Raw genomic sequence first — 72,089 nt, 5'->3', positions numbered from 1 at the left:
TTAAATGCTATCCATCATTTGTTTCATTTTATTTTCCTTTAAATACCCTTCAAATGCTTCTCCTTCCCTCCTATATTTTCTCTATTACACTCTGTCTGTGTTTTCTTTCTCTATCTTTTTGCATTCATATCAAACCCTAGCTGTTCATTATCTGCAAATCCATCATGAACTCTTCATCAAGCCCAGGAAACCATGAAAATGATCAAAACAAAAAGAGAAAAGCTGTTGAAACATCTTCGTCCAAACCCAAAAAGATAAAGATCACCTATGACCCTCTCAAGGTGAATCCATTCGAAGCAAAGTTGTCTGGAAACTATTCTAGACGTGTGTTTCAACCCCCTGGTGAAAGCCCTCCATCATCTCCATCTTCTTCCTCATCTTTTTACCTTCAAGACTCAACTTCCTCCTCATCTAACCTTTCCTCTCCCTCAACTCATTCCAAAGAAATCTCTTCATCTTCACCTGCTGAGAATGTTGTTTCTGATAGAGATTGTGGAAAATCTGCATCAGAACCAAGTCTCCCTGACCCCTCGCCTGAAAGCCCAAGAAGCAGTCAATGATGCGTTCCACTCCTTCATGGCAAGGAAAACTGCAACTAATGACAGGGTTCAAGACATGCTGGCACAGATTTTGTCTTAGCTAGGGTCTTAGTCTTTGGTCTTAGTGGTTTTCTTTCCTTGTTGCATCTGCTTGTTAAACATCTTCTCATGTAATATCTTTTGATTATCAATGAAAAGTTTTCTTTGTTTTTACATTCCAGTGATTTTATTTGTCGTTTTATTCATCTGAATCTTTTGAAATATTCTTTTTGATGTTATGACAAAAAGGGGGAGAAATAAATGATAAATGATTTGATTAATCTATCAGTTGCTGGGTAAAGCTCCCACACATTTACTAACAAGAACTGCAAGTTCTATATGGTTTAAGTGTTTTGCAGGTATAAAGAAGTGAAGAGAATCTTCAAAGCAAACACAAGAAGCAAAACCATAAGAAGTGTTATTCTGTAAACAGAATAAGCTCATGGAAACTGAAGCAAGTCGAGTGCTGTCAAGCTTCAGAAATCAGAAGCAAGAAAGAAGAATGAATCAGAAGCACTGATAATAGAATTTGATCCATATTTGTCTATTTGCTTTGACAAAATTCTATTTGCTCTGATACATTATTTCAGCCTATATGGCTCTGATACATATCATGTGTTCTAATATACATTTTATGTTCTGACTCGTTCATGCTGACTTTTGTCGTTTAGTTTTTGTTCTGTAACATTTCAGGATGTAGAGATGCTCTGATGATGCTCTGGTACATTCAACAATGTTCTGATACAAATCTAGCATGAAGTGATGTTGGTAGAAATTCAAAGCTCTGAAGCTATCCGAGGGAAGCAGAAATCAGAAGCTGTGAATGTTCTAAAGATCCAGAAAACTCAAGTTCTGAAGCTGTCCTAAATGGAAGCAGAAATCAGAAGCTGTGAATGTTCTGAAGATCAAAGAAATTCAAGTTCTGAAGCTGTCCTAAATGGAAGCAGAAATCAGAAGCTGTGAATGTTCTGAAGATCAAAGAAATTCAAGTTCTGAAGCTGTCCTAGATGGAAGCAGGAATCAGAAGCTGTGAGTGTTCTAGGGATCTAAAGAAATTCTAGTTCTGAAGCTGTCCAATGGAAGCAGAAGTCAGAAGCTATGAATTCTCTGAAGACAGAAGCTTATGTGATCGTCTCTACCGAAATAATCAGGGAAGTCTTTTATTAAAGTTCTTCGAGTATTTATTTCAGGGGGAGATTATTTATCTCAGGGGGAGATTGTTAATCTCAGGGGGAGACATATTCATATGCTTATGCTATAGCTGTGTAATTTGTCTTTTGCCGTCTGCTCTTTCTGATCGCAAATTCATATCATTTATATATGTTTTTGTCATCATCAAAAAGGGGGAGATTGTTAGAACAAGATTTGTTCTGATCAATTATCTTAGTTTTGATGATAACAATAATATGAATTTTGCTTAAGATAATATGGTACTCTAATCCAATGCAATTTCCTTTTCAGGAAATATATAAAGAGTATGCATAATTCAGCGCTCAGAAGCTTTGTCTCAAAGGGTTCAGCATGCAACATCAGAACATGGTCTGGCAAGACATCAGAAGATGGTCGAAGCAGAATCAGAACATGGGTCTATGGAAGCATCAGAAGAACATGAGATCAGAAGCACTGAAGTTCTGATGGTATCACGCTCAGAAGCACTTCAAGGTCAGAAGATCAGAAGATGCTTTGCACCAAGCTGTTTGACTCTGATGATATTCAAACGTTGTATTCACAAACATCAGATCAGAAGGAAGTACAAGTGGCAAGCTACGCTGACTGACAAAAGGAACGTTAAAAGCTATTATAGGCAACGTCAGTAGACACAGCGTGAACAAGGCTCGAGGTAGTTGACAAAAGCGTATAACATTAAATGCGATGCTGTACGGAACACGCAAAGCATTAAATGCACTCAACGGTCATCTTCTCCAACGCCTATAAATATGAAGTTCTGATGAGAAGCAAGGTTAACGATCCTGAACAAAACAACTCATATTAACTTGCTGAAACTCTGTTCTACTCAAAGCTCAGAATCTTCATCTTCATCAAAGCTCACTACATTGCTGTTGTAATATATTAGTGAGATTAAGCTTAAACGTTAAGAGAAATATCACAGTTTGTGATTATAGCTTTTAAGAAGCAATTGTAATACTCTTAGAATTGATTACATTAAGTTGTAAGGAACTAGAGTGATCGTGTGGATCAGAATACTCTAGGAAGTCTTAGAGGTTATCTAAGCAGGTTGTAACTAGAGTGATCGTGTGGATCAGAATACTCTAGAAAAGTCTTAGAGGGTATCTAAGCAGTTGTTCCTGGAGTGATCAGTGTGTGATCAGAAGACTCTGGAAGACTTAGTTGCTGACTAAGTGGAGAACCATTGTAATCCGTGCGATTAGTGGATTAAATCCTCAGTTGAGGTAAATCATCTCTGCGGGGGTGGACTGGAGTAGTTTAGTTAACAACGAACCAGGATAAAAATAACTGTGCAATTTATTTTTATCTGTCAAGTTTTTAAAGCTACACTTATTCAAACCCCCCCTTTCTAAGTGTTTTTCTATCCTTCAGCTTTTACACCAACACTTTCGCATTAAAGATCTTGGTCTTATAAAGTACTTCCTAGGACTGGAAATTTCCAGAAACAGTAGTGGAATCAACATCAATCAACGGAAATACACACTGGATTTGCTCAACAATACAGGGCAGCTAGCTTGCAAACCAGCTCCTACACCAATGAGTCGCGATACACGACTCTCTTCAACTGGCATCCCTATGACAGATCCTACTAGATTCAGACGCCTTGTTGGACAGCTAATTTATCTTCTTAACACACGCCCAGACATAGCATACTCGACTCAACAATTAAGTCAGCACATGAGTTCACCCACTGAAGATCATTATAAAGCTGCGCATTGTGTCCTACGATATTTGAAGTCTGCCCCTGGACAAGGTCTTCACTTCCCCAGCAAACAACCTCTACACATCAAGGCCTTTTCTGACTCAGACTGGGCCACCTGCCCAGACACACGTCGCTCGATTACTGGATTTTGCATTTACTTAAGCTCAGCTCTTATATCATGGAAATCGAAGAAGCAAGCAACCGTTTCTAGAAGTTCAACAGAAGCAGAATACCGCTCCATGGCTACCACAGTCTGTGAAATCCAATGGATAACCAATCTTCTCCACGACCTCCATGTTCCCTTTCAAAGTCCTGCAAACTTATACTGTGATAACGCATCAGCTAGGCACATTGCGAGCAACTCTTCATTTCACGAAAGGACAAAGCACATAGATCTTGATTGCCATCTTGTACGCGAAAAATTACAACAAAAACTATTCCAGCTTCTACCTGTCACTTCTCAGCAACAACTCGCGGACGTGTTTACTAAACCGCTTGACAGTGCTCCCTTTCTGCAGAATATATCTAATCTAGGCTTACATTCCATTTACCCCTAGCTTATGGGGGGCTATTAGCACATATATCATTACTTCTTTACATCTTTAGGCCCAATATATGTATCGGGCAAGGCCCACTTAGGCTTATATATATATATATGTAAACAGTGTAACTGGGCCAGAACCAATTATGGAATTTAATTTTCATTTTTCCGCTCTTGCGCTTTCTCTCCTTCTTCTTCGTTGCTCTGCACTTTTCTTCCGCATGATAACATGTAATATAGATCATTTTAAAATAAAACCGGATAAACAATATATATGTGTTATATGTGTTGTTTCTTTATCTTTATTTTATAGTGGATCAAAGAACTCTTCTCTTTTATGGTTTCTCTTTACAATTTTGTTTGCACTAGTTGATAGACTAATTTTACTTTACATTATTTTGTACGGTTGTTTATGTTATTTATCCAACACATCATATGTCCTAATATGTTTAATGTTTAATTTCAAAAGAAAAAGAAGGATGAACAATTTTCTAAAAGTAAAAGCACCTTGAGAGCATTATTAAGAGAGAATAAAAACTAAGCATTATTCACATGTCCAAAAAAGAAAAACTAGGCATGCAACTTTACTTTATAGGTTCTGGTTTAAAAAATGTTGCATGGAGTTTTATGCAGTAATCATCGGTGATCTTTTACACCCTTCAAAGTTAATTGCCACGTTCCTTTACTCATAGTTTATCTTTAAAAAATGCCAAAAAGTAAAGATATACAAGTAATGATTCCAGCTAATTCCCTCACTTATTTTTAGTATCCCAATTTACTATAATCAAAGGCTGTTGTTTTCCTTGAATCAAAGCTAAGCATATACTACTACTAGTAATATAATAATACTCCCTCCGTCCCACAATCCCACAATAAGTGATTCATTTGAAATAAAATGATGTCCTGAAATGAATGATTCATTTCAATTTCCAATACACTTTTCCAGTTTTACCCTCTAATTAATAAAAGTCTTATCATTTCTAATACATAATAAGGGTAGTATAGTAAAAATATTAATATCTCTCTTACTTTTAACCACTTTTTTTAATCTGTGTGAAATGGTGAACTGGGTCAATTATTGTGGGACGGAGGGATGAGGGAGTATACTCAAAAATAAAAGTAAACCTATGAATATAATGCTCTAAGAGAAGACACCTAGTATAGTAGGTATCCACTCATACCTGTTCCTCAATTAAAAACATTCTTGAGCTTCCATCACATAAATTGAGCAGGTGAGTCTAACTTAACTTTGTAGACTACCCTCTAATAAGACATAGAGAACAAAAAACTGCATAATAACTGCCCTACTATTTTGATATTATCATAGTTGACCATGCAACCCCTACACTTTAGATCAACATGCATCCGATGTTTGACACGTGTTGTGTTTACCGACACATGTAGTTATATTCAAATATTTTACATTTCAAACTATTACTAATGCATGATGCAGATGTGTCAGTATCGTGTCTAGTATCTGCCTCGGTGTTTCATAGATTGTAGCACAAACAAGTGAAGGATCAAAATTGCATTTGGGTTGGCTTGGCTGATTGAAAAACAGTTAGTCAAGTAGTCTTTAGCATTTATCAAAAAAGTACATATCAATAGTGTGATTGGTTAGGCTTAAGCATTGTTTTATCCAATGATAAAGCAAAAGTAATAAGACATTTAAGAAATAACAAAGAGAAAGGAATTGATTCAGACATTAAATAAACAAATAAAAAGACTAAGTGTTGTCTTACAATGCAAGCAAGAATACGATAAAAATGCTTTAGAGATTTTTCTGATATTAAACTAAAGCGTGGGGAACTTAGACCAACTGTTAATCAAGACTTTTACTATATAAGTATTTTTACTTTAAACAAAGCTAAAAACATGTTTCACTACATTTAGATTTTGATTTAGACCCTTAAGCTAATTTTCTTTACAATTATATAGATGATTTTTACATGACATGGTAAGATCTAACAACTCTTATCATCATCTTTTTATACGGATTTGAAAGCTAGTTTGTTACCAACTCCAACTTTTTTTCCTTTTGGTTTTCTGTCATGCAATACTTTTATGCCACATTGATAATATTCTTCCCTATAAATACTATCATTTCCATAATGGTCTTCATTCAATCCAGTTGAAAGCACTTCTTTAACTACTCTTTCATAATAACTTTAGTTCCTTGAATTGATCTTGAAAGAGATATGATGGTCAATTCTATAAACTTTTTCTTGCTTTTTTCTCTTCTAGTCTTTGCTCCTTTCTGTCACTGTGAAAATAAAGGAGATTTTCTTTACCCTCAATTTTACGACGGTTCATGTCCACGAGTTGAAGAGATTGTTAAGTCTGTAGTTTCCAAGGCTGTTGCTAAAGAACCTCGCATGGCTGCTTCGTTGCTGCGACTGCATTTTCATGACTGTTTTGTCAAGGTATCTGCATATAACAGGCCTACTACTTAGTGATCAAGTAAACAATGTTTGAAAACTTTAACGTTGCGGCCGCAATTGCAATTAAAGACTTGTTTTTAAAACTTGTGAATACATAAAGAAAATTTATGTCATGACAAAGAATTGATGTTGCAGGGTTGTGATGCATCAGTGCTGCTAGATAGCAGTGGAACAATCATCAGCGAGAAGAGGTCGAATCCAAACCGTAACTCAGCTAGAGGATTTGAAGTCATTGAAGAAATCAAATCTGCAGTAGAGAAAGAGTGTCCTCACACAGTCTCTTGCGCTGATATTTTGACTTTAGCAGCTAGAGATTCAACTGTTCTTGTAAATATTTCCTCTTGTTTTGAACTCTACTACCCTTATCTTTGATCATCAAACGTTAATTATCAATCTAATATTCAATCCTTGCAGACTGGTGGACCATACTGGGATGTACCTTTGGGAAGAAGGGATTCTCTCGGCGCAAGCATCAGTGGCTCGAATAACAACATTCCTGCTCCTAACAACACCTTCCAAACCATCTTAACTAAATTCAAGCTTAAGGGACTTAACATTGTTGATCTAGTTGCTCTATCAGGTAAAATCTTAGTACTAGTCTATTTTCGTGTTGCGGCTATCACAATTGTGTACTTGTATAAACAATTTCTTGTTATGTTATAGGTAGTCACACTATAGGTGATTCAAGATGCACTAGCTTTAGACAAAGACTCTATAACCAAACTGGGAATGGCAAGTCAGATTTCACTCTTGACCAAAACTATGCAGCTCAATTGCGCACTCGGTGCCCGAGATCTGGTGGAGACCAAAATTTATTTGTCCTAGACTTTGTGACCCCGGTGAAATTCGACAACAACTACTACAAGAACTTATTGGCCAACAAGGGTCTGTTGAGTTCTGATGAAATTCTGTTGACAAAGAATAAAGTATCTGCAGATTTAGTGAAAACTTATGCAGCAAGAAATGATATTTTCTTTGAACAGTTTGCCAAGTCTATGGTTAAGATGGGAAACATTACTCCTTTAACAGGTTCAAGGGGTGAAATTAGGAAACACTGCAGAAAGGTTAACACATGATGAAGTACTATCGTTGTCGCGTTGGACATTTGAAAATTGAATTTGCATTTTGATGTTTTATTTCTTTAGCCATGTTTTATTTGTGAAGCCATTGGCAGAGTCACTGTATTCTTCTAAGTTAAAATTTGAGCTTTTGGTAGTATTGTTGTGTGTGTTTGAAGGAATTCTATGTAATAAGATGTTATAAGAATAACTTGTTAAAGTATGCAGTTGTTGGAAATGATGGTCTTGAAGTTTAATGAAGTTTAATGAAATTTATTTCTTAAAGTGATATTGGAAAACTAATGGTACTTGAGACCATCTTATATTTAGAATGTTGTAATAGACACTGCATTTTCCACATTTATTTTGGTTCTAAAAGTAATTAAGGTTCAGTAGGTTCAATAAGTGTTTTAAAAATCGGATCGGACTAGTCGGTCGAATCGAGAACCGGAGGTGTCATCGGTATGGTCTGATGTTGGATCAAGTAAGTTATTAATTCAGTGGAAACCGGCCAGAATTAGCCAAAACTGGTAAAAACCGGCAAAACGACGGGTTAAATGCTTGTTTTTTTTCTCATACCAAACGACGTCCTTTTGATATTTTAAAAAAAATTAAAATATAATGGCCGAAACTAGTGGAAGAGCCACAACCTCCACCATAGCCGCCGGATCAATCTTTGTCAGAGCTACCGATCTCGGCTCCACCGATGCTAGTTCTGTTTGAATCACACCCTGGTATATTTGTGAGAGACCCGACAATGATCCCACCACCACCAAAACTGCCAGACGGCAATTTAATAAGTACGATCCCTCTACAATCGACAACGGCTATCCTCCTTCCGGATAGAAACAAAATCATCTCAATTCAGTCCCTTTGTTTCAAAACAAATCATAATTCAAGTAGTGGGTACAAGAGGAAATCAAGCTTTAGCGGTTTCTTTCAAGCCTCAAGAGTTTCTGACACTTGCCTATTGTCCTAGTTACTCCCTTTATGTCCATTGTAACAGTCATTGTCTTTTGAAATTGTTCATGCTCAAGTCTTTGGTGACTTGCAACTGCTCATGCCAGGGTTACACAAGTAGTTAGAAATGATCAAACTTATTCAAGCCATTTTTCTTATCTCATCCTTGAGGACAAGGCTATTTTTCTAACGGTCGAGATAGTGATGGGATATTGGTTTTAGGCCTTAGCCCAATAAAAAGGAATAATAGAGATCAGTTATAACTGCTTATGTCAGAAGGAGAAATGGTAGTTATAAAAAAGCATACAATAGAAGTGGACAGTGTTCAATCTTTATGTATTAAATATAAGCTGAGACAACACATACAAATATCAAGTACAGCATACATATTATAGGATGCAACAATAACAAACAATATGAATGAAATCCTTGGAGCTGAGCTCATGTTGCCTAGACTAAGGTTTGAAGCTCCTCAATATCGTGAGATATAATCATGCCTCTATTTGTCACTAATTGTGTATATTTCTTATGTTCTTATCTTCTGTGTTAAATGGATTCCTGTGAGATGAATATGGAAAAAAGAAGAAAAAGCTGTCAAAAAACAGACTTAGAGAAGCATTCGATTGGTTAGTTTCTCCAATCCTCAGATGAAATCTCCTATCACCCACCAACACTCTGCTGGAAATCAATCTGCAAATGAAAGTTAGTTTCTTAAATTACTGCCTCCACAAGACCACCACATACAATGTATTTTTAACACACTTTCTCGTGTCAAATTTTGTATTAAGATGAACTAGCTTACCAACTGCTAAAATGTCCGTTGTCGATTCGATTACTGGAGTATTTTTTAGCTCAAGCAAATCTTTAGTTCGAAGCCTATATTCAAAATCTACTGGCATGCCTGTAATCTTTAGTTTCTTCAAAGAAGTGATATCCTTCAGTCCTTCTGGAATCTTTCTCAGCTTCTCACACCGATCAATAACCATGTACTCAAGCATTGGCATTGCTTTTTCCTCGACTTTCCATTCCTCCATTTCTTTCAAAAGAATTAGCCGCAAAACATGTAACTGTGGAAACCCTTCAGCACCAAAGCTCAATTCGGCCCAGTTGTATGCTCCTTCACCCAAAACAAGCATTTTAAGTTTCGGCAATCTCTCAAGTTTGGTAATGGACTCCTTCTGTAGGTGGGAATTGTGTAAAGTTAGTTTCAACATATTTGGCGGGAACTCATGTGGATCGGGTAGCTTCTTGATCTTTCCATTCAAAGACAGCTTTTCAAGTTGTGTGCACTGAGACAGCTGCATAAAGATTGGAAACTCATCCTCCTCAGATTGAAGTGATAATGACAATGAATGAAGATTGTGTAATCCTTGTATGGAAGAAAGAACAGAATTCACCATTGGTCCTGATAATCCATGTATGCCCAGCTGCCTAAGATTGGTCATATTTGCTAAACCACCATCTGCTATCCAGTTTCCAGCCTCAATGTATGGTAGGCTTTGTAGATTGGTTAATGTATCCAGCCGTAGATGCCCGCTATCTGGAGGATCATGCGGTGTATACAACAGCAAATGTCTCAAGTTCACCAACTTCCAAATTACATTTGGTATTTTCTTAAGAAAACGACAATACCTCAAATCAAGAGTTTGTAGGTTTAGCAAGTTTCCAATGGAAAGTGGAAGTTTTCCTTCGAGATAAGTCTTCCTCAATCCCAGATACCGTAACTGAATCAGGTCCCCAATGGTACTTGGCAAGCTAACTAACCGAACACCGTCTAATTCTAACACCCTGAGGAGCTTAAATTCAGTGTAGATGACATTCAATTTCTTTTCTTGCATAAAATTCAAATGAATCCATGCTTTCTTGTCTACATCTGCATTATATTCCCTATTGAAGAACAACAGAGAACGCGAATAATCTGCAATGTTTTTTAAGAAATCATACTGTTCATGGCAGGAATGTATAGAGTGGCGCCGGGATTCAGTTAGCTGAGATGTCGATGATGATGACGAGCCTACCGTATCACCAAAATACTCCTCTTTTCCTCTGGTGACCGAAAGATCCCTAAGAAGGTCATGGATGCGAATCGTCTTAACACTTCCCAACGAACTCACCGTTCCCACTTGAATCATACACCTGCCAATCAACTCATTCAAGTACCTCTGAGCAACATCTTCTGCAGTTTCACCACGCTCTTGAGGTAAAAAGCCTTCCGCAATCCATAATCTGATCAATTTTTTCGTCTGAATGTCCTTACCCTTTCGGAAAAGACCCAAATAGAGAAAACAAGATTTCAACGGCGAAGGCAAATCATTGTAGCTCAAAGCCAAAATTCTTGTTATCTTCTCTTGATCTTCAAGCAAACCCCCTCTAATATTCCGCAACTCTCTAGCCCATTCCCCGCTTGACTTCAACTTCCTAGACAACAAACCACCAATCACAACAACAGCAAGCGGCAAACCTTCACATTTCACCACAATTTCCTTCGCAAGATTCTCAAACTCAGACGGTACCGCACTCGCTCCAGGAAAAGCTTTACTACGAAGCAACGCAAAACTCTCCTCCTGATTCAACGGCCTTAGCTGATGAGGATGACTATGCGCATCAGCATGTAAAGCAACCTCCCAGTTCCTAGTCGTCAACAATATCTTACTCCCTAATTTCCTTTTCGGAAAAGCATATTTAAGACCATCCCAAACCTCCATACCCCAAATATCATCAAGAACAATCAAATACCTCTTCTCCGCCAACACATTATGAAGCTTATTCACCAACTCTTGTTCCGGTAACTTCTCAATCTCAGCAAGAGGATCAACACCTCTAAGAATCCCTTGTAAAACATCCTTCCTCTTATCCCTATACTCTTCAGAAACAAAAACCCAAGCTTTACATTCAAAATGATTCACTATCCTACTATCATTATACAGTTTCTTCGCCAATGTCGTCTTCCCTAAACCACCCATACCAACAATAGAAACAACATGTCTTGTCGCCTCCAATGTAATCAACTGTGTAAGAATCGAATCAAAATCCTCTTTTACCTCAACAACATACTCTTCTTCCGAATGCGGCGACGGTTGTCTCCAAATCCTCAATCTCTCGCTATCACCGTCACGGTCGTTAGCGCTACCGTTAGGGCTAGGGTTAGGGTTAAGGCTTTTGATAACAACACCGTACGTATCACGTCGATCAGAAATATCTTTGATTTTGAGAAGGATTCTGTCGATTCGTGTCCCGAGTTTGTAGAGATGAAAAGGCGTGAAGATTTTGCTGTGGAAATTGGTTTGGACTGTGGAGTTATAGATGTGGGTTTCGATGATTTCTTCGGCTTCGAAAGCGACGTTACGGATGTCGGAAACCCACTTGCGAAGACGTTCGTTGGATTGTTGTTTTGCGTCTGCGTCTTTGAGGAAACATTGCATCCATGATAACTCGTTTTTGAGTTTCTCGAGTTGGTGTCTTGCTGTGGCGAGTGTGGAGAGTGATGAGGTTGCTTGTTCGAGTAATAGTTCGGTTAGTTTTGTTACGACGGTTGAGACTGCTACCTCGGCCATGTTGGGTTTGGTCTGTGAGAATTGGGATTTTGGTCTGTCTATGGTGCTTGGTGCTCACAGCTCATACGAGACGGAGACCCCTTCAATCATGTTTCTTTTTTGGTTAGTGGCTGTTTCTTGTTACTTGTCTTTGTCTTTTTTCCAGTGAGGAAAAGTCTATGATGTTTCTTTAGTTGGTTTATATGTCGGCGAGTGTGCTTATGAATAGATAAATGAAAATAACTAGGGAGTATTAATAAGTCAATAACATCAAAAACATGTTTTCCCTCGGTTTTTTATTTATAAGGAAAACAAATTTATTAAGTTATAAATAAATTGTTTCATGAGATAGTAGTGAATCATTGCTAGTAGTACTATCTTTTTTTTTTAATTTATTTTTCTCAAACATGCTATAAGAAAAATTTAACCTTCAATGGAAATATAAATGACAAAAAGAAAGTTTTTATATTTGCATAGAGTGCACTAGTAAATATCTACATGTTATATGTGAAGTTAGGGGTTTTTTTTAGGAGTTGTGATATGTTTATAATAGATTATTTCCAATGTTATTCTTTCCTTCGAGGTTGAGTCAGTTCCTTGACTTAAAGTCGAGTCGACCTTTAATATGAAGACCTCGTCCACTTGGTAAGCATGTATTGGTTATATTCATTTTTCTATTTAGAAGATAGTATTTCTTGGAGAGTGGCAATGTGGTTGAGCCTGATACCCATGAAGAAAGTGGGAGTTATGGTGTCGTTGTTATGGGAGTTCAAGTCGGGCAGATGATAGAGTGAATTAGAGAATCGTTGAAATGGAAATGTTTGGGAGTTGTGATTTCAATTTTAGAAGCTAGCGAAGAGATTAGTCGTAGCAATGTTTTTTTGGTCTTTTATAACCAAAGACTGGTGAGACCACTTATGGAGAATTAAGACACATACCCAGTCGTCTTCTATGGTAAAGTGGCAGGCATTGACTCTTTATTTAATAGTGATGTAAGAGTAGAAGCTTTTCATGGAGTTTTTTTTTAAACATTTATTAGGAGTAAAGATGATGTTTTGTTGCGACTTTGCATAAAGGGAGAGAAATTTGCATGAGGTGTTCTCCACTCTCAAGTAGTTGAGGACGAGTACTTTTATATGTATATGTGTATTATAATAAATTTAGGGGTGGTAGTCCCCCCCCCCCCTTTCAAGGTGGACATCTTGAAGTCAATCAATGTTGCCTCTCATAGCTTCATTCAAACAATCAAGCTTTCATAAGGGATTTTGAGATTCTAAAAAGGGCCCATGAGATTACGCTTATTGTGGATATTTTTTTTGTTCTATGGAAAGAAAAGGTTTGATAAAGTAAATTGGATTTCTCTAAGTGCCCTTGTTGGTCGAGATATGCTCACCCTTTACTCGTCAAACTACAAAAATTGGAAAGACAAATTTTCCCGAGTTTGAGGTGGTATTGATTATCCCAATGTTATATTTGAAGAGGATGAATCTAACTGCTTTCCTATTTATTGATTAGGCAAACTTGTGTCAATATTAGGTTTCAATCGTGATAAACTCAGTTAGGTGAAAAAAGTATGGCGTTGAATTCTTAGAACAATTTTATGTTTTGAAAGTTAGAGAGTTGATGAGGTGTAAGGAGGACAAGCTGAAGGTTGGTGTTTATTTACATAAATGTGTTTTATTTGTACCTCTTTTAGTTCTTCATAATTTATTCTCCTTTTGAACACTGATGTTTTATGTAGATGAGATGGTTCCCATGTCAATGTTAGAAAAGAAAGTGTTATTGGAAAATATGGGGGAAAATAGAGGCAAGGTTGGGTTCTCTACTCAAAAAAGTGACTATTCTTGTTTGCTGACTCATGTTCTGAGGAAGTGGAAATCACTGGATGAGATCAATATCATTTAGGTTGCACATATCTATGTTATGAGACCTCTGTTGGCGGACAACAAGTCTTCTCCTAGGGGCTAAATCGGGGAAGTTTCATGTTAACTTCGAGGCGGCCTCCTCCACAGACCTTGATAAGGAAGTTTCCTTGGGCTAGGGTGAGATGGTCTCTTCTTAAGGAGTAGCTTCTACAATGTCTCCAAGAATTCCAGAGGCGTCCTCCTTCCTGGACAATGACTTTGATGACATGAGGTTCATATATAATCACCTTGTTGCACCTAATGATCTGAAGAGGACTGGAAAAGTTGGCTCGATGAAGCTCCTTTAGATAATAGGAACTTAAATGTTGATGGGGTCCTTTTAGGAAAATAATATGTCAGAAGAATATGACATGGTGGGGAAGAATGCAAAAAAGTGGAAGGCCAATCTTAGAAAGATAAAGGAGAACTTAGATCTCAATAAGGCATTATTGGATTGTGTGGATTTATGTTCTTGCAGAAATAACCGTTAGTTGGTTTTGATAATGACAACTAATGAAGCATCTTCGAAGATGACCACTCCATAAGTTAAATGAATTTTGGATATTGAGAGTTCTTTGTGATGGAAGAGTTAACTTCAATTGTCAAGTAAAGCTTATAATGATAGAAATTCATAAAGAAGATATCTTGAGCCTTATCAATAAAAAGATTCAAGTTCTAATTGAAGTGTTAAGTCATCATTGTAACAAGTAAGAGAACTTGAAGATGTTGAAATTGTGAAAGCTTGTTTAATCCTGCATTTAGCGTTTTAGAGTGACTAGTTAAAATGTAAAAGGCCAAGAGTAAGTCTTAAAATACCAAGGCAATCACACACACACACAAAATTTAAAACGGTTTTTGATTTCATAAAACTTCTTGAAAACCTATCAAGGCTTGTATGAAATAAATTAAGAAGTATTTCTACAGTGTCTAATTGATTAAGGACTTGGTCTATTCAACTAAAGCTAAGTAAATGACCTCTTAATCGATTAGAAAAACTTTTAATTAATTATGCCATATAGCCATTTAGGGTTTCCTTTTTTAGATTAGAATTTCCATATTTTGAAAGCCTTAAATCAATTACCGGGCATTTTCCGTTGGTTTCATTTCAATCAGACTTACAAAACTCCCCACATGGTTGAAATACTACACATACTTCATGTAGTTTTTTCGCCAAAATTCAACATTGTGTGAAATCTAAGAAACAAAACAAAGCTATACAAAAATCTTTTATGACCATGAGATGATTTTGATAGGACTTTTATTTCTTCTTCTTTTCTTAAAGCTCTTGGTTCCTTGTCATTATAACTTCCACCATGTGTCATACCCCAAAATTTGCCTTCCATATTCCATTCACAATGATTCAAAGTTCAAATCAAAAGCTTGGCTCCCTCAATGATTCAGGTAACCCACAGTCAGCTAGTTTGACCTAAAAAGTCAACCATGATCAAAGCACAGTAAAAAATTCTCAATTTTGGGTCAACATAAAGTGAATAAGAGTATAACCATCATTTGATCAAAGATTGATCATGATTCCATTAATAGAAACTCAGAGATGAACAAATACACAAAGGTTCAAATTAGGGTTTCTTAGGAGAAAGTCAACCCAACTTTGACTGGGCATAACTTTCACATGGAACATCAAAAATTCCCCACTCAAAGCCTATTTTGAAGGAAATTGGATTCTCTACAACTTTGTCTCTCACAAGCCAGGGCTAGAAATGCTTCATTTGAGAGTTATAGTACAAAAGATTACAGGTCATTTTCAAGCATCCTTCAAAAGCAGTTTTTTTGCAAAGAGGATATGATCAAGATAAAAGCTCCAAATGAAAATATGTTTCAAAGTGGCTTATAGAGGACATCTTGAGGTTTCCAAAAAGTACTAGAACTCCCTCATAGCTTAAAAATTGAGTGAGATATGCTTGATCAAAGTCGAGCAAATTTTGGAGGCAAGATGTGAAATAAAGAGGGTTCAAATTGGAATATTTTGCAAATGGGCCTATCTTTTATGACTCAAACTTGATCCACAAGATATCCAAACCATAAGCCACGAATTTCACCTTTTATTTTATTTTATATGATTTTTATTTTATTTAAAAATGATATAAAATGATATAATTGAAGAAAATCAAATATTGTGTCAAAAATATTCACATAAACCATTTCCAATCAACATTTATGGCTAGATATAATATATTTTCGTGGATTATTGATTGAGGAAGGAATTGATACAATATTGGTCCAAATATAGCAAGTTTTCATTCAAGAATAAAGTGAATTTCTCAAATTTTGCAAGATTGGATTTAGGAGGCCTTTGGACTATTTCCTTGACCTAATTGGTGCCTCTATAAATATATAACATAAAGCAATGGAGTAGGGGACGGAAAATTTGGAAAGACACTAGGGTTTCAAGGAGAAAAAAATATCAAAGAAAGGGGAGATTCTCGTGCTCTTAATCCGAGGACTTTCAAGGCCAAAGAGCGGTACCAGATTCTTCCCAAGGTAATATGGAGCAAGCACTGTCCACAGGTAAGGTCTCATGATGTGTGGGACATTGGCATCACGTTCATACTAACTCATGCATGTTTACTTTTCGTTTTGATATATTGTCGCGTATTAATTCGATCTAACCATTCCTTTGAGTTCCTGGATTGATTCTAAGAAGGTTTGAAGTGGTTGGACGTAGCCATAACGCGTAGAACGCTGCCCACCATTGTTAGGGCAAACCTAAAGCTCTCGTCGGGTTCGTGTCTACAGGGCGTTGAGGGCCAAACGAATGCCATATTTGTGATCAGGGCTCGATTTTAAGTGGATCTGGGCGTGTAGTTTTTTCGTTGATCACGTTTTTTTGTAGGTTTTAAATCACGAATTTTAGCTACGAAATTCTGCAGAAAAGCGTGGCAATTTCGTGGTTGTTTTCGTAGCAAAGCTTATGGTCATTTGGAGAAGATGAAGACAGCTTCCCTGGGCCACGCGTGCATCTCCGGTTGGCCAGTCTTCGTCCTTGACTTTCTTTCCACGCGCGTATGAATGTGATTGGACAGTCAAGAAGTCAGCCACTCCTTCTCTCCTCGCACGATTGGTCGTTCGCTGCACCATGGGGCCCGCGCGTGGAGTTTGGTTTGAATTAATATATTTTTCAATTTAATTTTAATATATATTATTTTCTGGACATGATTATGACAACAAGACTGCAGCAGCCTAGTTGGAAAGATGTGCATATGTTAGGCCCCAGCGTGGGGGTTCGACCCTTGCTGGTGGCATTTTATTTTTTTCAATTATTATGTGCTTTGTCCATAAATCTGGTAAGTGGTAAGGGTGGTCTATGAAAGCTTGTTATACATCCTCAGCTATGCACCACGAGATCTCCTATGATTCAAATCTAACGCCCAAGAAGATGCATGCATACCATGGACCCTCAAGAATCATTCACACAGGATTGTAACCAGGTTCCTCTTTATATTTTTATTGTTTAATTATTTGGATTAGTTTAATTAATTACATTTTGTTTTAATTAGTCTATTTAATTAAGATTAGAATATAACTAGGGTTAGGAAATCGTAATTAGGATTTAGAATTATTTCCCCGACTATTTTTCCCGATCATCCGACTATTTCGAATAATTAATTTAATTAATTTTAATTATAAAAACCATAAAAATCCTGTATAAATATATATTATGATATTAGGGTTCGCTCAATCCCATTGGCCGCCTAGCCCAATTAGGATTAGGGTTTTCCAACCACTTAGGTATTTAACCAAACAATTTAATTTATTATTCGCTTCGATTAAATCAATTGATCGCGGTGGGTAATAATCAAATAATTAAATTCAAATTAAACTAACAATTTATTTTGCTAAATGATTTTAACCAAAGCTATTGGTTACGATGATTAGCATTTTCCTTTCATCAAAATTCGTTATTATTTGTAATCGAATCCATCGATTATGAGGAGTAACGATAATTAAAATACGCACATTTGCTATTCGCGATAATTGAATCTATCGATTATAGTGGTTAGCAATCCTCCCTTTAATCCGTTAGCCATGGTAATCAAACCTATTGATTATTGCAGCTAATGGTAACAAATTAAAACAGGGTTGTACGCCCAAATCTAAAACATTCAAAACACTTCAAATCAAATTACGGATTTTCATCCTTTTCAATCAGGCAACTCAAAAAGCCTTCAAACAATTTCAAACCACAAATTCTAATTCTAAGGCGTACATCCATGTGCCCGAACTACGTAGACTCTGATCCTCCCTAAGGAGGTACGTAGGCACTTGGCAACAAGGCGAGTCCCCCTCTTCCAAACTCTAATCAGGTTCATATAATTAGCCTTTCAACTCTATTAACTGTCTGTCATCTTTCTTTATCTTTTGCCATAAACCTGTATCTTTGAGATGTTAGCCTTTAGGAAAGGGTTGAGGGTGCCTAACACCTTCCCTCGACCTGAATATAGTGTCTTACCCTGATCTCTAGACTGCGTAGGTTTCCTATTCGCCTTGGTAGAATAGGTGGCGACTCTCTAAGTTATAATTTTTAGGCAGGTTGCTACACCATGTAAAACATTGGACCTTAAATATTAAATCTTTTATAACTTGTTTGAGTTCATACAATTTTAGTCATTAAAATGGTCAAAATACTACGGACATTGCTAGGAAAGTGTAGCATAAAAAGATCTCATCAAAGATATTGGACCTTACTAGATAGAGACTCTCAAATAATGGGAGAGATGTTGCAACATGGACGAAAAATGTTAATATCACTTTGAAGCTCCATGTCGGTTTCAAAGTAAGAACCATTGAATGAAATAGAGATCATGACCAAAACATTGACCTTAACTAAGTTAAATGCGACTTTTGAGGCCTAAAATGAAATTAGTATGGCCATCGAGACCAAACATAAGTATACTACTACCCTTGAGGTTGAACAACGAGATGTTGTTGCTATAACAGACCTTTAATTCGTGTTAATATTTCACATATATTTGAGACAAAATATAAAAAATAGTAAAACAAATAACAATTTTATATTATATTTAAAATCCTTCGCAAAGTAAATATACAAATAAAAATCTGACTCAAACTCGACTCAATGTATAGGGATGTCAACTTGCCTCCATTAGCAGGGATCCCCGTGGAGATTCTCGGTTTGGGGCCTCATAGATGGGGATTTTTTCCCCGCGGGGACGGGGATGGGGAACAAAGTCTCCTCGAAGGCACTTCGGGGACGGGGGATGGCGTAAATATCCCTCGCCCCGTGGAGTCCCCGCCCCGCCTAAAGTAACATAATGTCCTTAAATTTTATATATTTTAAATTATTATGGAAGTTTATTTGTCATTTCATATAATTAATCTTATACACAAATTTAAAATATATATGTATTGTTAGTAGAAGAGTGAGATATAAATGATTATTTCAATTTTTTAGTTTGAAATTTTGGTGGTCATGACACTCAATATTATAGATTAAATATTGTTAAAACAATATATTTATCATAAAAGAATAATTTCTAAATTTCTTGTGGTTAGTTTTTTAAACTTTTACTATTAATTTGATTTAAAATAATATATAAAAAAATCATGTTTATGGATCTCTGCATGAACCATGGGGATCCGTGGAGATCCGCGGGGATGGGGATGGCGGACAAAATCCCCCCGTAGCGGGGACCCGAAGTGGGGATGGGGAATAAAATCGAGGGCGGAGATTGTGATGGGAATGTATCCCCCGCCCCCGCCCCGCCCCCATTGACATCCCTATCAATGTATCACACAGATTTAGGACAGAATTTTCATAAAAATTAAAAAAAAAATAATAATGATATAATTTCTCTGAAATCTATCATAAAAGTCTCCGTAGTTGAAATTTGTCTAAAACATGTTTCAATATATCACACGAATTTGGAATAAAATTTTAAAAATATAATAAAACAAAGAATTATATAATTAGTTACAAATCCGTCTCAAAGTCTCTACATGATTATGAAATCCATCTTAAAATTTAATGTCATTTAAGACGAAATTGATTTCATCTCAAATTTCTATTTAAAAAAGTCAATATTTTAATAGTGTCCTAACTATATGCAATTCATTCATCACCACGTACACTTATTTTAATTTCATCATATATTTATATATTTTATATTTGACTCTTATTATCCTAGTAAGTTTATTTTATTTTTTTAGTGTATTTTTAATGAAAATGTTTATTTTAGTGTTAAAATTATATATTTTTATTTGTGAATTATTATCTTAATGAATTGCATTACAATAAACACAAATTGATGTTGTTATCACTGTGGTTGCAAATATTTAACTTATTTTTGTTAATATTTTATTATACTTGATTATAACTTAAATATTTTATATAATATATTTTTTATATTTATTTATGACCTTTAATTTATCGTAACTCCATCCCAAAAATTATGATGTTTCTTGATGTTTGACTATTGGTTGTTGTACTCACGAGGATGACTCCGTGGATGCCATAATACACTTTGTCATTTTGTGTTATTGAGGTAAACAATTCAAAAAACAACTCTAGACTTCACTATTGAATATTCTAGAGGGTTGACTTTCGAAATGGATGGTCCATGATATTTATGAATTGGACCGATTAGACTATACTATTATATCCTATTAAGGGTTTCAATAAGAATCCTTCACGAGTCTTCATAAAAAGAGAAATTGTCGACAGAAATGTGAGTACCATCAACATTAAATTTGAAGTATGAAAGATGTTTTCGAAATAATATGCAAATCTTTCATCTTTTATTAAAAAATTTCATAAGCACGAGTTCAATTTATCTTAATTATAAGAATTTTTATCCTTCTAAAGACACCAAATAATTACATCAAAAAATATTTCATTATAAATCCAGATAAATCTAATTATATAAGCCAACAATAAAAAACATAATACTACTATATAGGGATCTCAATAATTACAAATATCTTTATAGTTACAAATCACATATTTTTCATTCTTGGTTTATAAATTACATGATTAGTGTTGCAATAAGGATAAGTTGCCTAAAAAAAATCATAAGCCAAACTTTTTAATCATATTCATATATTTCCTCTATGATAAATTTCAGAGGAAAACTCAAACTTTTTAATTCATTAACTAAATTCAATTAAATAAATCGTATTAATAACTAAAATGTATTTAAAATTAATTTATACCTTTTTCTCTTTCTAAGATTAATCCAAACCCTGTCTTTATATTGAATCATTGTAAAAAAAAACAATTTTTTTTTTCGGTCAAGATTCACTGTATTCACACAGTTTAGAGACAAAAAAACCGTGTAGACACTAGACAAACATACGGGCTACGTTGCGTTCTACGAAACTCCTGCGTGGCAAACTGTAGCTTCCAAATTGGGAATACCCACAAGTTATTAGTACTGTATTAACTATCCGAGGAAAAAACCCAAAAAAAAAAAACGACACAGAGAAAAATGAAGAGTTTTCGATGGAGTTTGATCGTCACTCTAACGTTCTTATCCCTTTCACCATTTTTGTTTGGGAAGGGTAATGGACCAGTACATGTCCAAGCCTCTAACTCAGTTTCCGCTTTCGTTCAAAACGCAATCTACTCCAACAGAATCACCATCTTCTCCAAATCATATTGCCCGTAAATATATATACTATAACTCGATTCAATTCCAATTATTATCCTGTTTCAATAGTAATTAGGGTTTTATTCGATTTTTGCTGTTTTGTTAGGTATTGTTTGCGCTCTAAACGTGTGTTTGCTGAACTCAATGAGAAGCCTTTTGTGGTTGAGCTGGATTTGCGAGGTATTCTTGAATCACATCTGTGTTCTATTTCTTTGTTGTGTTGAATTGTTGGTCTTGATTTTTTGTTTATGTGCTTGTGTTGTGTAGATGATGGGTATGAAATTCAGGGTGTTCTTCTGGATTTGATTGGTAGAAGGACTGTTCCACAAGTTTTTGTCTATGGCAAGCATATTGGTGGATCAGATGGTTAGTTTTTGCGTCTTAATTATTTTTTTTTTGGTTATTAGTATTAGTGGAGCGAATGAAGATAAGTGGAGTGGAATGGAGCGGATTAAGTTTTCGTTTCTTTGTATGGATATTTTATATGGGTGGCAATCAAATCCGTTAAACTAAAATCCATCCAATCCATCCATTAAATTATCCATCCAATCCATCCATCATAAAAAATATTACTTAATGGATTGGATCTAATCCATCCATTTAAAGTTATGGATGGATTCAATCCATCCAACAAATTTTGAAAATCCATTGGATTATTTGATTCTTTATTTTAATTTTAATGGACAATAATTTTAATCAAATAAAAATTTATTTATGTGAATATATATATATATATATATATATATATATATATATATATATATATATATATATATATATATATATATATATATATATATATATATATATATATATATAGGGGACGACTCAAGTGAGAACACTTGGTTATTATGAGAAATGAGAACAATGAATCACGACCATTAAATTTTGATTTTGTTGATTTTAATGAACTGGATTGATTTCTCTTTCTATGTTGATTTAAAATAAATATTAAGGATTCTAGAAAGAGAAACCAATCCAATCCATTAAAATCAACAAAATCAAAATTTAATGGTCGTGATTCATTGTTCTCATTTCTTATAATAACCAAGTGTTCTCACTTGAGTCGTCCCCTATATATATATATTTTAAGACGGAACAAAGTGATTTTCTTATTAGGCCTAACTCCGTAAATCGGAGGATAAGAAAATAGTGGTAAGTAATGAAATGGAATGGAATAGACAGGGTTTTAAAAATCGGTGGCGGTCGCGTAAAGGCTTTTGCTATTTCGGTCAAAACAGGTGTTGTGACATTGATTGCGGTCGTTGCGGTGTGATTATCTGCAATTTGTTCTTTAATATAGAAAACAGCGATAACGGTAACAGCATCTGCCAAACCGTTTTGTCACGGCCGTTTTCGCAGTAGCAGACCATTTTTTAAAACCCTAGGAATAGATATCATTATGCTATGCTCCATCTGATTTTAACTATTCAAACAATGAAATTTGTCAACATGCATTTGGAATTGGATTTTCATCAACATGCATAAGGGTGGAAGAGAGAGGAAAATTAAGAGATATAAATGATGGAGAGATCTGGAGAGAAATTTTGTTGGAGAGTATCTAAACATGAATTTAATAAGTTTTTTATGAAGTACTTGGAGATTTATCTCGCTAGTCTTTAAAGTATTTGAAATTTTGTTATGTTAGTCCTTAGCATCTTAAGAGCAGGTGTTAATGGGAAAAATTCATACTATACTCTATTATTTTTATGTAAGACTAACTAGAAGAGAAAATGATACCTAACGGACTAAATTGAAGGTTTGTTGTATATTATCTATTTGTTATTACCTAAGTTTAAGGTTTCTCTGTGTTTCTTACAAAGTTTTTCTGTTTTTGCAATTTAGATCTCAGTGCTGCCGTCCAGAGTGGTGAATTACAGAAACTTCTCAAAGCAAGTTGATTGTATAATAGAGACAGAGGAGCACTAGCATCTATAATGTATCTATAAACGGGAACTCGCATTTTCATGGATAATGAAGGTTTCAAGCTTCTAGTGGAAGAACACATTTTTGTGTTTTTTTATAATGTTTTTTTTTTTTGGGTATTTACTAGGTGATAAACATGTAGTTGCAGATATGGTTCTGCTTAGAATCTAAAAGATTTCATGTTATCATTTTGTTAGTTTTACAGCTTAATATTGCTCTATTGGATAATATGATCATGAATGGTGGTCCTTTAGTTATTGGAATTTATTTTGTTCACGTGATTATTAATTATAAAATTGCGAATTTCAATGTTTTAACTCTTGATCTTGGAAATATTTTAAAATGATGTCAGCTTCTGTTATGAATCTTGAAGGTTCAGCAATATTTCTCTCGGATTGTAGTATCATTAAATCAATCCCAAACTATGGTTTGATGACATCAAAAAAGGGAAATTTATGAGCGTAAAAAGAAACCAATATCAAATTGTCTTGTATTATAAACAACAAATAGAATAGTTCTGTTTTGAACAATCTAATAAATTAGGAATTTACTAGTGCTTAATGTAAACATATATAACTGAATAACAAGAGATGTTATATGGACAACTAAAAAATCTAAATCTGCATGAAGGTGTTCCCTTATGACAACATCTCTATTGTGTGTGATCTAAATCTCTGTATCTTGGGACAACAAAACTGAAAACTGACATACATATACATCGAAAGTAATAAAACTGATAACTGTTGTGGCATAGCAGGTGGATGACATGAGGCCGAATGTATGTTACTGCCTCTTCTCAGATTTGTCTGAGAAGAAACCTTAAATTAAAGCAGGGATGTTGTATCCATTATGAGGAAGAAGCTACGGTAATAGGCCGCCAAGTTCCTTTCCTTGCAGAGAGCAAACTTTCTTGTTCTTTGGAGTAGATTATTTCCCAATGCAGAGATTTTAACAAAGTCTCCACTTCGCTGATGGTGCTAGGTTCATCACGAACAACCAACATCCCTCCCGGTCTCATTATTCTATCAACCTCTGCAATAACAGGAACAAGTTTGCACCTGGAAAGCCAAAACAACAGAACTGAATCAATATGCTGCAGAATTTTTCTATAATGGTGGTGGAAAAGGTACTTCCTTCCACCCATACCTCTCTTTAATCTTGGAGAATAGTTTGTCTGCATGAAGCAGATCGTAAGATCGTGGATACGTGCTGAACGATTCGCACCAGTCATGGTATATCCCAAAAAGACCCCTCTCATAGATTATTGGAAGTGTGTCAGGAGCATCTATGTTCACTATATTGAACACCCAAATTGGAAGTTCCCTCAGTGCTGCTGCAAATCTGCACCCACATTACCATAAGTTAAGACTAACTTTCACATAGTATCAAATTAAACATGTTTAGAAGTTTTACTCCAGGTTGAATCAATACCCTCCATAGACAGCTCTCATGTCCATAGCATTTCTCACTTTAGCCCAAGTTACACCAATGTTGGTCAACTCGTCCATCACGTTCTTCCAACGTTCAGTGTCCTCTACAAAATCTTTAGAAGCTGGTTTTCCATAGATCCCCACCTGTGAGTTGTTTAACCAATATGGGGCTTTTTTCAACCGTTGAGGCCAAACTTCAGGCCATTTGGCTCCTCTCTCAGCCTTGTTTGTGGGCACCTTATGCATGCATGCTTGCAGAGGTACATACCTGTAACATAATAATATATTTTGTTAGTACTGTTCTATATATTACTGATCAAATCAACTATATTTTTGTCAATGTAGCAATAGTAGAGATTTACCAGGCAGCATTTGGATCATCATCATCCTTGCATAGCGGAGGTTCATTTTTCTCTCTTTGCTCGTAACATTCGTTGGATGTGGGTTTGCGGTAAATGGCGGCACCAACTTTGTTTAGTTCATCCTTGTTGATAGTTACAAGCTCCCAACACATGGCCTTTGTTAGTGAGGTCATTTCTAGAAGAAAACACATAAAAATTGCTTAGTTATTATCTTCCGAATAACATATAGAGATATGATATGACATGTAATTTTACCCTTCCAAATCTCAACATCTTCTTCAAGCTTTTGGTATACAGGAGTAGCAGACCAAGCAAAATAGCCACCTGGCCGCAAAACTCGATTCAATTCCAAAAGCAGCTTGCCACCTAAACACAAAGTTTCATATTCCTCATTAACCATACTCGACCAAATGAAAAATCTAAGCTCAAGATAAGCATTAGTGAAACAAACCTTCTACATGCCAAGGTACTCGACATCGCGCACAATGAATAAGATCAAAGACACCGTTAGGGAATGGCAGCCTTTGAGAACCCATGACAGCAGATATGGCAGGAATGCCTCTCTCAAGTGCAAATTGAACTTGTGCTTCATGTTCGTCTTTCGGTGCTAAAGACATTGCAATAACATCTCTTTCGAATAGGAAACCGCCAAAACTTCCAACCCCGCAGCCAACATCCAAAATCACCCTGGTGTGCTTTCCCCATGCAATACCAGCTTCAGCCTGCAAGGTAATAGTTTGCAAAATAGGAATTCATATTCTGAGCTATGTATCAATCCTATTTATTAAGTACTAGAAAATCGGTTAGTTTAGAACATATGAGTTGCAACTACCTGTTGGAGAAAATCAATGTAGTGTAAAGCTCCATGAATGAATTGGGTGCCACCTCCTGGGAATGTCAAGTATTCACCTGTCATCTTCACCCAATTTTGATGTCCCTTTACCTCGGCCAGCATCACATGTGGTACATTGTGGTACCATATCTGTTTTCATACGAAATAACAATGTTTTCAATTTTAAAGATAACATTATCAAATTATCGATAACTTAATTAGACACGCCATTGAATCAAAATTCAAAATTACCTTATCTCTGCTGTTGGGCCATCTGATGGGTGTTTTATAACCTTCAGGGAGCGGCACCAGACAAGTAGGTGCGTCCTGAGGACAATGTCTTTCTCTATGTTCAAAGTGTTTTGTCGAATGTAACATTTTAATGGCTTTTTCATTGTCCAAACAAGGGATATAATCAGCACCTGCAGTAACATTGCACAGATTCCACTTGTTGTCTTGCTGTTTCTCTTCACTTCCTTCTGATTCATCGCCTTTCTGTCTCTTTTTTTCGTTTTGGGATTGATCTACTTGCGTTGTCCACGTCTTCTTTGATTTTCCTCCTTTCTTTGCTTTTGGCTTCACTGTTTCCTCGCCTTCACTTTGCTTTCCAGTATTTTTCTCCGATTCTACCTTAGAGCTTTGCGAGCTCTGCTTCTCTTCACTCTCGCCTTTGTCTTCTCTTAATTGTTCTTTATTTGCTTCATCTTCATCGATTTTAGACCCTTGTGTGTCGAGACTTTGTTGTCCCGTGCTTTGTTCTTGACTTTCAGCTACATTTGCGTCATTAGATTCTGTAACATCTTGAGGCTTGGTATTCTCTTCCTCCTTTTTGTTTTCTTCAGAGGCTTCAATGCCACTTTGTTGGACTTTCTCAGGCTCAGAAGCTTTCTCATCTAAACTAGATTCTTGTATTGCAGACACTTGTTCTTTTTGCATTATCGAGCTCTCCTCCGATATCTGAGAGTCAGTAACAGCACTTTGTTGTTTGTTTTGATCATTGTTTATGTTTTTATCGTCCGATTTAATGGCATCCTCAGGTAGATGACCGGGATTATCTCCATAAACGGCCGTAGGAGTTTCCTTTTGCTCTTCCGTTTTGGGGACGACAGTGGTGGTTTCTACCGTTTCCTCAGTGTTTTTCGAGGTGGTTCCGGCAGAGGTAGAGAGATCATTGTTTCTGGTTTCGGATGTATCAACGGCGGTTCGTGTGGTGGTGGCAGTGCTCTCTTCTTCACCTGGTTGAGATGAAAGCCTAGAGTTGGAGTTTAGCATCCATACACCAAAAACACATAATGCTATAAATCCTAATGTTACCAACGTTGAAACATAAGATGGTGATGATGATCTCCTACTGTTTCGTGTCTTAAACAGTGCCATAAGAGTTTGTATTCAGAGACAAATTAAAATGTAACAAAACTTGTTGATGATGTTGATGTAAGTGAGACTGCATAGAGAGGGAGACAGAAAGTGTTTGTTTGGGGTGTGTTTGAGTGAGAGGTTTGTGGAGGGAGATGCGGAGAGAAGATGGTAAGAAAAGATTGAAAAATATTCCCAAGTTAGAAGTTGGAATGGAATGTCTTGATGATCCAAAATAGTAGGAGTAGGAAATCTGTTATTAGACAATAATTATAATAAGGTTGCTATGTTGGGACTTTGACAAAACCAAGAAATTACCTGAGACTTTGTCTCTTTTTCTTACTCCACCTTTGTTTTAGGAGTGATGTTTTTTTAGCTAGAGAAGAAAATTAATTAAATAGGAGATTTAAAACATTTTTAATATCTTTTTTCACTATTTTATCTAATAAAAATGTTATTTTTTGAAAAGTTTTGCTAATGATAATTTTTATTCTTATGGCTGAGTTAGTGATTTAATAAATATTGATTTGATAAAAATAAAAATATTTATGTATTTTTATACTAAATCTACACTAATCATATATCATCATATGATACGCGTGTGTGTGTATATATATATATATATATATATATATATATATATATATATATATATATATATATATATATATATATATATATATATATATATATATATATATATATATATATATATATATATATATATATATATATGGCATATCATATGAGAATGTGAAATGAATCTAAACCATTGAATTTTAAAATAAATGGTAGAGATAGTGTGTGAATTTTTTTTCTCTCTCCTACATCATTTATTTTAATAATGGAAGGAGAGAGAAAAAAAGTTCACACATAATCTCCACCATTTATTTTAAAATCTAATGGTTCAGATTCATTCTCACATTCTCATATAAAGATGTCATTCTCATATGATATGTCATATATATATATATATATATATATATATATATATATATATATATATATATATATATATATATATATATTCCAGAAGAATGGATATTAAGAGATGTTGTTAAAACAGATAAAACAGAAGATAGAATCATTAGAGATGTTATTCAAGATATTGACGAATCAGTTAGAATTAGAATGAATAGGAGTCAATCCCACCGATACTACGCTTCAAGTAGTATTAGTACCTCCTCTAGCGCCAAGCCTTCAGCTGCTAGACGATCAACCGATTCCACCATTAGAATTAATTTAGCTGGTGTGAGTTTCAATCCTGATGTTCCTATCCCAATTTATCGAGCGGAAACCTCTAGGCCACCTTCACCTAGTGCTTCACAAGTTTTAGGTACCTTAACTAGAGAAGATCTTTTTATGATAGATAAAACATGGATTAGAAATGAGTTTAACCCAGATTATAATAAAGAAAAGAGAGATTAGTATTTCTCTTCTTTTGATAAAACATTAACAATTATATTTAGAAATTTTTTATAAATTTTTAAGTTATCATGAAATTAATACATATTTCCTTACTTGGTTTGAATTATACTGTTTTAGAAGAAAAAAATTAAAAATTCCTACGCTAATAAGATGTTTTTAGATGTTAACACCTGAATTACTACTACTCAGTTGAAAACAATTAAGAAGGAGACGATTAGCTCTATACATCCCCCTTTAGAAGCTATTAAAATAACGCCACCTAAAAAATGTTGAGATAGAAGCATATCTTTTTAAAACCATTATACGTCCTAATGAAGCTAGAAAATATATTAATAATATTCATAATCAACTTAGCTTTACCAACCAAATTTTAAATACTATGTCAAAACAATTAGAAAGAATTGAGGAGTCTATTGATATACCTTCCACCACACTTAATCCTACTAGACCAATATATCATTATGATATTCCCTCAAAAGAAAAAATACAAGGTATGTTGCTAGGACAAGAGTCTGATGATAAAATTAATGAATTAATTAAAAGATTAAATGGTTTAAACTTAAGAGCGATATCCACTTTATACACCCTCTCTCACGAAGGAGAAAGCAGTAATACATTAAATAAATTAGGAAATAAAGGCCCTAGGCCAAAAACTAGAAATTATTATCCTAGACCTTCATTTTCTGACTTGCAATTTGAAGAAAGAAGTAGCTTTGTAAGAGATAGCTATTGTGGCGAATCTATAGTTGAATGGAATATAGATGGTGCTTCAGAACAACAGATTCTGGATACCATTCAACAAATGACAATGGCTACTACAACTTTTAAAATTAGAAGAAATAACGATAAGAAGACCAAAGACATGATATCATGGGCTTTACTGGTCAATTAAAGGGTTGGTGGGATAACATCATTGTCCCAGATGATAAGTTTAAAATTGATACGACAGTTAAAGGGGAAAATAATGAAGAAAATTGTGTTACAACTCTCCTTTACGCAATTACTAAGTTCTTTGTAGGAGAACCTTTAAAACTTCAACAAAGAGCCTCTGATCAATTAATGAACCTTTATTGCCCTACCATGTCTGATTATCGTTGGTATAAAGACATGTTTCTTTCTAAACTCTGCCTTATATATCTGATGGAGCGGAGGATTATTGGAAAGAAATATTTATTAGTGGTTTACCTAGATTATTCGCAGAAAAGGTTAAAACCAATATTAAACAAAATTGTAATGGAACTGTTCCCTACAATTCTTTGTCTATGGGAGAAATTTCCAATTATATAATTGAAACAGGTATACAAATATGTACAGATTATAAAATACAAAATAAAATTAAAAATGAAAAATTAAATTGTAAGCGTGAAATGGGAACGTTATGTGAACAATATGGAATTGCGCCTATAAGAGCTCCCAGTAACCCCAAATGAAAGAAGCATGTTAGTAACGATAGACAAAACTTTTATTACCATAAAAAACATTATAAAAAAGATAATCAAGTATTTTATAATAAGCCTTACAAAAGGAATTATGGTAAGAAACCACAAAATAAAAGAGTTTTAAAAAAAACCCCAAAACAAAGATATAAATGTAAAATGTTTTAAATGTGTTCGTTTTGACCATTACTCTAATAAATGTATTGTTAAAGAGAAAATTAGTCAAATCAGTAATTTAGATATTTATGATGAATTAAAAGAAAGCCTTATTAACACTTTAGAAAATATTATGCTAAACAATAAAGGCTCTTTGTCTTCTGAAGAATCATCCTATGAATCGGCGTATGATGATGTTAATCAACTAAATGACTCGGAAGAGTCAGCCTCTGACTCTTACAAGATCTGGACAAGATCAAAGCCCTCAAAATATGAACCTTTAGTTCACCGCTCCCGAATCCAAAAAGGATGCAAAGCCACGCCTATAAGGATCAAAGCCACCCGCTTTTGTTTCCACACAAGGATCAAAGCCACCATGAATGCATGTACAATTATCACAAAACATATGCAATTAAGATTATCCATACAATCTTAACATATCACATAGCACAATAATTCACGCAATGAATTATCCACCAATTGTACAAAACATGCTCACCATATAACAATCACAATGATGCATAACAATTAGCATATATTCATTCACACTCAACATGAATATCATACCATATTTATCATTCCAACAATTGTTATCCACAATCCAATAACTCACCATGCACATAAAGATAGTCATATGTTATTCATACAACAACATCATAATTAATTCATCAAGCGCTAACCAATTCTATCTTATCATATAGATAATTATATTAGCTTCCTAATGCTTCGAATGACACATAAAACGAAGTTACGGTTCGAAAGTTATGGCTTTTACAAAATCTATCAAAAAATTGAATAACCTGCGGGCCCGATCATGCCGACCCATGAGTCGACTCATACTCTGAAGCGGTCGACTCATGACCTGCAGCAGTCGACCGCTCGCTGAAAAACACATATTCTCGCCCTTGCGGGTCAGCTCAGGCCGACTCTGCCTTCTATAATGGTCGACTCATGCTGCATAAAAATCCAAAAATCACCATTTTTCTTCCCCATTCCCCTCATACAAAAACCACTCACCCACATACAATTTATACATCAATTGACACCAAATATCTCATCAATTTATCAAATAACATCCACTTACTACCATCTAACATGATTCAAAATAATCATTTCATGGATTCTACACAAACCCTAATATTTTGAAAATTGTGGAAGTAGAGAGATGAAGAACCTAAGCATACCACTATTCATTGCATGCATATACACCCATAATAATGAGGATTCTCCCCCTTACCTTAGGTTATATCTCCTTCTTCTTCTTATAGTTCCTCATAATTATACTAGTAATAAAATTGCTATTTAATAAATAAAATAGAAAATCGTGATGTTACAACTCTCCCCCACTTAAAAGATTTTCGTCCTTGAAAATTATCTCAAACGAACAACTCCGGATACGATTCCTTCATCTTACTCTCGAGTTCCGACGTCACATTACCATCGGCCGGTCCTCCCCAAATCACTTTCACCAAAGCGATTTCCTTACCACGAAGCCTCTTAACTTCTCGATCCTAAATTTTCATAGGTGATGTATCAACCCTCAATTTATCCCTTACTTGGACATCATCTAATTGAACAATATGCGATGGATCCACAATGTACCTCCTCAATTGAGACACGTGGAAACATCATGAAGATTAGCAAGTGACGGCGGCAATGCAATCCGATATGCCACTACACCTACTCTCTCGGAAATATGATAAGGACCAATGAAACACGACATCAACTTACGCGATTTCAAAGCTCCACCAACACCTATTACCGACGTAACCCGAAGAAACACATGTTCTTCCTTTTCGAACTCAAGTGCTTTCCTCCTCTTATCATGGTAACTCTTCCGACGACTCTGAGAAGCCTTCATATTCTCTCTAATTAACTTAATCTTATCGGTAGTCTGTTGAACTATCTCAGGTCCAACCACAACACTCTCTTCAGATTCATACCAACACAAAGGAGTTCAACACTTTCTACCATACAAAGCTTCAAAAGGTGCCATTCTAATACTCGAATGGAAACTGTTGTTATACGTAAACTCAATCAAAGACAAGAAACTATCCCAAGCTCCTCCTTGTTCCAAAACACAAGACCTCTAAAGATCCTCAAGTGATTGAATCGTCCTCTCCGTTTGACCATCAATTTGTGGATGATACGCCAAACTTAACCGCAACTTAGTACCCAAAGCACTTTGCAAACCTTCCAAAAATATTGAAGTAAACCTCGAATATCTATCTGAAATAATACTCGATGGAATACCATGCAAACACACAATCCTCTCGATGTATAGCTTCGCAAGTCTCTCCATCGAATAATCCATCCTCATCAGAATAAAGTGAGAAGATTTCATCAATCTATCCATGAAGATTAGCAAGTGACGGCGGCAATGCAATCCGATATGCCACTACACCTACTCTCTCGGAAATATGATAAGGACCAATGAAACGCGACATCAACTTACGCGATTTCAAAGCTCCACCAACACCTATTACCGGCGTAACCCGAAGAAACACATGTTCTTCCTTTTCGAACTCAAGTGCTTTCCTCCTCTTATCATGGTAACTCTTCCGACGACTCTGAGAAGCCTTCATATTCTCTCTAATTAACTTAATCTTATCGGTAGTCTGTTGAACTATCTCAGGTCCAACCACAACACTCTCTTCAGATTCATACCAACACAAAGGAGTTCTACACCTTCTACCATACAAAGCTTCAAAAGGTGCCATTCTAATACTCGAATGGAAACTGTTGTTATACGTAAACTCAATCAAAGACAAGAAACTATCCCAAGCTCCTCCTTGTTCCAAAACACAAGACCTCTAAAGATCCTCAAGTGATTGAATCGTCCTCTCCGTTTGACCATCAATTTGTGGATGATACGCCAAACTTAACCGCAACTTAGTACCCAAAACACTTTGCAAACCTTCCAAAAATATTGAAGTAAACCTCGAATATCTATCTGAAATAATACTCGATGGAATACCATGCAAACACACAATCCTCTCGATGTATAGCTTCGCAAGTCTCTCCATCGAATAATCCATCCTCATCGGAATAAAGTGAGAAGATTTCATCAATCTATCCATGAAGATTAGCAAGTGACGGCGGCAATGCAATCCGATATGCCACTACACCTACTCTTTCGGAAATATGATAAGGACCAATGAAACGCGACATCAACTTACGCAATTTCAAAGCTCCACCAACACCTATTACCGGCGTAACCCGAAGAAACACATGTTCTTCCTTTTCGAACTCAAGTGCTTTCCTCCTCTTATCATGGTAACTCTTCCGACGACTCTGAGAAGCCTTCATATTCTCTCTAATTAACTTAATCTTATCGGTAGTCTGTTGAACTATCTCAGGTCCAACCACAACACTCTCTTCAGATTCATACCAACACAAAGGAGTTCTACACCTTCTACCATACAAAGCTTCAAAAGGTGCCATTCTAATACTCGAATGGAAACTGTTGTTATACGTAAACTCAATCAAAGACAAGAAACTATCCCAAGCTCCTCCTTGTTCCAAAACACAAGACCTCTAAAGATCCTCAAGTGATTGAATCGTCCTCTCCGTTTGACCATCAATTTGTGGATGATACGCCAAACTTAACCGCAACTTAGTACCCAAAGCACTTTGCAAACCTTCCAAAAATATTGAAGTAAACCTCGAATATCTATCTGAAATAATACTCGATGGAATACCATGCAAACACACAATCCTCTCGATGTATAGCTTCGCAAGTCTCTCCATCGAATAATCCATCCTCATCGGAATAAAGTGAGAAGATTTCATCAATCTATCCATGAAGATTAGCAAGTGACGGCGGCAATGCAATCCGATATGCCACTACACCTACTCTCTCGGAAATATGATAAGGACCAATGAAACGCGACATCAACTTACGCGATTTCAAAGCTCCACCAACACCTATTACCGGCGTAACCCGAAGAAACACATGTTCTTCCTTTTCGAACTCAAGTGCTTTCCTCCTCTTATCATGGTAACTCTTCCGACGACTCTGAGAAGCCTTCATATTCTCTCTAATTAACTTAATCTTATCGGTAGTCTGTTGAACTATCTCAGGTCCAACCACAACACTCTCTTCAGATTCATACCAACACAAAGGAGTTCTACACCTTCTACCATACAAAGCTTCAAAAGGTGCCATTCTAATACTCGAATGGAAACTGTTGTTATACGTAAACTCAATCAAAGACAAGAAACTATCCCAAGCTCCTCCTTGTTCCAAAACACAAGACCTCTAAAGATCCTCAAGTGATTGAATCGTCCTCTCCGTTTGACCATCAATTTGTGGATGATACGCCAAACTTAACCGCAACTTAGTACCCAAAACACTTTGCAAACCTTCCAAAAATATTGAAGTAAACCTCGAATATCTATCTGAAATAATACTCGATGGAATACCATGCAAACACACAATCCTCTCGATGTATAGCTTCGCAAGTCTCTCCATCGAATAATCCATCCTCATCGGAATAAAGTGAGAAGATTTCATCAATCTATCCATGAAGATTAGCAAGTGACGGCGGCAATGCAATCCGATATGCCACTACACCTACTCTCTCGGAAATATGATAAGGACCAATGAAACGCGACATCAACTTACGCGATTTCAAAGCTCCACCAACACCTATTACCGGCGTAACCCGAAGAAACACATGTTCTTCCTTTTCGAACTCAAGTGCTTTCCTCCTCTTATCATGGTAACTCTTCCGACGACTCTGAGAAGCCTTCATATTCTCTCTAATTAACTTAATCTTATCGGTAGTCTGTTGAACTATCTCAGGTCCAACCACAACACTCTCTTCAGATTCATACCAACACAAAGGAGTTCTACACCTTCTACCATACAAAGCTTCAAAAGGTGCCATTCTAATACTCGAATGGAAACTGTTGTTATACGTAAACTCAATCAAAGACAAGAAACTATCCCAAGCTCCTCCTTGTTCCAAAACACAAGACCTCTAAAGATCCTCAAGTGATTGAATCGTCCTCTCCGTTTGACCATCAATTTGTGGATGATACGCCAAACTTAACCGCAACTTAGTACCCAAAGCACTTTGCAAACCTTCCAAAAATATTGAAGTAAACCTCGAATATCTATCTGAAATAATACTCGATGGAATACCATGCAAACACACAATCCTCTCGATGTATAGCTTCGCAAGTCTCTCCATCGAATAATCCATCCTCATCGGAATAAAGTGAGAAGATTTCATCAATCTATCCATGAAGATTAGCAAGTGACGGCGGCAATGCAATCCGATATGCCACTACACCTACTCTCTCGGAAATATGATAAGGACCAATGAAACGCGACATCAACTTACGCGATTTCAAAGCTCCACCAACACCTATTACCGGCGTAACCCGAAGAAACACATGTTCTTCCTTTTCGAACTCAAGTGCTTTCCTCCTCTTATCATGGTAACTCTTCCGACGACTCTGAGAAGCCTTCATATTCTCTCTAATTAACTTAATCTTATCGGTAGTCTGTTGAACTATCTCAGGTCCAACCACAACACTCTCTTCAGATTCATACCAACACAAAGGAGTTCTACACCTTCTACCATACAAAGCTTCAAAAGGTGCCATTCTAATACTCGAATGGAAACTGTTGTTATACGTAAACTCAATCAAAGACAAGAAACTATCCCAAGCTCCTCCTTGTTCCAAAACACAAGACCTCTAAAGATCCTCAAGTGATTGAATCGTCCTCTCCGTTTGACCATCAATTTGTGGATGATACGCCAAACTTAACCGCAACTTAGTACCCAAAGCACTTTGCAAACCTTCCAAAAATATTGAAGTAAACCTCGAATATCTATCTGAAATAATACTCGATGGAATACCATGCAAACACACAATCCTCTCGATGTATAGCTTCGCAAGTCTCTCCATCGAATAATCCATCCTCATCGGAATAAAGTGAGAAGATTTCATCAATCTATCCATGAAGATTAGCAAGTGACGGCGGCAATGCAATCCGATATGCCACTACACCTACTCTCTCGGAAATATGATAAGGACCAATGAAACGCGACATCAACTTACGCGATTTCAAAGCTCCACCAACACCTATTACCGGCGTAACCCGAAGAAACACATGTTCTTCCTTTTCGAACTCAAGTGCTTTCCTCCTCTTATCATGGTAACTCTTCCGACGACTCTGAGAAGCCTTCATATTCTCTCTAATTAACTTAATCTTATCGGTAGTCTGTTGAACTATCTCAGGTCCAACCACAACACTCTCTTCAGATTCATACCAACACAAAGGAGTTCTACACCTTCTACCATACAAAGCTTCAAAAGGTGCCATTCTAATACTCGAATGGAAACTGTTGTTATACGTAAACTCAATCAAAGACAAGAAACTATCCCAAGCTCCTCCTTGTTCCAAAACACAAGACCTCTAAAGATCCTCAAGTGATTGAATCGTCCTCTCCGTTTGACCATCAATTTGTGGATGATACGCCAAACTTAACCGCAACTTAGTACCCAAAGCACTTTGCAAACCTTCCAAAAATATTGAAGTAAACCTCGAATATCTATCTGAAATAATACTCGATGGAATACCATGCAAACACACAATCCTCTCGATGTATAGCTTCGCAAGTCTCTCCATCGAATAATCCATCCTCATCGGAATAAAGTGAGAAGATTTCATCAATCTATCCATGAAGATTAGCAAGTGACGGCGGCAATGCAATCCGATATGCCACTACACCTACTCTCTCGGAAATATGATAAGGACCAATGAAACGCGACATCAACTTACGCGATTTCAAAGCTCCACCAACACCTATTACCGGCGTAACCCGAAGAAACACATGTTCTTCCTTTTCGAACTCAAGTGCTTTCCTCCTCTTATCATGGTAACTCTTCCGACGACTCTGAGAAGCCTTCATATTCTCTCTAATTAACTTAATCTTATCGGTAGTCTGTTGAACTATCTCAGGTCCAACCACAACACTCTCTTCAGATTCATACCAACACAAAGGAGTTCTACACCTTCTACCATACAAAGCTTCAAAAGGTGCCATTCTAATACTCGAATGGAAACTGTTGTTATACGTAAACTCAATCAAAGACAAGAAACTATCCCAAGCTCCTCCTTGTTCCAAAACACAAGACCTCTAAAGATCCTCAAGTGATTGAATCGTCCTCTCCGTTTGACCATCAATTTGTGGATGATACGCCAAACTTAACCGCAACTTAGTACCCAAAGCACTTTGCAAACCTTCCAAAAATATTGAAGTAAACCTCGAATATCTATCTGAAATAATACTCGATGGAATACCATGCAAACACACAATCCTCTCGATGTATAGCTTCGCAAGTCTCTCCATCGAATAATCCATCCTCATCGGAATAAAGTGAGAAGATTTCATCAATCTATCCATGAAGATTAGCAAGTGACGGCGGCAATGCAATCCGATATGCCACTACACCTACTCTCTCGGAAATATGATAAGGACCAATGAAACGCGACATCAACTTACGCGATTTCAAAGCTCCACCAACACCTATTACCGGCGTAACCCGAAGAAACACATGTTCTTCCTTTTCGAACTCAAGTGCTTTCCTCCTCTTATCATGGTAACTCTTCCGACGACTCTGAGAAGCCTTCATATTCTCTCTAATTAACTTAATCTTATCGGTAGTCTGTTGAACTATCTCAGGTCCAACCACAACACTCTCTTCAGATTCATACCAACACAAAGGAGTTCTACACCTTCTACCATACAAAGCTTCAAAAGGTGCCATTCTAATACTCGAATGGAAACTGTTGTTATACGTAAACTCAATCAAAGACAAGAAACTATCCCAAGCTCCTCCTTGTTCCAAAACACAAGACCTCTAAAGATCCTCAAGTGATTGAATCGTCCTCTCCGTTTGACCATCAATTTGTGGATGATACGCCAAACTTAACCGCAACTTAGTACCCAAAGCACTTTGCAAACCTTCCAAAAATATTGAAGTAAACCTCGAATATCTATCTGAAATAATACTCGATGGAATACCATGCAAACACACAATCCTCTCGATGTATAGCTTCGCAAGTCTCTCCATCGAATAATCCATCCTCATCGGAATAAAGTGAGAAGATTTCATCAATCTATCCATGAAGATTAGCAAGTGACGGCGGCAATGCAATCCGATATGCCACTACACCTACTCTCTCGGAAATATGATAAGGACCAATGAAACGCGACATCAACTTACGCGATTTCAAAGCTCCACCAACACCTATTACCGGCGTAACCCGAAGAAACACATGTTCTTCCTTTTCGAACTCAAGTGCTTTCCTCCTCTTATCATGGTAACTCTTCCGACGACTCTGAGAAGCCTTCATATTCTCTCTAATTAACTTAATCTTATCGGTAGTCTGTTGAACTATCTCAGGTCCAACCACAACACTCTCTTCAGATTCATACCAACACAAAGGAGTTCTACACCTTCTACCATACAAAGCTTCAAAAGGTGCCATTCTAATACTCGAATGGAAACTGTTGTTATACGTAAACTCAATCAAAGACAAGAAACTATCCCAAGCTCCTCCTTGTTCCAAAACACAAGACCTCTAAAGATCCTCAAGTGATTGAATCGTCCTCTCCGTTTGACCATCAATTTGTGGATGATACGCCAAACTTAACCGCAACTTAGTACCCAAAGCACTTTGCAAACCTTCCAAAAATATTGAAGTAAACCTCGAATATCTATCTGAAATAATACTCGATGGAATACCATGCAAACACACAATCCTCTCGATGTATAGCTTCGCAAGTCTCTCCATCGAATAATCCATCCTCATCGGAATAAAGTGAGAAGATTTCATCAATCTATCCATGAAGATTAGCAAGTGACGGCGGCAATGCAATCCGATATGCCACTACACCTACTCTCTCGGAAATATGATAAGGACCAATGAAACGCGACATCAACTTACGCGATTTCAAAGCTCCACCAACACCTATTACCGGCGTAACCCGAAGAAACACATGTTCTTCCTTTTCGAACTCAAGTGCTTTCCTCCTCTTATCATGGTAACTCTTCCGACGACTCTGAGAAGCCTTCATATTCTCTCTAATTAACTTAATCTTATCGGTAGTCTGTTGAACTATCTCAGGTCCAACCACAACACTCTCTTCAGATTCATACCAACACAAAGGAGTTCTACACCTTCTACCATACAAAGCTTCAAAAGGTGCCATTCTAATACTCGAATGGAAACTGTTGTTATACGTAAACTCAATCAAAGACAAGAAACTATCCCAAGCTCCTCCTTGTTCCAAAACACAAGACCTCTAAAGATCCTCAAGTGATTGAATCGTCCTCTCCGTTTGACCATCAATTTGTGGATGATACGCCAAACTTAACCGCAACTTAGTACCCAAAGCACTTTGCAAACCTTCCAAAAATATTGAAGTAAACCTCGAATATCTATCTGAAATAATACTCGATGGAATACCATGCAAACACACAATCCTCTCGATGTATAGCTTCGCAAGTCTCTCCATCGAATAATCCATCCTCATCGGAATAAAGTGAGAAGATTTCATCAATCTATCCATGAAGATTAGCAAGTGACGGCGGCAATGCAATCCGATATGCCACTACACCTACTCTCTCGGAAATATGATAAGGACCAATGAAACGCGACATCAACTTACGCGATTTCAAAGCTCCACCAACACCTATTACCGGCGTAACCCGAAGAAACACATGTTCTTCCTTTTCGAACTCAAGTGCTTTCCTCCTCTTATCATGGTAACTCTTCCGACGACTCTGAGAAGCCTTCATATTCTCTCTAATTAACTTAATCTTATCGGTAGTCTGTTGAACTATCTCAGGTCCAACCACAACACTCTCTTCAGATTCATACCAACACAAAGGAGTTCTACACCTTCTACCATACAAAGCTTCAAAAGGTGCCATTCTAATACTCGAATGGAAACTGTTGTTATACGTAAACTCAATCAAAGACAAGAAACTATCCCAAGCTCCTCCTTGTTCCAAAACACAAGACCTCTAAAGATCCTCAAGTGATTGAATCGTCCTCTCCGTTTGACCATCAATTTGTGGATGATACGCCAAACTTAACCGCAACTTAGTACCCAAAGCACTTTGCAAACCTTCCAAAAATATTGAAGTAAACCTCGAATATCTATCTGAAATAATACTCGATGGAATACCATGCAAACACACAATCCTCTCGATGTATAGCTTCGCAAGTCTCTCCATCGAATAATCCATCCTCATCGGAATAAAGTGAGAAGATTTCATCAATCTATCCATGAAGATTAGCAAGTGACGGCGGCAATGCAATCCGATATGCCACTACACCTACTCTCTCGGAAATATGATAAGGACCAATGAAACGCGACATCAACTTACGCGATTTCAAAGCTCCACCAACACCTATTACCGGCGTAACCCGAAGAAACACATGTTCTTCCTTTTCGAACTCAAGTGCTTTCCTCCTCTTATCATGGTAACTCTTCCGACGACTCTGAGAAGCCTTCATATTCTCTCTAATTAACTTAATCTTATCGGTAGTCTGTTGAACTATCTCAGGTCCAACCACAACACTCTCTTCAGATTCATACCAACACAAAGGAGTTCTACACCTTCTACCATACAAAGCTTCAAAAGGTGCCATTCTAATACTCGAAAGGAAACTGTTGTTATACGTAAACTCAATCAAAGACAAGAAACTATCCCAAGCTCCTCCTTGTTCCAAAACACAAGACCTCTAAAGATCCTCAAGTGATTGAATCGTCCTCTCCGTTTGACCATCAATTTGTGGATGATACGCCAAACTTAACCGCAACTTAGTACCCAAAGCACTTTGCAAACCTTCCAAAAATATTGAAGTAAACCTCGAATATCTATCTGAAATAATACTCGATGGAATACCATGCAAACACACAATCCTCTCGATGTATAGCTTCGCAAGTCTCTCCATCGAATAATCCATCCTCATCGGAATAAAGTGAGAAGATTTCATCAATCTATCCATGAAGATTAGCAAGTGACGGCGGCAATGCAATCCGATATGCCACTACACCTACTCTCTCGGAAATATGATAAGGACCAATGAAACGCGACATCAACTTACGCGATTTCAAAGCTCCACCAACACCTATTACCGGCGTAACCCGAAGAAACACATGTTCTTCCTTTTCGAACTCAAGTGCTTTCCTCCTCTTATCATGGTAACTCTTCCGACGACTCTGAGAAGCCTTCATATTCTCTCTAATTAACTTAATCTTATCGGTAGTCTGTTGAACTATCTCAGGTCCAACCACAACACTCTCTTCAGATTCATACCAACACAAAGGAGTTCTACACCTTCTACCATACAAAGCTTCAAAAGGTGCCATTCTAATACTCGAATGGAAACTGTTGTTATACGTAAACTCAATCAAAGACAAGAAACTATCCCAAGCTCCTCCTTGTTCCAAAACACAAGACCTCTAAAGATCCTCAAGTGATTGAATCGTCCTCTCCGTTTGACCATCAATTTGTGGATGATACGCCAAACTTAACCGCAACTTAGTACCCAAAGCACTTTGCAAACCTTCCAAAAATATTGAAGTAAACCTCGAATATCTATCTGAAATAATACTCGATGGAATACCATGCAAACACACAATCCTCTCGATGTATAGCTTCGCAAGTCTCTCCATCGAATAATCCATCCTCATCGGAATAAAGTGAGAAGATTTCATCAATCTATCCATGAAGATTAGCAAGTGACGGCGGCAATGCAATCCGATATGCCACTACACCTACTCTCTCGGAAATATGATAAGGACCAATGAAACGCGACATCAACTTACGCGATTTCAAAGCTCCACCAACACCTATTACCGGCGTAACCCGAAGAAACACATGTTCTTCCTTTTCGAACTCAAGTGCTTTCCTCCTCTTATCATGGTAACTCTTCCGACGACTCTGAGAAGCCTTCATATTCTCTCTAATTAACTTAATCTTATCGGTAGTCTGTTGAACTATCTCAGGTCCAACCACAACACTCTCTTCAGATTCATACCAACACAAAGGAGTTCTACACCTTCTACCATACAAAGCTTCAAAAGGTGCCATTCTAATACTCGAATGGAAACTGTTGTTATACGTAAACTCAATCAAAGACAAGAAACTATCCCAAGCTCCTCCTTGTTCCAAAACACAAGACCTCTAAAGATCCTCAAGTGATTGAATCGTCCTCTCCGTTTGACCATCAATTTGTGGATGATACGCCAAACTTAACCGCAACTTAGTACCCAAAGCACTTTGCAAACCTTCCAAAAATATTGAAGTAAACCTCGAATATCTATCTGAAATAATACTCGATGGAATACCATGCAAACACACAATCCTCTCGATGTATAGCTTCGCAAGTCTCTCCATCGAATAATCCATCCTCATCGGAATAAAGTGAGAAGATTTCATCAATCTATCCATGAAGATTAGCAAGTGACGGCGGCAATGCAATCCGATATGCCACTACACATACTCTCTTGGAAATATGATAAGGACCAATGAAACGCGACATCAACTTACGCGATTTCAAAGCTCCACCAACACCTATTACCGGCGTAACCCGAAGAAACACATGTTCTTCCTTTTCGAACTCAAGTGCTTTCCTCCTCTTATCATGGTAACTCTTCCGACGACTCTGAGAAGCCTTCATATTCTCTCTAATTAACTTAATCTTATCGGTAGTCTGTTGAACTATCTCAGGTCCAACCACAACACTCTCTTCAAATTCATACCAACACAAAGGAGTTCTACACCTTCTACCATACAAAGCTTTAAAAGGTGCCATTCTAATACTCGAATGGAAACTGTTGTTATACGTAAACTCAATCAAAGACAAGAAACTATCCCAAGCTCCTCCTTGTTCTAAAACACAAGACCTCTAAAGATCCTCAAGTGATTGAATCGTCCTCTCCGTTTGACCATCAATTTGTGGATGATACGCCAAACTTAACCGCAACTTAGTACCCAAAGCACTTTGCAAACCTTCCAAAAATATTGAAGTAAACCTCGAATATCTATCTGAAATAATACTCGATGGAATACCATGCAAACACACAATCCTCTCGATGTATAGCTTCGCAAGTCTCTCCATCGAATAATCCATCCTCATCGGAATAAAGTGAGAAGATTTCATCAATCTATCCATGAAGATTAGCAAGTGACGGCGGCAATGCAATCCGATATGCCACTACACCTACTCTCTCGGAAATATGATAAGGACCAATGAAACGCGACATCAACTTACGCGATTTCAAAGCTCCACCAACACCTATTACCGGCGTAACCCGAAGAAACACATGTTCTTCCTTTTCGAACTCAAGTGCTTTCCTCCTCTTATCATGGTAACTCTTCCGACGACTCTGAGAAGCCTTCATATTCTCTCTAATTAACTTAATCTTATCGGTAGTCTGTTGAACTATCTTAGGTCCAACCACAACACTCTCTTCAGATTCATACCAACACAAAGGAGTTCTACACCTTCTACCATACAAAGCTTCAAAAGGTGCCATTCTAATACTCGAATGGAAACTGTTGTTATACGTAAACTCAATCAAAGACAAGAAACTATCCCAAGCTCCTCCTTGTTCCAAAACACAAGACCTCTAAAGATCCTCAAGTGATTGAATCGTCCTCTCCGTTTGACCATCAATTTGTGGATGATACGCCAAACTTAACCGCAACTTAGTACCCAAAGCACTTTGCAAACCTTCCAAAAATATTGAAGTAAACCTCGAATATCTATCTGAAATAATACTCGATGGAATACCATGCAAACACACAATCCTCTCGATGTATAGCTTCGCAAGTCTCTCCATCGAATAATCCATCCTCATCGGAATAAAGTGAGAAGATTTCATCAATCTATCCATGAAGATTAGCAAGTGACGGCGGCAATGCAATCCGATATGCCACTACACATACTCTCTTGGAAATATGATAAGGACCAATGAAACGCGACATCAACTTACGCGATTTCAAAGCTCCACCAACACCTATTACCGGCGTAACCCGAAGAAACACATGTTCTTCCTTTTCGAACTCAAGTGCTTTCCTCCTCTTATCATGGTAACTCTTCCGACGACTCTGAGAAGCCTTCATATTCTCTCTAATTAACTTAATCTTATCGGTAGTCTGTTGAACTATCTCAGGTCCAACCACAACACTCTCTTCAGATTCATACCAACACAAAGGAGTTCTACACCTTCTACCATACAAAGCTTCAAAAGGTGCCATTCTAATACTCGAATGGAAACTGTTGTTATACGTAAACTCAATCAAAGACAAAAAACTATCCCAAGCTCCTCCTTGTTCCAAAACACAAGACCTCTAAAGATCCTCAAGTGATTGAATCGTCCTCTCCGTTTGACCATCAATTTGTGGATGATACGCCAAACTTAACCGCAACTTAGTACCCAAAACACTTTGCAAACCTTCCAAAAATATTGAAGTAAACCTCGAATATCTATCTGAAATAATACTCGATGGAATACCATGCAAACACACAATCCTCTCGATGTATAGCTTCGCAAGTCTCTCCATCGAATAATCCATCCTCATCGGAATAAAGTGAGAAGATTTCATCAATCTATCCATGAAGATTAGCAAGTGACGGCGGCAATGCAATCCGATATGCCACTACACCTACTCTCTCGGAAATATGATAAGGACCAATGAAACGCGACATCAACTTACGCGATTTCAAAGCTCCACCAACACCTATTACCGGCGTAACCCGAAGAAACACATGTTCTTCCTTTTCGAACTCAAGTGCTTTCCTCCTCTTATCATGGTAACTCTTCCGACGACTCTGAGAAGCCTTCATATTCTCTCTAATTAACTTAATCTTATCGGTAGTCTGTTGAACTATCTCAGGTCCAACCACAACACTCTCTTCAGATTCATACCAACACAAAGGAGTTCTACACCTTCTACCATACAAAGCTTCAAAAGGTGCCATTCTAATACTCGAATGGAAACTGTTGTTATACGTAAACTCAATCAAAGACAAGAAACTATCCCAAGCTCCTCCTTGTTCCAAAACACAAGACCTCTAAAGATCCTCAAGTGATTGAATCGTCCTCTCCGTTTGACCATCAATTTGTGGATGATACGCCAAACTTAACCGCAACTTAGTACCCAAAGCACTTTGCAAACCTTCCAAAAATATTGAAGTAAACCTCGAATATCTATCTGAAATAATACTCGATGGAATACCATGCAAACACACAATCCTCTCGATGTATAGCTTCGCAAGTCTCTCCATCGAATAATCCATCCTCATCGGAATAAAGTGAGAAGATTTCATCAATCTATCCACGATAACCCAAATCTCCTCACAATTACTCGAATTTCTCGACAAATCCGAAATAAAATCCATAGATATGCTATCCCACTTCCACCCAAGAATAGATAACGGTTGCATCAAACCTTACGACTTTTGATGTTCAATCTTTGACTTCTGACAAGTCAAACATGAATACACAAATTTAGCAATATCCTTTTCATACCTTGCCACCAAAATAACTTCCTCAAATCTTGATACATCTTAGTAGCTCCATGATGAATACTCAAACCACTACGACGTCCTTCCTCAAGAATCCTTTTTCTCAAATCCGTAACATCAGGAATACAAACTCTATCACGACATCTTATGACACCATTTTCATCAATCCGAAAATCACCACCTTTTCCTTGATTAATCAATGTCATTATGTCAACCAATTTCAAATCCGATTTATGACCTTCTCTAATCTCATCAAGAATACCACAAGTAAGCTTCAACATGCCAAGTATACACTTGAAGAAGTCACTTCACAAACCAAACTCAAATCTCGAAATTGTTCCAACAATTCAATCTCTCGCATCATTATCGACATATGCAATGATTTCCTAATCAATGCATCGGTTACAACATTTTCCTTTCCAGGATGGTAATTCAAACCAAAATTATAATCATTCAATTATTTCAACCATCTTCTTTGCCTCATATTCAACTCTTTTTGATCAAACAGATACTTCAAACTCTTGTGATCACTATACACATTAAACGGTTCCAACGGATCCAGCGAAATCAAAATAGACGCAGTTGTCAACCTTCTCTTAAGTTCTTGAAAATTAGCCTCACATTGTGAAGTCCAAATAAAAGCTTGACCCTTCCTAGTCAATTGCGTCAACGGCAAAGATAACTTAGAAAATCCCTCAATGAACTTCCTGTAATAACCAGCCAAACCAAGAAAACTTCTAATCTCAGAAACAGATTGCGGAACTTCCCATTAAGATACAGCCTCAATCTTCGATGGATCAACTAAAATACCTCCACTTGAAATAACATGCCCAAGGAAACCCACTTCCTTCAACCAAAATTCACACTTAGAAAGCTTAACATACAACCTCTTCTCTTTTAATATAGATAACATAATCCTCAAATGCTCAGTATGATCATCTTCACTCTTAGAATAGATCAAAATATCATCGATGAACACAACCACAAACTTATCCAGATACTCATGAAAAATACTATTTATATACTCCATGAATACACTAGGTGAATTAGTCACACCAAAAGGCATAACAGAATACTCATAGTGTTCATACCTCGTTCTAAAAGCAATCTTCGGAATATCATCCGCCTTCACACGAATCTGATGATACTCAGACCTCAAATCAATCTTACTGAATACACGAGCACCCACCAACTGCTCCATCAAATCATCAATTCTCGGAAGTAGATACTTTTTCTTAATAGTCACCTTATTCATTTTCTTATAGTCAACACAAATTCTCATAGAACCTTCCTTCTTCTTAACCAACAAAATAGGCGCACCCCACGGAGACACACTTGGACGAATAAACTTCTTCTCAAGTAAATCCTCAAGTTGACTCTTTAACTCTTTCAACTCAGAAGCTGACATCCTATATGGAGCCATCGATATAAGACTAGTTCCAAGAACTAAATCAATCAAAAACTCAGCTTCACGTTCCGGCGGTAAATCACTTACATCTTCAGGAAATACCTCTACAAAATCACGAACTTTTGGCAATTCTTCAATTGTCCTCTTCTCATGAACATCCAAGGTTGCTATTAACATAAACAACTTCGATCCATCTTGCACCGATTCATCCACTTGCTTAGCAGACAAAAACACTTCTTCCTTAACACCGGTTTCAGGAAAAATAACTGTCTTCTCAAAGCAGCTGATATACACACGATTGAACTCCAACCAGTTCATATCCAAAATCACATCAAGTTGCTCTAATGGAAGATAAACTAAATCAATTCTGAAATCTCTACCAAAGATACTCAACAGACAATTCAAACACACAAAAGAAGTAGACACAAAACCCATAGCAGGTGTATCAATAACCATACTTCTACGCATATCAAACAACACAAGATTCAATCTCATAGTACAATCCAAAGAAATGAAAGAATGTATTGCACCAGTATCAATAATAGCATTCAAAAGTGTACCATTAATAAAGCATGTACCTCGGATTAACCTATCATCAGCAGTGGTCTCAGAACCAGACAATGCAAACACTTTTCCCTTCGCTTGCTCCTTCTTCGGTTTATCACACTTGGTACTAATGTTCCCTTGCTCACCATAATTGTAGTAAGTCACACCCAAACCAACTCTACAATCCACAACTTTGTGACCCGGCTTATCACACTTGAAACACCTTCCAAAATTCTTGTTGCAATCATTAGCATGATGTCCTTCGACACCACACTTGAAGCACTTAACCGGAGCATTAGATCCTCCCCCACTTGGCTTCCCATCATAACCAGATTTCTATTTCTTTTTATCATCATAATGTTTCCCATTTTACTGTCCTTTTCCTTTCCCATCATTCGAAGACTTGTAGTGAGAAGCACTCTCCCTACTATCCTCGTCATAAATCCGACTCTTGTTAACCAACTTCGTAAAACGAGTAATTTGTTGATAACCAATAGCTTTCTTAATGTCATGCCTCAGACCATTCATAAAATTCAAACACTTGGACTCTCAACATTCATAGTATTGTAATGAGGACAATACTTGATCATCTCTTGGAATTTCTCAGCATACTCCGCTACGGTACCATTACCCTGCTTCAGCTTAAGGAATTCCACTTATTTCTTTCCACGGACATCTTCTGGAAAATAGTTCTCCTAAAATGCATCATGGAAAAGATCCCAAGTAATCTGAATACCCTCTTCCTCAAACCTCTGAGAAGTGTTACTCCACCAATCCTAAGCTTCTTTCTCGAGCATGTGAGTACCAAACTGCACCTTCTGCACATCAGTACAATTCATAACCCTAAAGATCTTCTCAATAGCTTTCAACCATGCTTGCGCCTTATCAGGTTCATGCTCTCCCTCAAAGATAGGTGGATTGTTCCTCTGGAACTTCCCCAAAGCACGAAACTCATCATCATCATCACCATTCTGATTACCAGCATTCACTTGAGGAATTTGACCAAGAGATCCAGCCAACATACTCAATGCATCAACAATGGCATCATTGTTCCTTCCTGCAACCATCTTCCTAAGACAACCAACAACCAAAATAGACAAAACAATATTGATCGTGTCAGATACACAAATCAAATACAATGGGAATAAAAGACATTAATGACCTTGACCAACTGGTCGACCATACTCTGATACCACTAATGTAACACCCATTTTCTAAGTCCAAAATTATAATTAAACATTCATAGAGTATTATCATGCATAAAATAAAAAAGGCGTCACATGCTGTTTTCACCATAATGAAAACCCAAAACAAAATACAAACATGCACTGATCATCTTATGACACAATTTGAAACTTCATGCTTTCAAACATTATGCATATCACATGCAGAATAATAAATATCAAGAAATTTCAATGAATATATCCATCTACCAAATCATATAACGTAATCAACTCATATATGTACATGTCATATGAATTTAACAACTAGGCAACATAGCCTTCAATTGCGAGAATCCAAAATATTATATCAAATACCATAAAGATAACAATATCCAAATATTAAAACATGAGTTTAAATAAACCCCCAAGTGTTACATGATCAAAGCATTTGACTCACTACCTAATCAAAACGATAAGTCAACAACTCCTCGACTAAATCCTCGGACAAACTCACTACTCGTCAGAACCTGCACGATGTCACAATGAACATCATTCAAACAGAAGGGTGAGAATTCACATCATAATGAATACATAATATATGTACAATGAACATAGCATACAATAGCATTATCATTTCCTTACAATTCATAATTTGAATAAGTTCTACATTTATTGCACAAAACACAATTTCCAATTATCATAAAGCAGTTCACATCAATTAAAGCAATCACATAACGCATAATGCGACTCGAATGCAATAAATGTGGCTCAATGCATGTGGTACCATGTGAGTATCAAGCTCACCGCTCCCGATTATAAACCAGAGCCACGCTTCCGATCCGGACAAGATCAAAGCCCTCAAAATATGAACTTTTAGTTCACCGCTCCCGAATCCACAAAGGATAGAAAGCCACGCCTATCTTTCCACATAAGGATCAAAGCCACCTACTTTTGTTTCCACACAAGGATCAAAGCCACCATGAATGCATGTAAAATTATCATAAAAACATATGCAATTAAGATTATCCATACAATCTTAACATATCGCATACCACAATAATTCACACAATGAATTATCACCAATTGTACAAAACATAATCACCATATAACAATCACAACGATGCATAACAATTAACATATATTCATTCACCCTCAACATGAATATCATACCACATTTATCATGCCAACAATTGTTATCCACAATCCACTAATTCACTATGCACATAAAGATAATCATATGTTATTCACACAATAATATCATAATTAATTCATCAAGTGCTAACCAATTTTATCCTATCATATATATAATTATATTAGCTTCCTAATGCTTCGAACGACACATAAAATAGAGTTACGGTTCGAAAGTTATGGCTTTTACAAAATCTATCAAAAAAATTGAATAACCTGCGAGTTCGATCAGGCCAACCCATGAGTCGGCTCATACCTTGCAACGGTCGACTCATGACCTGCAGCAGTCGACCGCTCGCTGAAAAACACATATTCTCTCCCTTGCGGGTCAGCTCAAGCCGACCCTGCCTTCTTTAATGGTCGACTCATGCTGCGTAAAAACTCAAAAATCACCATTTTTCTTCCTCATTCCCCTCATACAACAACCACTAATCCACATACAATTTATACATCATTTGACAGCAAATATCTCATCAATTTATCAAATAACATCTATTTATTACCATCTAACATGATTCAAAATAATCATTTAATGGATTCTACACAAACCCTAACATTTTGAAAATTGTGGAAGTAGAGAGATGAAGAACCTAAGCATACCACTACCCATTGCAAACATATATACCCATAATATTGACTATTCTCCCCTTTACCTTAGGTTAGATCTCCTTTTTCTTCTAGTTCCTCTTTCCCCCTCTTCCTCTTCCCTTCTCTTGAGCTCTCTCTTTTCTCTTCTTTTTCCAAATGAATGTTATGTCTCTTAAACCCTATTTTCCTTACTATCTTTCTCTTAAGTTAATGGGCTTGGTAACACACTCACTCATATTATTTCTATTTCCAATAATTAGGCCCAATTAGCTATTATCTCATTACTCTACTAATAATATAATAACTCAATTAGCATAATAACACACAATTAAATAGTTGTCATATCAAATAATAAATAATTATACTAATAATAAAATAGTTATTTCATAAATAAAATAGAAAATCAGGATGTTACAGGAAGCAGTGAGGGTGAGGCTTTTATGCTCTAGGTTGACGATGTTTCCACTATTAATTTTGCAAAGAGCCCAATTGCACATGGAAGGAGTAAGTGTTGGAGTAAGCCCTAATAGCCAATCATTATTGGCTTAATATGCTTTTGTATCATGACCTTGACATATATTGTTTGTTAATATACATACTTATTAGGCATTGTATTTATTATGTTATTTGTATATGCCATAATAAAGTCCCTAGAATAATTAGTCTGTTAATGACCTATTAAGTATGACTTAATCGTGAGGCCTCATTAAACATAAGGACGTTATTCTTAAAGTATATGTAGTCGAGCTTTACTGTCAAATAGGATAACATTAATGCATATAGACTATTATGTGAGTAGATTGATGGCCGTTTCTCACGGGTCATGGATATGAGATATCAAGTCTTCACATGGGTATAAATGTTAGGAGTAATATTTATACTGAATTGACCCACCATGAGAATACTACATAGTTTGTTATGTAAGTGTCATAAGTTATTCTCATCTTGATAGTGGTGTATACCACCCTTCGACCTTAAACCACTATGGACCCTAGATTTGGAGCCGAGTATTTTATTGCCAATCAAACATTGTCCATAACAGGATGACCATAAAGTTGGTTGATGGGTACTTTACAAATCATTCTAGGGACACGAGTGACCTAGATGGGATTTTTCCCTCCTACATATACGAGAGTAATATCCGTGGGCCCCTTGATAGAGTATGATTGTAAAATGCATGGTCGTGCTCAAATAAGTCGATATCAGATATTGGACTTATTTGTTGTTATCAAGTATACTCGGGGATCAAGGAATAAAATATTGAACTATACAAGGGTGACATATTCTATGCCTTATGTTCAATATATATATAAGAGCAAAAGGGTAATTGTACACATAATCATCATCTCAGAAAGGTTATGTCAGATCACACGACATTCTCGTCACTTGGGTAGTAGTGATGTGTTGCTAGATACCGCTCACTGTTTATAATATTAAATAGGTGATTTAATATTATTGTCAACGTTACGAGAACCTACATAGTCACACGCATAGATTACTTACAGTGGAATAGATTATTAAATATGATTCAATTTAAATATGTGTGAATGGTATTTAAATTGTTTAATACATTAGCACATATATAATTTATTTGATTAAATATGGTTTAATTAAATAAATGAGGATTGACATTTAGTTAAATTAAATATGATTTAATTTAAATTTATTTTATTTAATTAAAAGAGTTTGATTAAATATAAATAATATTTTTTTAATTAAATAATTTAATTTAATTAGATTGGACTTATTTTGGAAAAGCCCAAAATAAAAGCATTAGGTTTTTAGAAGCTCTCTATAAATAGAGGAGCTCTTTACCCTACCAATGCTAATTGTCAATTTTCTCAGAGCAAGAACGGCTAGCACCGCCTTCCACTTTGCACTCACATGGACTACGTAGAGACGCCAGTATTTTCCGCCATTCGTGATCAAATTATAATGCATGCTTCAAAAGGTAATTCTTGAATTCTTATTGGTGTTTAATTTATGATTAATGATTTAATCAAGATCCGTTCATTGAGATTAATCCGCTAAGAGGATCAAAACTTTTGAAAACCCCCTATTAAAATCTCAACAGTAAGCACATTGAGATGAAGTTTCACTATTTGAGGGAGCTTGTTAGTGAAGGAAGGTTGAGATTGGGATATTGTAGAAGTGAAGATCAAGTTGCTGATTTGTTGTCTAAAGAAGTTACAAATGATGTGTTGAAAAGGTTGAAGATGAGCAAGAGTATGGAAGATTTGGAGAACTTGAATTGAGGTGGTGTGTTAAGAGAATACCTAATAATTAAAGTGTTGTAACCGGTTAACACGGGGGGTGTAACCTATTACATCTTGGTGAAAAGCACTTATGGAAAGGGAAAAATTCACTTTTGGAGGTGGCGTAATTGGTTACGCATTCGCAGTAACCGGTTACACTTGTTTATTTTTTTGTATTTTGTATCAACTGTAACTGGTTACAATCCCGAGTTTTTGCTTTTTCTTGCTTTTGGATTGTGTGTTTTGTGTCCCAATCACTTTGTAATACTTGTATAAACGCCTTGGAGGCATCCTCATCTCAAGTAATCAAAAATTTCTCTCTCTCTCTCTCTCTCTCTCTCTCTCTACATACTCCATTGTTTACCAATCTTGCGATTGAATGTTCCAATAATTAATACATATATATATATATATATATATATATATATATATATATATATATATATATATATATATATATATATATATATATATATATATATATATATATATATATATATATATATATATATATATATAACTTTTGATTATTTTCTCATATCACTATTTGTTTTGCTTTAATTTACTTGCTTCTACCATATTGACACGATACTCCATCTCTATACCAACCAACTTATTCTCAAATTCAACAAATTTTTAAAAATAAAATTCAAGAGTTCACTTAATATATTATCAAATTTAAACTCAATTGGATGTTTTTCTTCCTTTATACCAAACTCTTCACAATGTTCATTCAAAAGGGAAACTTAATTATTGTTATCATAACAATTGTTAACCATTTGTTTAGTTATTAATTTTATAATTATTACAAAAACCAAATGAAACATGTTCTACATACTCTCCAATTACATTAATATGTTTGGTTTCTAATGATTATTGTTCTCCCTTTAGCTTCGAAAAAGTTAACACAATCGTCTCATATACAATATAAAACTTACTCTCGACATGTGGTTTTTGTTAGCATAAATTACTACTTTGTTTTTCAGCTCAACAACTTCCAAAGTAACTCACATCACTTAGACATTTTTACAATGTGAAACAAAATAATATTCAATAACCCTTAGTATAGATCATGATATATCTCGTTTTCTAATCATACTACACTTTTATTGTCAAAGTATGTCATACGAGCCACAAGTTTACTAATGGCAACATGGCCTCTTACAAAAAAAGGAATGGAAGTCTCATTGATGATTTTTCCCTAACTTCCATATCATAAGTACTCTCATACAATCTTTTTAATATGTGTAATTTTTACCTTTGAAGACTAAATACCTTTTATATGGTCTTTTCAATTCAGAAAAATTCGTAGACTAGTCTTGAGACAATTAAACCTTTTATAAAGAGTTAAACTAGCAATACAATTAGTTACTCATACGACTTTCTATAATCTAGAGGGGAAGGATTATAAATTAAATCGCGTAAGTGTGGTAACATGGTTTTTAAAAAAAATATAAACGTTTATAAACTTTGGTTACAAAATTGTTTATGGTTATGTGCAATTATCTATTTAGTTACTTGTTAGAGAATCAACATAATCTAATTGATACTAGATTTAAGCAATATTTTATCAAATACTTTATACACAAAATTTAGTTAGGAATTAAATCAAACAACCCGTGAGCATGCAATAAAAGATTTTATTTAATTTGTATGCTATGATTTCTACCTAAGATATACAAAGTTAGGCAAACAAATTATTTATAATTGAACTAATTATACACAAAATAAGAAATTTTTATTTGTGTGATACAAAATATATTTTCAAAATATTGGAAAATTTCCTTTAAGTTTTATTTACAAATTTTAAGAGTTGAATTGAGTTAAATTAAAAAGTTTAAAGTTAGACAATATAGCACTAGAGTTTATCACGATTCACCAATTACGTCTTCTAATATAGGTTAATCCAATACCTTTACAATATGTGAGAGATTTTCTTCTATATTTAAATATTTATTTGAATATATAGATAAAACTATTGACATAATTATACTAGGGATCCTTTAAGTTATTTTATTGTAACAAGTTGATCCTTTAAGTTTTTTTTGTAACAACTTGGTCCATTAAATTTTTTTGGTTGAATTAATATCTGACTTTATATTTTTTTGGATGCTACTTCATGTATTTAGGATGCTAATATATGCATTTTGTTGCAACTTTATGTATTTTGAGTGATTGATTTAATCAAAAATTGAAAAAAAAAGGGTAAGTGTGTTTATAAATGTTAACTTAAAGGATCAACTTGTTACAAAAAAAAACTTAAGGGACTAATTTGTTACAATCAAATAACTTTATCCATATGATTAAAACTATTTATGAATCAATGCGTTCACTAGTTGTTGTAATCAAGAAAAAAGTCAAATTCTAAATTTCTCAAAATTTAATATTCGTTTCTTAAATCGTGAGGCCTTGAACCCCTTAATTATCACCTTAATTGATTTCCACCCCTATGAATGCTTGAAGATCCTCAAGACCAAAAAATTAATCAAAAAGTAAACAATATATATGTCTTATGTAGAAGGACATGCCTTTATCCTAACAAAATGAACACAAAGTGGTAAGTGTGGTTTACATGATTTAGCAAGCATGAGGTTAGTTCACATAGGTACCAATCAATTCCACAACAAACTTACCAAGACCGGATACATCCACAAATAAGAGAGAATTTGGAAACAAAAACATTTAACGAATTTATTGAATTGGTTTTCAAGGTAGTACATATTGATCAATAAATTGAAGAAAAAGAAAATAAATGAGATAATTGAAAAAAAATGCCTACATCTAGTATTAATCATTGATAAGAAGGAATGTGACAATGATATGAAATTCGATTCCATAAAAGGCATATTGATTTCGGAGATCTTGAAAGGGAAATTCTACACATGTTTTCCTTATTGTAAAAAAATATTATTAAAGGCAAATCTACTGGAAGTGTTAAAATTATTCAAAAACTCATTATAATTATTGGAAAATTTACATGTACTTCTGTTTATAATTCCATTAACCGAAGAAATCCAAGAGAAATAAACAAGGTTATATATTTATTTTATATTTTTATGTTTTTTCATTTCATTAGGTCAAACACTCAAAATACCGTATTTAATAATCTCGAGAGTCGTTAAAAAATTCTCAGCAAAGAGACAAAGTTCTTTCCTCAACATAATTTCCTAAAGAAAATGAAATCACTATTGAGACCTATTATCAAATACTTCAACTAACTTTTCAATTCAACATCATTAATATACATACTCGTTACAAAGTTCACCAATAAAAAATTTATGACACAATGTAGTTCCTATACTCTAGTTGTAAAATCCTTTTTTTTTGGATTTATATTAATTTAGTGATGCACACTTTGCTTCACAATTACTATTATATATTTTGTTTCTTTCAACATATAGAGGTCCTACTACATTGAAATGCACCTGATGATCGTGTCAGTGATCGAACAGATTTGACATCAACTACTTTAAAACTTTGTTCTTTATTATAATTAGGCTTTCGCACACGTCCTCCTTCTGTTGCTGCAAATGAAGCTCCATTTTTAAATGCATCCCCTTTTGAATGAAACTCCCATTTGTCTCTATTTGTACGATCATTGTTTCTCCATGTTACCTACAAACGTTATATAATTAACAAAATGCTTAGTAAAGGTGTGTAAGAAATATTTTGTAAAAGAGAATTAATTTTAGTTTATATATATTAATATTTGAACTTGACTTATTAAATTTAACTACCTCTTTACTCCCATCTTTTGGTGCTATGAAGAGGTTAGATTCACTTTTGAGGCTAGGCCCCATACTTCCACCAATGGCATATTGCATCCAACCTAAATAAATGTTGTTGGCTACATGTGCATATCCATGACGAATCCTACAATTTTATTTTACCAATTAAACAAAAATCAATATTGTCTAATAGATTTACATTCTATATTGTTTAACTTCAATTTTCTTGTATTAAATTATTATCAAGTAACCACTTTACCTTGGCATTCGTTGGTTACAATTTGGTCCAAAATGATTGTACACCACAGTAACCTTCATGTTTAAGTCCCTTACATATCCATCATCATGTCCAAGAAGCATAACTTTATCTTGTTCTCTAAACCAATTACTGGAAATAGTCACATCAGTAGAGCCTCGTGTGACATCAAGAAGACCATCTTCACAATTATAAAGCGTATTATGATCAATCCAAATTTTTGAAGCGGTGACCAGTCTAATTGCATCTCCATCTACTTGGCCCAAAGAAATAACCTTTCCATTTGGTCCCATTACCATCCCTGGGGCTTGAGCTTTGCAATGATGAATTCGAATACTATGAATTATTATGTTGGTGGCCTAAAAAATATTATAAAGTTTTTTTACTAACCATAAAACAAATTTCATACTTTAAATGCTACAATAAGAAGAGAAATCTAGAAAGAAAAAACATAAAATCCTAATTAAATTTAGCGATATATTTCATTTTTTCACACTAGTTATATTTTTTTATAGAGTTCTTGTAAAGTTTAATTAAATGCATTTGGCAATTACCTTGAATATCATCAAGCATGCATTATTAGCAATATGCACGTTGACGCCACGACCATCAATGGTGGTGAAACTACTAATGAGAAGCGGTTTCATTAGTCTAATATTCATGTCTTTTTGGAATGTGATCCACACTTTGCCTTGGATTACTGAAGCTCCATATCTCAACGTTCCAGGTTTGGGATTTATGGGGTCATCATTTGAGTCTGTAACTTTATAATGGATGAGACCCTTACCAATGTTGTTTGTCATCTTTCCAACATAACCCACAGAGCAAGTAGCTAGTTGTTGTCTATATTTTCTCCATTCAGGATTTAGTTTCCAACATTGATCAATCATATTCATTTTCAATTTCAATGACTTGGATTGTTTGGAAAAACTATGTATTGGAGTGAAAAATATGAAAATTACAATGGCTAAAACAAAACGATACAGGGCAAAATTGGTACTCCTAAATACCATGATATAGTACAAATAATTCTTGACAAACTTCAAATGGCAAGAAAAAATCGGAGATATAAAATGATAGAGAAATATTTGTTAGTTTATATTGTAAAAGTAGAAATATAAAAAAATGATTATATATGTTAGAAAATTTATTAGAATTGGTTAAATTTGTTTTAAGTTATGGCTAAATGAGTGCTAAAAAACCTTCTAAATTAAAATAAATAGGAAAATTTAATAACTTCTAAATCTTAACCTCACGTTGTCATAATTATAACAATATTTTAGGTAATAATTATAAGCTAAATTAGGAAGTCTAAGTTACTATAACAATGTTTATTTTTTTTGTTTACAAATTATAACAATGTTTTCAAATACAACAAAAACAAAAAACAATGTTTTCATTGGCTTAGCTTTTAGTATTTAATTTCAAAAATATTTTAAAACTAATTTAATAGCTTAAATGATTATATAGTATATGAATGACATAGTATTAAATATTTGGTATATGATGATAACATAAATAGAAAAGAGATAAATATATTTTTCACTCTTTTATTGAATTCCATAGAATTATATTTTTCACTCTTTTATTTAGAACGGATAAGAAAATTGTTTACACCGGCTAGAAAATTGTTTGTTCTATTTTGATGACAATATAAAATATTTTAGTATTTATATTATCATCAAAATATATTTAAATTTTAAATTTAAATTAACTTAGGAAATATACAATTATAAAATTTGATTTTCTTTTAATTGAGTTCAAACCAATCAATTTATTTTAAATTAAACTCATTCGTCAAATATTATGTTTTTAAGTAATATATATTATTAGAGGTGTTTAAAACCAAACCAATCTAACAGAAAATCGCAAATCAAATTAAATTGAAATCGCCAAAAACCGCATTTGATTCAGATTTGTTTGGGTCATCTTTTAACAAAACCGCATGGTTTGGTTCGGTTTGTGCTTTATATTTTACAAACCGAATCAAACTGCATTATATTACAACCTAAATTTTACTTAACTCACATTCAAACCAAACCTAAACCTATTATACATTAGCCTTATGAGACGAACAACTTTCTCATCCTTACGCTTATGGTTTCAATTTCAGTCTTCTCAAATCTCTCCAAGAATTATCGCGCTAGCTTTCCCACATACATCATCTTCTCTAATCTTTACTATCTTACATTCTTTCTTTTTCACCTTCTCATTTTGTTCCCTATTTCAATTTAGTTGTTATCACACATCTTCTTCTATAATTTTTGCTCTCTTATGTTCTTTCTTTTTCATCTTCACTAATCTCTCATCTCTTCTATTTTTTTTTGTTTCACAATAATACTTTTGATACTATTTTATGATATTATTTTATGTTTATTATTTCACTTTTGTCTAATCTAATTTATACATATTAAATGAGAAGTTGTTGTCAAAATATGATGAGTTTTTTTGTTATTTGGTAGTGTACGAATGACTAAATATAAAATTATGTTGTCATCTATATGTGTATGTATATCTCAATAAAATATTTGTAAAAAATCGAATCAACCAAACCGAACCAAACCGCATTGGTTCGGTTGTTTTTTAAAAGTCAACTGAACCAAACCAAACCGCACGTCTTTTTCTCTTGCGGTTCGAATGACTTTAAGAGTCAAAACCGCCCAAACTGCACCGCGAACACTCCTGTTTATTATTGTGTAAAAAAGTATAAATACATTTTGTTCTTTTAGTTTTAGACAATTTTTATTATTAATGTAGATTTTTTACTTTCTAATGGCTATTTTCTATAACTTTTTATTTTGTGATGGTGGCCTTTCTCACGACTTAATAGACTGATCTTATCTCCTTTATCATTTATTTTATTTTTATATATTTAGCATTGCATTTTTATTTGAAAGTTTATCAGGTTTTTGTATATCTATTTTAAGACATCTTTTGTTTGATATTTTTTAATTTCTAAATTTTAGAATTTCTACTTAGTATGTATATCACTTATTGAAAATTTAGTGTAAATCTCTACATGCACCCACTAATTTATGAACTGTTACCCTTGTGGAGTTGGTTTTTCTTTAGACCAGTGCAAAAATCACTTTCTTAAATTGATGTTCTTAAGTTTGTTGATGTACAAAATGAATTAAGAAGTGAAAGTGTTATTTTTTTAATTAATTGAAACTTTGATAAATAAGTTCTTTGGATAACTAACTTAAAAAGGATGAAACATATAAAATAATTCAACTCAAACACTTAAGTCGTCTTGTTGATTGGCTGACATAGTAGAACCTTCTTAAATAAGATATTTAACTTGCCAACTTTAAACTTATTTATTTATAGGCTTAAATAGGTAAATGGTATATCATACAAATAATAAAAGATTTGTTGTTTTATTCCTTTCAAAATGTATTGGTAAAAAATTACATGTGTTCACGTTTCCACTTAAAGAGCAGAGAGATTCAAAGACCTTAGTATGTATATTACGTTGTATGGTGGTTAGGGCTTACCTACGACGGCAAGAAGTTCTGTACGGTGGTGTTTTACGATGTATTTAGGAGTTCAACTCACGTGAGGTGAGAGACTCTGAAGATGAATGAAGTGCTTATGTGTAAGTGTATGTGAAGCTGTCATTTGTATGACTTAAGATGTGTCCTTCTCCCCTTGAGGGAAAAATATTTATAGAGGGCCTTTGGGCCTAGGGTTTGGGTAACCCCAGATGGTGGCAACCGCTCCCCATAATCAGGAGAAGTTATTGACCAGCTATATTTCAAGAGCAGTGGAGGATTCCCCCACCCTTGACTGACATCTTTACACGTCATCGATGTCCGTAGGCGAGTCCTCAAGGTATTGCATGTGGTGCATATTTTTGGATGAGGGGCATTTAGTTTAGGACCTTCACAACTATAACATTACATAGTCTCTTAAGTATGAGGGCTTAGTTAAGGACAATGTATTTTTAAGACACGATTTTCGTCCAAGAAGTGCTCTTCTCCCCAGTAACGAGTCCCTAGGTTGACGAACATCTTGAAAATGTACGAGTCTCTCGGCTTGAGGCAAGTCCCTCAACTGAAGCTGACTATATTTACCGATGAGTCCCTCAGATGAAGGTGACTGTATCTGCAGGTGAGTCCCTCGGCTTAGGACGAGTCCCCATCTGAAGACGACTCTCCTTTTAGCGAATGGATTAGAGGGATTCACCCTATTTTAGGTTAGACCATCTAGATGTCAAAATGTTATTCACTACTGAAAGCTTAAGTATTTTGGGAGGTAAAATGAGCTTGGGGGCATTAAATGCACCTTATGATGGTGTTTTTTTTGTGAGAATCAGTGTTCTCTATTTGTTACACGTGTCTTCCAGGTGTAAGGGTTTTCCCACTTCCTGTGGCAGTTACACCATTGGATAATTGTATGGCTTGTGCCATTGGGTTTCCCTATAATATTTTGGAAGATCGATTCAGAGAAAATTAATGCCATATTTGGATTCAACATGAAAATTTAAGGGAGATAGTGTTTTTTTTTCATTTCTAGACTTGGATCCACCATCGCCACCACCACGTGGCGACCAAACGAAGTAAATGATGATGTATTTGACGCGAAGATTTAAAATATATTTGAATATGTATGCGTGTCATAATGCCATTGTTGTTATTTTGATTTTTTCATTTTAATGATAATAACAATAGAAATAATAATTAAAAAAATCATAAAAAGAAATCAGGATATATTGGTTTGGTTTGGGCTTGCTACACTTTTGCTATGTCATACCCCCTCCTAAGCCCATAACAATGTTTTTGTTTGATTTGAGTTGCTTGATTCCAAAAACCAACGCTAGGCCTATATGTTTGAGCCTGGATCAAAATGCTTCACCACTCACTCACTTCATGCGTTGCACCCCATGACTTCGACATTTCATGCCTGGATCAAATTTCTTTTTAATTGTTTTGGTTTTAATTTCTTTTTTATGATTTTAATATTTTTAAAAATGATAAAAAAAGGAAAAAAAAATACATGTGATATTTTTAGGAATTTTATTTTAGCTTTTTTTATTGAATTTTTGTGCTTTGATTTTATTCCTTCTACGTTGATCCTTTGATTCAAAATATGTCTTGCTCTTAATGACGTGCCTTGATTGATTCTGTATGATTGTTTTGATAACTCGTGTTGATGCTTTTGATCATTCCTCTTGCCATGTTCTTGAGGATTTCATGATGTGATCTTTAGAATTTCTTTTGATGAATTGTTGCATGATATTTGTTGAGTGATCTTGATATGTTTTGTGCCTGATGCTTGAGATATTTGTGTTTGCCTGCTTTGCTTCACATGTTCCCTTAGGGATTCCTTAGTTTAATTTCATTGAATAAAGGATAGACTTTAGGCTTTTAATCCAAGCATAAAAACATTAGGTTAGGGTTTCCCTTTCAAACTCAACCTTAGGCCCATCAAGGGCATGACAACATTAGGGTTGAAGTTCCCCTACTTTTGTTTTCTTTTCCATTGTATTTTTTTCTTTTAAAAGACCAAACTTTTCTTAATCAAAAAATCAAAATACTTAATAAATATGATATGTATAATATGCCACGAGCCTTAAGCAAATTAGGAAAGATGAGCCAGAGTTTTCCTTACCTCTTCTTAGAGTATTTTGTATGAGAGACGTCTTGCTCGTTTGTACAAAATATTCACCCTCATTTCATAGACTTTAGTATGATGCGTATCGCAAATGATTTCAAAATTAAAGGAGGATTACTCAAATACCCTCAGTCTTTGGGACCATTTGATTTATCTCCTAACAAAACATTTCAACATATTTAAAACCTTTTGTGCTCTTTGTGCACTTTTCCTTTTAAAATCTTTTCTCAAAGATTAGATATTAGTCTTGTTTTAGAAGTAATTCCAAATCACCATACTTCCATAAATATATCAAAGTGATTGATATTTTCCACTTATATGTTGATATACGTTTGTTGATTAAAATCCAAGCTGTAAAATCTTCATATTAAAGATGATGCAAATGCTCACTCTCTCATAGTTGTCGAGAGAACATTGTGTTTTCCACTCAAATAAGACAACATATCTATTCACTTTAAAATCAACCAACAAATACACTCTAAGGATGTTCTGATTCTCTTTGGGATACGTAGGCACTGGGTTGCAAAATCCGGATGAACTCAATAATAACAATATTTTCTTTTCCCCAATCAATTCATTCATGCATTCTTCGCAAGTTTAAGCTTTAGATAACACACCCTTTGATTAAAACAACAAGAGTGATTCCTATGGAATACCATAGATATAACGGGTGCATACCCTTATCTCTTTATTTTATTAGTTTTGTTTTTAAAACTTCTGTAGGTCTTATTCATTATTTTCCCATTCCTTTGGAAACAATAAATATCGGTGGCGACTCTTGCTTATTTGCGAGTTAAGTTAATCAATAGCTTAATCTCAATTTTTCCGCCACTATAATGGGAAAGAAAAAAACATTCAAGGCTGAGAAGAGATACTTCGAGAAAGAGATCTGCCAATCGATAAGTAAAAAAGAAACTTGAGGAAGCTGTAAGAGCACCGATACCCTCAGTTTCTGAAGGAGCATGTACTTTTATTAGAGTCACTACTCCGAGAAGAACCTTAGAGAAAACAATAAGGAAGCACAAGAAGATGGGAGATTCACCAGAAGTTGAGTTTGATGAAGACTATATGGCTTATCTGGATGAACTGATAAACAAACCTGAAAGTTCCACTGAGAGTTTCAGTTCTCATTGAAGTTAATCTGTAGTAGCCTTAAGATCCAAATCATATAATATGTTGCTTAATGAATAAAAAAATTCATTTCTATTCTTGTCTTGCCATTAACTCACTTTGACAAATCCATTAAGGATAAGCTTAACAATCAACCAGTTTAGCCAAAACAGAAGGAATTAAACAAAAATAAAAAATATGAGAATCTAAAAAATAAAGCAGTTTTCATTGAAAGTGAATGAGAGTACATAAAAGAGAAAACAAAATACAAGAGAAACCAACAAAGGATTAAACATAATAAGAGGGAAAATCATCCAGAGAGACCGCCTTAACCTTAAAAAGGTCATTATTGGACGCTTTCAGGACTTTTTGTAATTCGATCTTATCACTCTAGATTTGAGACGTAACCTCAACCATAGTTTTCTCTACTCTATGTTGCATGAATACTTTAGAGAGAACACTTCCGTAAGGAATGCATGATCGTTTTCTTTCTTGAAAGGAATGGAAAGTAATCTTTAGATATTCAAACATAACCTAACGGAGGTTGATTTTCACATCTGAGTTGACAAGAAGAAGTAGAAAACCCCTTTCATTAATATGAAGAGAGTATATATTCTTTTTCTTTGGCAAAAAGTTTGAGGCCAGAATTTGATACCAAACTAGTGCCAAAGGCTTAAGATTATAAGCTTTAGATAGGCCAGGCGAATTAATAAAAATGGTTCTAAATGGAAAGTAGTGTTCCCTAAACATCATATCTGGAGTAACACCGTCATCCTCATAGTTTATTGCATTTGAAATAGTAGTAGGGAGGATGGTGATAGGGACACCATATACTTTGGAAAGGATAACACACTCTAGATTAAGCTCTTACACATGAGCATTTACCCATAATTCTTGGACCATATTACGGTAAGTGGGGCCGTAGAGCATGTGAAAGAACCCATCCCATTCTTTTCGAGAAACAACTCTTTGAAGATCAAATCCTTGAACCATCCTTTCTTCAATTTTGAAATGACCTTCAATGATAACTACCAACTGGTTCTCCATACCAAAGTTAGCTCAAGAGGTTGTCTCAAGTAAGGTTTAACACAACAAAGAGATTTTTAAAGAGAGAGTAGTAATACAAACTTATTTTGAAAGAGAATGAGTTCTCAAAGATATAACCGAGAGTAATGCAAGACAATGGTCTTTTCTTAAAGATCATCGAAGACAATCATTAAGATAACCAAAATAGTTTAAAAGTAAAACAACAATAAAAGATTTTTTTTAAAAGAAACAGAGCTTAAAAAGTAATTAAAAAGAGATTGGACATAAAAAGTAAAACAAGATAACAGAGAGGAAAAATACATAGAAGATAAAAGTGGTTCCATATCATTATCCAATAGTTTTCAACCATATAGCAAATTAATCAAGAAAGATATTTATCAGAAGCATGGAATCTTAAGTGGAACAGTTGTCACTGTTCACCTTCTTCTCTATCGAACCAAAGCCTTCTCTCCTACTTTCCCCATTTTCTTTCCCTCATGACCAAACCCAGTTCAAATCACAACTCAATAATAATCTAATATCAAGGGAAAAAATCAAATGACAAAAAAAAATCAAAACACACTACCGAATCGGAAGAATGAGGAAACACGATGAAGGAGGCGATGACGAACACAGAGTGCATCCAGCACGAAGAGGAAAGTCGCGGCTGGTCATTTTCTGGAAGACATTCTAACGGTAGTCAGGGACGTGAGGGGTGTTATTTCACGGTGGAGGACAAATGTAGGGGTATCGCATGGTGGTTAAGTTGAAGGGCACCTTGCGTAACCGAGCGTGATATCCGGAGATTCGTGAATCGAGCTTGTGGCTGGTTGTGAGTAGTGGTTCTTCGCTTTTTTTCTCACTTCAGTTTCTATTTTGTTCTATGATTTTTTATGGGCAAAATACCCTTTTTCGTCCCTTAACTTTACCTCGGGGTCCATTTTGGTCCCTTAATTTTTAAACGTTCAAATAGACCCCTTATCTATTAAAAAGGTGACACGCTAGTCCTTTCCGTCAATTTGATGGAAATGAACGTTAAACAATGTACGTGTGGCGTCTGACGTGGCTGTGGTTTGCATGCAAGACATGTTACGTGGCATATGTTATCACCAAGGTACAAAAAATTCTAAAAAGCACATGCTCAAGATTTTCTTTTAAATATTCTTTTTTATTGTCTATGACAACATATGTCACTAGTAGAGTATCATACTATCCTTATGTATTGCCTCATTATTCTGTTATTTCATATGAATAAGGGGAATATTGACAATTAGGTTAATCGATGTTCTAGTGTACAAGTGAATATAAGAGAAAAACATGTATGTGTGGACTTGTTTGGAGTTTCTTCACTTGTGAGATTGAGAACTCGGGTATTAATGTGGGACAATCAACCTTAAAAACAAAGTGACAAAATATGGAAAAAAGTGTTCTAGCAATCAATACACTTTTCTACCATTTGAGTTTGACACCTGACTCTCTCGTGTCAGGAACAGTAAATCATCTAAAACGAGTTTAGATAGTAATGCATAGAAATGTTGTATCTTTGAGATCTTTAAATGACACTTTTAAAGAGATTTTGTTTTATCATTCAAAAAGATTAACATTCCAGCTTGTTGTTTCTATATCTTTTATTTTTGTGTAATTTTTCATATGTTATATTTGAATATGAAATCTTAGAAAGAGTTTACTCTCACGACTCAAATCTTTGCTAACAAACTAACGCGGAATATTAAGAATTTACCTCTAGCAAATGTACCTCCATTTAAGTCATGACATTCAAAATCTTACTTTTGGAAATTCATGGCAGAACGATAAACTTTTGTGAGCAGATCTCTAGCATACCCCCCTCGTTAATGCATAAGGGCCGCATGTTGGGTTAGCCTGGGCATGTTTCCATGTTTTGGGAGAAGCATTGTCCCTTAGAGTGCAAATAAATTCAAATCTTAAAGTTGACTTTTTACGCTATATAATTTGAGAGAAATTAACCTCTTAGAATGCAAGTTTTTTTCTTCATTTTTTTATTTGCTTACTCATTATAAATTTGTATAGTGGTATTTTAGTTTCAAGTATTTGTAACCGTGAGAAATGCCCTGAAAACTAGCTTATATTTTATAATAAATTTATTTTATTTTATAATAATATCTATATGGATAGGATCAAATAATATAAAAGTTTCAAAGTTTAATTTGACATCAAATCTCAACCGTTAAAAAAATTGATCAAACGGTCGTGTTAAATAAAATAATAAAATATACATAGTATATTTTTTCTTAAAAAATACACTATTTATATGACCGCTTGATTGAATACTAATAACGGTTAAAATTTAGTGTCAAATTAAACTTTGACACCTTGATGTTATTTGATCTTATCTCATATCATATACGAGGTTTTTTTTTATAATTATTATTATCCTTTCCAGTTTTATAAAAAAAGAATGTATCTCATTTTTATAATAATAATAATAATAATAAAAAGGATGAGATAAATAATTGAACCCCGGTTTGATAATTTAAATGTTACTTAATGAATCTAAAAATTGACCATTTCAATTTTTAATGCACTAAATACGCATATTTTCAAGAAAAACTTATTTCTTTAAAGTTTTAAAAAGTATCTCAAAAACACTAGTTAGCATTTTTCTTTTTCTATTTGACTTAAGAATCATACTCTTTGTCTTATCGGAACAGATAGAGAGGTGAGTGTCTTTTCTCTTATGATTTTTGAGTGTTTTTTTTTTACTCTTTGACTTAAGCCTTTATATTATAGTTCATTTGAATGTTTAACCTTTTTTATTTTATTCATCTTGTATATCTTATGATTGTCTTTTATATTTTATAATTATACAATTTTTTTACGGTTATATTATAATCAAAGCTCCATTAGAGATTAATGGTTATGATCTATTAGTTCTCCTAACTTGTAAATGGGACATATAGGATTAAGAAAAAGATAAGTGATATCAAGCACGTATAAGACGCGGGACAAGCTCGCCATGTTTTCAATAATGTTCAAGGATAATTCATCAAGCATGTTCCAACACGTATCAGACTGAACAGAAATTTCCTTGTTTTGCCTATGTAATTCTGATTAAATCACATGTTTTCATGACTCTCGAATTATACATCTTGCTTATGACGCAAATCATACACCATTTTTCACTCATTTTTGTGCTATATATCCAGTATATAAAAATATTTTTCTCTCAAAACCTCTCACAATGTTTAAAAACATACACTTCCACTATTGATTTGAAATTTCATATCTCACTTGTTCTCTTATTTTCAAATGGTTTTTGAATCTGTTTTGAGTGTTTTAAAAATGATTTCTTTCTTCTGTTATCTCATTATTTTTCCATTTTCGTGTGGATATTAACCTCATATTTTGAGATGTGTGATGTTTGAGGAGTTTCTTTTATCGTGATTAGCGGTTCTTTGAAGATTTCTTTAGATTTCAGAGGTTTGCAAATTGTTTGTGGTTGTGGCTGGTTTTGACAAGTCTAGTAAAAAAGAAGGAGGTTCTTTTCTCCAAAATTACTTTGGTAGTATTGTTCTGAAGCATGCGAACAAAGTAATAATTCTTCTCAATCTTTGGACAGACCAATGCTCAATCTAAACAGAATTGTTCGCGAGGATCCAATTTAGATATTGTGTACAACTCCACGAGATATCATATAGAATATTTTTATATTTTCCACATTATTCGAATATCGAATTGTACTGAACATCGTATAATTTGTCACAAACTATAGAAGAAGACCAATTTTTTTGATGGAAAACCATTGGAGAGTGGAATAGGGATAACGAGGAAAATAGTTGAACCACTATAAATCCGATTTACTCTCTTCCTATCTCTATTTTAATTTCGTAAATTTTTATGTTTAGGTTGCTTCTACCACTTTCCTAGAGTCACGTGTTTTTAGGTTTTCGCTTTGGTAGCAATTTATCAATTAACTTTATGTTTTGTTAGATTGGCACTACAAATTATTTGTAGTTGACTAAGTCTAAAAAATATAGTGTTATAATTCTATTCGTATTGATTTTGTATATTTACACGTCTTGTGTAAATTGATATTAATTCAATACACTAGTTTGATTAGTTTTTTGTTAGTTGTTTGATTCAATTTGTTATATTTATATATCTATTAAGGTGTTTAAACTCTGCCAAGTTTTTCAAACTAAACTAATTTTCAAATCGGTCAAAATTTTATTTGGAAGGTTTACTCACCCTGTTGTGAATTCAATACCAAGAACAAAGTATAATGCAAGGGAAGAATAAAGATTAATGAAGAATAAGAACACAAGAATTGGTTATAACTGTTATTCTTTCACTTTCTCTTAAACAAGATTACAAATTTACAAAAATAACAAATAACCTCTCTCACCCTAAATTAGGATTTGCAGCTTAGCAATGATGAGAGACTAGTATGCTATTTATAATAAAACCTAACATACTAACTAATGGGTTTTTTCTACAAGGCCCATTATACAAGTCAACTTGAAAACAAGCTAACTTAACAAATTAGGGTTTAAACACTAAAACCTAATTTAACATGCTAACAACCCTATCATCTTCGACACAAGCATGCGAACAACCTTCGACTTCCTGCTTAATCCTGTCGAACCAAGAAGCTACCATTCGATCATACTAGAGTTCGATCCAATATCTCACAAATCTCCACCTTAGATCTAACTCTACAACATTAAGGGAACAAACTAGCTTTCTTCATGCAACTTTATCAACTGCATACAGTGGAAAAACTTGCAACTCGACAATGACTTGGTGATCATATCAGCAGCATTGTCTTCAGTCGAAACCTTCAGCACTTGGACTTCTCCACGCTCGATTACTCCTCAGACGAAATGCAACCTCACATCGATGTGCTTAGTTCGCTCATGATATGCTGAGTTCTTCGATAGGTGTATTGCACTTTGACTATCACATTTAACAGTGATACCTCGACCTTGAAGTTTCAGCTCCTTCGCAAAACCTTCAAGCCACAATGCTTCTTTCACAGCTTCAGTTAGGGCAATATACTTCGCTTCAGTGATTGATAGAGCAACAACCTTCTGAAGTGTTGCTTTCCAACTAATTGCAGTGCCAAACATAGTGAAAACATATCCAGAAATAGATTTTCTGGAATCCATACAACCTGCATAATCAGAGTCGACATATCCTTCAATTGCTGCTTTACTATCTTCACCCAAGGCTCCACCATAAATTAGAACCCTGTTCAGAGACCCATTTACGTACCTTAAAATCCACTTCAATGCTTGCTAGTGGGCCTTTCCAGGATTCGCCATGTACCTGCTTACAAGACTTACTGCATATGCTATGTCGGGTCTAGTACAAACCAAAGCATACATCAAAGAACCAACTATATTAGCATATAGGATGCTATTCATATAGGCTCTTTCGACATCACTACTGGGACACTGATCAATACTCAGCTTGAATTGAGTGTTTGTCGGAGTCACAACTGGCTTCGAATTCAACATACCAAACTTTTTGAGAATCTTTCATAGATACGCCTCTTGAGATAAGCATAACTTCGACTTCTTTCTATCTCTTCGAATGTCAATTCCAAGAATCCTGGAAGCAGCTCCCAGATCCTTCATATCGAACTCCTTATTAAGTTCAACCTTCACCCTCGTCACATCTTCAACATTGTTGCTTGCTATGAGAATATCATCCACATAAAGCAACAAAATAACAAATGAATTACCAGGTCGAAATCTGAAGTAAACACAGTGGTTGAACTGACTTCTAATGAAACTTATGCGTGCCATGAACTTGTCGAATCTCCTATTCCACTGTCGAGGAGATTGTTTCAGTCCATATAAAGATCTCTTTATCTTGCACACATAATCTTCCTTCCCCTTTTCGACATACCCTTCAGGTTGCCTCATCAGGATTGTTTCATCTAAATCACCATACAAGAACGCAGTCTTCACATCCATCTGTTCCAGTTCAAGGTCGAACTGTGCCACCATGGCAAGCAATATTTGAATGAACCTATGCTTCACAACAGGAGAAAACACATCATTGAAGTCTACACCTTCTTTCTGAGTGAAACCCCTTGCAACTAACCTTGCCTTGTATCTTTTCGACGTCACTCCTTCAATTCCTTCCTTAACTTTGAATATCCATTTACAGCTGACTAACCTTGCCCCAGCAGGTTTCTTGATCAGTTCCCAAGTATGATTATCATGAAGAGATTTCATCTCATCATCCATGGCCTTCAGCCATTCAGTCTTATTGCGACGCCTCATAACTTCCTTGTAGTCTCTAGGTTCTTCATCTATAACTTCACTTGCAGAGATTAAGGCATAAGCTATAAGATCTGCATACCCAAGTCTCTGAGGTGCCTTGATGACTCTTCTCGACCTATCTCTCGACAATAGATAGTCATTGTCAGTTTCCTCAACTTCCTCAACATCTTCTGCTTCTTCTTCGACTTTATCAGGGATATGCAATTCAGCATCAACATGCTCCACCTCAACAGGAATCTCTACCTGTTCCAGCTCTTCGTTAGATGTTTCTGTACTTCGACCAACATCATCAGTTTTCTTAAAATCCATTTCAGCTTCATTGAAAACTACATCTTAATTGGTGATACACCTCCAGTGACCTGGCTCTAGGCACCATAACATATAAGCTATGACTCCTTCAGGGTATCCCATGAACATGCATTTCAGAGATCTAGGTTCGACCTTGTCTTGCCTAATGTGAGCATAGGCTACACATCCAAATACTCTCAGTTTGTCGAGATCCGTTGGATGTCCCGACCAAACTTCTCCAGGTGTCTTCATATCTAACAACGTCGAAGGACATCTGTTTATCAGATATGTTGCTGTCGAAACAGCCTCAGCCCAGAACACATTCTTTAACCCCGCACTAGTCAACATGCATTTGACTCTCTCCAAAATAGTTCGATTAAACCTTTCAGCCAAACCATTTTGCTGTGGAGTTTCTGCAGTAGTTCTGTGCCTTGTAATACCAGAGCCCGCACAAAAAATTGTTGAACGCCTCATTGCAAAATTTAAGGCCATTATCAGTTCTCAACTTCTTGACCTTCTTGCCAGTCTGATTTTCTTCTAGAATCTTCCAACTTTTGAAATTCTCAAAAGTTTCATCCTTAGTCTTCTGGATGAATACCCATAACTTCCTGGAAT

General features: G+C 35.3%; 5 protein-coding genes across 5 annotated transcripts; 2 read left to right on the top strand and 3 right to left on the bottom strand.

Moving 5' to 3' along the window:
* Positions 1-6,123: 6,123 nt before the first annotated feature.
* LOC131652066 (peroxidase 72) lies at positions 6,124-7,765 on the top strand. The gene is made up of 4 exons (XM_058921841.1): positions 6,124-6,432; positions 6,586-6,777; positions 6,865-7,030; positions 7,114-7,765. Exons 1-4 carry the CDS (start codon positions 6,208-6,210, stop codon positions 7,524-7,526), a joined length of 996 nt encoding a protein of 331 aa, XP_058777824.1. The 5' UTR covers positions 6,124-6,207; the 3' UTR covers positions 7,527-7,765.
* Positions 7,766-8,789: 1,024 nt separating this feature from the next.
* On the bottom strand, positions 8,790-12,207 carry LOC131652065 (probable disease resistance RPP8-like protein 2). The gene is made up of 2 exons (XM_058921840.1): positions 9,271-12,207; positions 8,790-9,158 (listed from the first exon to the last, which is right to left on the bottom strand). Exons 1-2 carry the CDS (start codon positions 12,020-12,022, stop codon positions 9,154-9,156), a joined length of 2,757 nt encoding a protein of 918 aa, XP_058777823.1. The 5' UTR covers positions 12,023-12,207; the 3' UTR covers positions 8,790-9,153.
* A 9,053-nt stretch (positions 12,208-21,260) lies between these two features.
* Positions 21,261-23,732, top strand: LOC131652064 (glutaredoxin-C3). The gene is made up of 4 exons (XM_058921839.1): positions 21,261-21,544; positions 21,637-21,710; positions 21,798-21,896; positions 23,376-23,732. Exons 1-4 carry the CDS (start codon positions 21,369-21,371, stop codon positions 23,429-23,431), a joined length of 405 nt encoding a protein of 134 aa, XP_058777822.1. The 5' UTR covers positions 21,261-21,368; the 3' UTR covers positions 23,432-23,732.
* Positions 23,733-23,950: 218 nt separating this feature from the next.
* On the bottom strand, positions 23,951-27,601 carry LOC131652062 (probable methyltransferase PMT27). The gene is made up of 8 exons (XM_058921838.1): positions 26,333-27,601; positions 26,081-26,230; positions 25,700-25,970; positions 25,504-25,614; positions 25,249-25,423; positions 24,888-25,154; positions 24,603-24,797; positions 23,951-24,514 (listed from the first exon to the last, which is right to left on the bottom strand). Exons 1-8 carry the CDS (start codon positions 27,455-27,457, stop codon positions 24,304-24,306), a joined length of 2,505 nt encoding a protein of 834 aa, XP_058777821.1. The 5' UTR covers positions 27,458-27,601; the 3' UTR covers positions 23,951-24,303.
* A 28,883-nt stretch (positions 27,602-56,484) lies between these two features.
* LOC131646770 (probable pectate lyase 16) lies at positions 56,485-57,980 on the bottom strand. Its single transcript, XM_058916735.1, has 4 exons — positions 57,717-57,980; positions 57,166-57,521; positions 56,916-57,051; positions 56,485-56,793 (listed from the first exon to the last, which is right to left on the bottom strand). Exons 1-4 carry the CDS (start codon positions 57,963-57,965, stop codon positions 56,569-56,571), a joined length of 966 nt encoding a protein of 321 aa, XP_058772718.1. The 5' UTR covers positions 57,966-57,980; the 3' UTR covers positions 56,485-56,568.
* Positions 57,981-72,089: the final 14,109 nt, after the last annotated feature.

The sequence above is a fragment of the Vicia villosa genome, linkage group LG2, assembly GCF_029867415.1.
Source record: "Vicia villosa cultivar HV-30 ecotype Madison, WI linkage group LG2, Vvil1.0, whole genome shotgun sequence".
Lineage (NCBI taxonomy): Eukaryota > Viridiplantae > Streptophyta > Magnoliopsida > Fabales > Fabaceae > Vicia > Vicia villosa.
This window is presented reverse-complemented; position numbering and strand designations above follow the sequence as displayed.

What these genes read in the sequence shown, in the direction of transcription:
- LOC131652066 (XM_058921841.1), top strand. Translation starts at nt 6,208, where the DNA reads ATGATGGTCAATTCTATAAACTTTTTCTTGCTTTTTTCTCTTCTAGTC. An exon ending in TTCATGACTGTTTTGTCAAG is followed by an intron (nt 6,433 to 6,585) that starts GTATCTGCATAT and finishes TTGATGTTGCAG; the next exon opens with GGTTGTGATGCATCAGTGCT. An exon ending in CTAGAGATTCAACTGTTCTT is followed by an intron (nt 6,778 to 6,864) that starts GTAAATATTTCC and finishes CAATCCTTGCAG; the next exon opens with ACTGGTGGACCATACTGGGA.
- LOC131652065 (XM_058921840.1), bottom strand. Translation starts at nt 12,022, where the DNA reads ATGGCCGAGGTAGCAGTCTCAACCGTCGTAACAAAACTAACCGAACTA.
- LOC131652064 (XM_058921839.1), top strand. Translation starts at nt 21,369, where the DNA reads ATGAAGAGTTTTCGATGGAGTTTGATCGTCACTCTAACGTTCTTATCC. An exon ending in TTCTCCAAATCATATTGCCC is followed by an intron (nt 21,545 to 21,636) that starts GTAAATATATAT and finishes CTGTTTTGTTAG; the next exon opens with GTATTGTTTGCGCTCTAAAC. An exon ending in GCATATTGGTGGATCAGATG is followed by an intron (nt 21,897 to 23,375) that starts GTTAGTTTTTGC and finishes TTTGCAATTTAG; the next exon opens with ATCTCAGTGCTGCCGTCCAG.
- LOC131652062 (XM_058921838.1), bottom strand. Translation starts at nt 27,457, where the DNA reads ATGGCACTGTTTAAGACACGAAACAGTAGGAGATCATCATCACCATCT. An exon ending in ACATTGATTTTCTCCAACAG is followed by an intron (nt 25,971 to 26,080) that starts GTAGTTGCAACT and finishes ATTACCTTGCAG; the next exon opens with GCTGAAGCTGGTATTGCATG. An exon ending in AGATGTTGAGATTTGGAAGG is followed by an intron (nt 25,424 to 25,503) that starts GTAAAATTACAT and finishes GTTTTCTTCTAG; the next exon opens with AAATGACCTCACTAACAAAG.
- LOC131646770 (XM_058916735.1), bottom strand. Translation starts at nt 57,965, where the DNA reads ATGACAAACAACATTGGTAAGGGTCTCATCCATTATAAAGTTACAGAC. An exon ending in CATGCTTGATGATATTCAAG is followed by an intron (nt 57,522 to 57,716) that starts GTAATTGCCAAA and finishes AATATTTTTTAG; the next exon opens with GCCACCAACATAATAATTCA. An exon ending in TGTAACCAACGAATGCCAAG is followed by an intron (nt 57,052 to 57,165) that starts GTAAAGTGGTTA and finishes ATAAAATTGTAG; the next exon opens with GATTCGTCATGGATATGCAC.